The sequence below is a fragment of the Mesocricetus auratus genome, unplaced genomic scaffold, assembly GCF_017639785.1.
Source record: "Mesocricetus auratus isolate SY011 unplaced genomic scaffold, BCM_Maur_2.0 Super-Scaffold_100037, whole genome shotgun sequence".
Classification (NCBI taxonomy): Eukaryota; Metazoa; Chordata; class Mammalia; order Rodentia; family Cricetidae; genus Mesocricetus; species Mesocricetus auratus.
This window is the reverse complement of record NW_024429215.1, coordinates 7,919,869-7,990,915: the sequence shown is the minus strand read 5'-3', so window position 1 is coordinate 7,990,915 and position 71,047 is coordinate 7,919,869. Positions and strand designations below refer to the sequence as shown.

At 45.2% G+C, this 71,047-nt stretch overlaps 3 protein-coding genes and 1 long non-coding RNA gene across 9 annotated transcripts; 2 read left to right on the top strand and 2 right to left on the bottom strand.

The window, feature by feature from the left end:
* Positions 1 to 12,475: 12,475 nt before the first annotated feature.
* Positions 12,476 to 56,509, bottom strand: LOC101840698 (NACHT, LRR and PYD domains-containing protein 4C-like). Of its 3 annotated transcripts, XM_040734128.1 has the most exons (10): positions 56,367 to 56,507; positions 44,248 to 44,565; positions 37,756 to 39,328; positions 33,341 to 33,499; positions 32,806 to 32,970; positions 26,817 to 26,984; positions 24,234 to 24,404; positions 19,017 to 19,187; positions 17,445 to 17,615; positions 12,476 to 13,192 (listed from the first exon to the last, which is right to left on the bottom strand). In XM_040734128.1, exons 2-10 carry the CDS (start codon positions 44,519 to 44,521, stop codon positions 13,099 to 13,101), a joined length of 2,946 nt encoding a protein of 981 aa, XP_040590062.1. In that variant the 5' UTR covers positions 44,522 to 44,565; positions 56,367 to 56,507; the 3' UTR covers positions 12,476 to 13,098. The 3 variants fall into 3 exon arrangements, with proteins under 3 accessions (XP_040590062.1, XP_040590063.1, XP_040590064.1); XM_040734129.1 differs by lacking the exon at positions 26,817 to 26,984 and having other exon boundaries at positions 56,367 to 56,509; XM_040734130.1 differs by lacking the exon at positions 17,445 to 17,615.
* A 2,909-nt stretch (positions 56,510 to 59,418) lies between these two features.
* Positions 59,419 to 62,649, bottom strand: LOC121135397. 3 transcript variants are annotated; one of them, XR_005872533.1, is made up of 2 exons: positions 62,563 to 62,649; positions 59,419 to 59,937 (listed from the first exon to the last, which is right to left on the bottom strand). It is a non-coding gene; the product is annotated as an uncharacterized LOC121135397 (long non-coding RNA). The 3 variants fall into 3 exon arrangements; XR_005872535.1 differs by lacking the exon at positions 62,563 to 62,649 and adding an exon at positions 62,321 to 62,402; XR_005872534.1 differs by lacking the exon at positions 62,563 to 62,649 and adding an exon at positions 62,093 to 62,314.
* Positions 59,619 to 65,925, top strand: Dnaaf3 (dynein axonemal assembly factor 3). Of its 2 annotated transcripts, none has more exons than XM_005084165.4 (12): positions 59,619 to 59,777; positions 59,862 to 59,950; positions 60,299 to 60,441; positions 61,049 to 61,142; positions 61,539 to 61,696; positions 61,982 to 62,164; positions 62,356 to 62,481; positions 62,600 to 62,722; positions 63,143 to 63,260; positions 64,473 to 64,584; positions 64,740 to 64,814; positions 64,893 to 65,925. In XM_005084165.4, exons 2-12 carry the CDS (start codon positions 59,866 to 59,868, stop codon positions 65,500 to 65,502), a joined length of 1,827 nt encoding a protein of 608 aa, XP_005084222.1. In that variant the 5' UTR covers positions 59,619 to 59,777; positions 59,862 to 59,865; the 3' UTR covers positions 65,503 to 65,925. The 2 variants fall into 2 exon arrangements, with proteins under 2 accessions (XP_005084222.1, XP_012979103.1); XM_013123649.3 differs by having other exon boundaries at positions 59,846 to 59,950.
* A 502-nt stretch (positions 65,926 to 66,427) lies between these two features.
* Positions 66,428 to 70,314, top strand: Tnni3 (troponin I3, cardiac type). The gene is made up of 8 exons (XM_013123650.3): positions 66,428 to 66,571; positions 66,818 to 66,830; positions 66,976 to 67,062; positions 67,477 to 67,518; positions 67,798 to 67,929; positions 68,868 to 68,957; positions 69,663 to 69,839; positions 70,165 to 70,314. Exons 1-8 carry the CDS (start codon positions 66,561 to 66,563, stop codon positions 70,246 to 70,248), a joined length of 636 nt encoding a protein of 211 aa, XP_012979104.2. The 5' UTR covers positions 66,428 to 66,560; the 3' UTR covers positions 70,249 to 70,314.
* The last annotated feature ends 733 nt before the right edge of the window (positions 70,315 to 71,047 follow it).

The window sequence follows — 71,047 nt, the reverse complement described above, 5'->3', positions numbered from 1 at the left end:
GATGAACAGAGGGTGGGGGTGGTGGAGGGGAGGGCAATGGGAGATGAGAACAGGAGTAAAAGGAATGGTCCAGTTGAGGGTGGGATGGGGTGAGAGCAATGAAAGAGATACCTTGACAGAAGGAGCTATATTGGGGTTAGGGAGAAACCCGGTTGTTGGGGAAGTCTTATGCTAATAAAGCACTGTCTGGCCAATAGGAATCTAGATAGGTGGGGCTAGGAATCCAGGAGGATTCTGGGTAGGAGAAACACAGGAGAGTCGACATGTAACGCCGGGTAGGAGCCCGGAAACTTCTCCGGTAAGAGAAATACTTAGATTAACAATTATGGGGTAATTACTTAAAGCAGAGCTAGCCAGTAAGAGACAAGCAAGGCCAACAGCTTCATAATTAATATAGCCTCCTGTGTGTTTATTTGGGACTAATGCGGCTCTGGAACCAGGCTGGCGGGACGGCTTCACTCAAGGAAATAGCTTCTCATAACACCCGGTACTAGGGCAAAGCTTAGGAATCCACAGGGATGACCTCTGCTAAGACTCCTAGCAATAGTGGAGAAGATGCTAGAATTGGCTTCCCCTGTAATTAGATTGATGACTACCCTAACTCATCATAGAATATTCATCCAGTACCTGATGGAAGCAGATCTAGAGATCCACAGCCAAGCACCACGCTAAGCTCTTGAAGTCCAATCTAGAGAGGGAGGAGGGATTATATGAGCAACGAGGGGACAAGATCATGATGGGAGAAACCCACAGAGACTGCAGACCTGATCTTATGGGAGCTCATGGACTCTAGACCACCAGGTGGAGAGCCTGCATGGAACTGAACTAGGCTCTCTGTATGTGGGTGACACTGTTGTAGCTTGGTTTGTTTGTGAGAACCCCTGGCAGTGGGACCAGGATTTATCCCTAGTGCATTAGCTGGCTTTTGGAGCCCCTTCCACAGAGTTGGATGCCTTGCCTAGCTTCCATGCCAGGGAGCAGTGGGCTTGTTCCTGCCTCAACTGAATGGGCAAGGCTTTATTGACTCTCCATGGGAGGCCTTAACCTTTCTGAGGAGTGCATGGGCTAGGTTATGGGTAGATGGGGGATCAGGATAAGGAGAGGGAGGGGCATCTGTAGTTGGTATGTAAAATAAAGACAATATTTTTAAAAAAGACTGAACCTAAGAACAATAGTGATAGAAGAAGTCAACTCAAAGGGACAGAAAATATATTCAACAATACCTTAGAAGAAAACTTTCCCACCTAAAGAAGGGCATGCCTATGAAAGTACAAGAAGTTTACTGAACACCAAATAGACTGGACCGAATAATAATTCCCCTCACCAAATAACAATCAAAACAATAAACATACAGAATAAAGAAAAAATGTTAACATCTGCAAAGGAGAAAGGCCAGGTAACACATTAAGACAGACCTATCAGAATTATACCTGACTACTCTATGGAAACAATGAAAGTCAGAAGATTCTGGACAGATGCTATGCAGAAAGTAAAGGACCATGGATGGCAGCCCAGATTACTATACCCAGCAGAGCTTTCAATCACCATTGATAGAGAAAACAAGATATTAAATGATAAATCAGATTTAAACAATACATATCCACAAATACAGCCCTGCAGAAAATACTAGAAAGAAAACACCACACCAAAGAACTCAGTGGCAGCCACAAGAACACAGACAATAGATGAGCTTACAATAGCAAATCCCAGAGAAGGGTACTGAACACACAGTCCTATCACCACCAACAAAAACAAAAATAACAGGAACCAGCAATCACTGGTCATTAATATCCATTAATATAAATGGTCTCAACTCATCTCTACAAAGACACAGGGAAATAGATTGGATATAAAAACAGAATGTATACTTTTGCTGCATACAAGAAACACACCTCAAACTTACAGACAGACATTAACTCAGAATAAAGGGTTGGGAAAAAATTTCCAATCAAATGGACCTAAGAAACAAGCTGTTATAGCTACACTAATATCTAATAAAATAGACTTCAAACTAAAAATTAATCAAAAAAGATAAAGAAGACCGGGGCTGGAGAGATAGCTCAGAGGTTAAGAGCACTGGCTGCTCTTCCAGAGGTCCTGAGTTCAATTCCCAGCAACCACAAGGTGGCTCACAACCATCCATAATGAGATCTGGCACCCCCTTCTGGCCTGCAAGCATATATGCAGACAGAACGCTGTACACATAATAAATAAATCTTAGGAAAAAAAAAGAAGTAAAAAAAAAAAGATAAAGAAGACGATTTCATATTCATTACATGAAAAATCCAGAGGAAATCTCAATTCTGAAATCCATGTTCCAATCACAAGGGTTCCCACATTTGTAAAAGAAACATTACTAAAGCTTGAATCAAGCCCCACACACTATTAGTGGGAGACTTCAACACCCCACTCTCACCACTAAACAGTTCTGCCAGAAAGACGCTTAACAGAGACTCAAATGGGCTTAACAGATATCTATAGGACATTCCACCCAAACACATGGAACCTTCTCAAAAAATAGAACACATAGTCGATAAAAAGCAAGTCTCAACAGATTAAAAAAATTGCAATAACGCCATGCATTCTATCAGTTCACCATAGCTCAAGTTAGAATTCAACAGAAACATTAATTTCAGAAAACCCACAAGCACATAGAAGTTGAACAATGATCAACTGAACCACTACTGGGTCGAGGAAGAAATAAAGAAAGAAGTTAAAGGCTTCATAAATTTAATGAAAATGACCACACAACATACCCAAACTTATAGGACAAAATGAAAGCAGAGCTAAGAGGAATGTTCATAGCAGTAAATGCCTACATAAAGAGGCTGGAAATATCCCACACTAGTGAATTAACAGAACAGCTGAAAGTGCTAGAACAAAAAGAAGCAAATTCAACCAGAAGGAGTAGTTGGTAAGAAATAGTCAAATTGAGGTCTGAAGTCAATAAATAGAAACAAAGAAAACAATGCAAAGAATCCATAAGAAAAAGAGTTGGTTCTTTGAGAAATTCAACAAATAGACAAACTTTTATCCAAACTAACCAAAAGTCAGAAACAGAATTCATAACAAAAACATAAATGAAAAGACCCACATAACAACAGACACTGAGGAAATCCAGAGAATCATCAGATCATATTGCAAAAACCTATACTTGACAAAATTGGAAAACTATAAGGAGATGGACAATTTTCTAGCTAAGTATCACATACCAAAATTAAATCAAGAAACAGATAAACAACTTAAAAACACCTACAAGCCCTAAGGAAATAAAAACAGTAATCAATATTCTCCCAACCAAGAAAGGCCCGAGTCCAGATGATTTCAGTGCAGAATTTTAACAAAAAAAGAGCTAATACCAATATGCATCAAATTATTCCACAAATACAAACAAAGGAAAATTGCCAGACACAAAGACTACAACTAAAACAGAATTACAGATGAATTTCCCTCATGAATATAGTGGCAAAAACACTCAATAAAATACTAGCAAACTGAATCCAAGAACACATCAGAAAAATCTTCCATCATGATCAAGTAGGATTCATCCCAGAGATGTAGGGGTGGTCCAGCATGTGAAAACCTCTGAATGTAATCTACCATATAAACAAACTTAAAGAAAGAAACCACATGATCACCTCATTAGACGATGAAAAAGTCTTTGACAAAATTCAACACCCCTTCATGATAAAGGTCTTTGAGAGGATAGGGATACAAGGAACATACCTAAACATAATGAAGGCAATATACAGTAACCCAACAACCAACATCAAACTAAATGGAAAGAAAAACAAAGTAATGCAACTGAAATCTGGAAGAAGATAAGGCTGTCCACCCTCCCCATATGTATTCAGTAAAGTTCTTGAAGTTCTAGCAAGGGCAATAAGACATCAGAAGGAGATCAATGGGATACAAATTGGAAAAGAAGTCTAAATCTCACTATTTGCTGATAATAAGCATCTCCAAAAGTTCTACCAAGGCACTCCTACAACTCATAAACACCTTCTGTACTGTGGCAGGATACAGGAATAAATAAAAAAGGCAAGATCCCACCTATGCACAGATGATAATAGGACTGAGAAAGAAATCAGAGAAACATCACCCTTTACAATAGCCATAAACAACATAAACAAATTGGGAACACACTAACCAAACAAGGGAAAGCTCTGTATGATAAGGACTTTAAATCTTTTTAGAAAGAAATTAAAGCAGATTTAGAAAATGGAAAGATCTCCTATGTTATTCTATAGGTAGGAAAAACATAATAAAAATGGCAATCCTGCCAAAGGTAATCTACAGATTCAGTGTAATCCCCATCAAAATCCAAGCACAATTCTTCACAGACCTGGAAGGAACAATACTTAAATTTATATGCAAAAAACCCCAGGATAACCAAACCACCCTGTACAATAAAGGATGATATGGGGTCATTACCATCCCTTACTTCAAGTTCTACTATAGAGCTATCGTAATGAAAACAGTTTGGTATTAGTATAAAAGCAGACAGGTAGACCAATGCAATTGAATTGAAGACCCTGATATTAACCCACACACATATGAACACCTATTTTTTGATAAAGAAGCTAAAAAATAAAATGGAGAAAAGGCATATTCAACAAATGATGCTGGTGTAAATGGCTGTCGACATGTAGAAGAATGCAAATGTATCCATATCTATCCCCATGCACAAACTCAAATCTAAATGGACCAAGACCTCATTATGACTCCATCCACATTGAACCTCATAGAAGAGAAAGTGAAAAGTCCCCTTGAATGCATAAGCACAAGAGACCACTTCCTAAATAGAACACTAGAAGTACAGACACTGAGAGTAACAATTAATAAATAGGATGTCCTGAAACTGAGAAACTTCTGTAAACCAAAGAACACAGTCAACAAGACAAAACAGCTTCATATAGAATGGGAAAAGATCTTTACCAACCCCACATATGACAGAGGACTGGTCTCCAAAATATACAACAAACTCAAGAAACTAGACAACCAGCTACCAAATAATCCAATTAAAAAATCAGTTACAGATGCAAACAGAGAATTCTCAACAGAATAATCTCAAATGGCAGAAAGACATTTAAGGAAATGCTCAACATCATTACTTATCAGGGAAATGCGAATAAAAATAACTCTGAGAGACCATCTTACACAAATCAGAATGTCTAAGGTCAAAAACACCAATGACAGCTTGTGCTGGAGAGGATGTGGAGAAAGGGGAGCACTCCTCCATTGCTGGTGGGAGTGCAAACATGAACAGCTATAGTGGAAATCGGTATGGTGATTTTTAAAACCAATTAGGAAACAACTTACCTCCCAACCCGGCAATGCCACTTTTTAGTATATATCCAAAGGAGGGACATTCACCTTACAGGGACATTTGCTCAACTATGTTCATAGCAACATTATTCATAACAGTCAGATCTTAGAAATAACTTACATGCCCATCAACTGAAGAATGGATAAAGAAAATGTGGTACATTTACACAATGGAGTACTATTCAGTGGTAAGAAACAATGACATCCTAAAATTTGCAGGCAGATCGACTGTACTAGGAAAAAAAATCCTGAATGAGGTAACCCAGACCCAGAAAGACAAATATAGTATGTACTCACTCATAAAGGAATACTAGATATAAAACAAAAGATACCTAGCCTACAATCCACAACCACTTCCAGAACCCTCCTCCAGAAACAAATGCAGATCTCCACAACTAATCAGTAGGCCGGGCTCCAGGAGTACAATCAAATTGAGGGAGTAGTGACAATATGAACAAAGGAATCAAGACCATGATGGGGAAACCCACAGAATCAGCTGACTGGAGCTAGTAAGAGATCACTGACTCAGGTCTGACAAATGTGGAACCTGCATAAGACCAAACTAGACCCCCTTAATATAGGTGACAATGGTGTGACTGGGACAATATATGAAGCAGTGGGTCCAAGATCTAACTCTAATGCACAAACTAACTTAGTGGAGCCCATTCTATATGGAGAGAGACCTTGTTCAGCCTAATCACGGGGTGGGGGGTGTCTGGGTCCTGCCTCAAAGAGATGATGGAACAGACATAGTGGATTTCCTAGGGGAAGCCTTACCCTCTCTGAGAAGTAGATAGGTGGGAGAGGGTAGAGGGAGAAGGAGGAGAGGAGGGAGGGAGTACTGGTATTGGAATGTAAAAAATAAATTAAAAATTTAAAAATAAATAATATTTTTAAAAGATGAAATATAGGGCATGGAGAGAAGGCTCAGTGGTTAAGAGCCCTTACTACTCTTGCAGAAGCCCCTGGTTAAGTTCCCAGCACCCACATTGGCTCCTCACAACTGCCTGTAACCCCAGAATTGGATTCCCACTTCTGGCCTGTGTGGGCACCCACATGTGCACACTCACACACCAATGAAAGATACAAGTTTTACAAATTTACAAATGCAGTAACAGATTTTGCCTTTGGAGGTTTGAGCCATTATCTTACTTCACTCTTTGAATTCTTTTGAAGGAGAACAGTAAGTCACAGGGTAGCCACTATTTAGTTTTTTTTTTCAGGGCAGGTTTTCACTCTTTAGCTTTGGCTATCCTGGAATTCACTCTATAGACCAGGCTGGCCTCGAACTCACAGAGACCCGCCTGGCTCTGCCTCCTGAGTGCTGGGATTAAAGGCGTGCGCCACCACTGCCCAGCCACTATTTAGTTCTTCAGCCCCCACAGTAGTCTTGTGTACTGTATTGCTAATACTTACTCATTCGCTCTCTATGTGCCAGGGAACACAGTCCTCTCTGGTTCATTCTGTTCAAGATTTCCTGAGCCACATCCCAAGCTTGTATTCCAGGAAGGAATTCTATTAAGAGATGAACCATCTCTGCCCAGCTAGCTCTGTCCAGCTGCTCTGCAGACCAGGCTGGCCACAGACTCACAAAGATCCCCTTGCCTCTTCCTCCAGAGTGCTGGGACTATAGGCATGTGACACCTCTGCAAATCAGGGGTTCATTCTTTATAGTTTCACTGTGTTGCTCTTGCTACAGGTGCAAACAATTCCTTGCACACACTAGTCAAGCCCTCTACTGAACTACACTCCACATCTTGATACTCTATTATTTAATAAATGTTTGGTTTTGTTTCATGCATCTGCCTGCACGTATGTGTGCTATGCATGTGAATTGCCTAAGGAAGCCAGAGGAGAACCCCTGGAACTGCACATATGGGCAGTTCTGAACCACCATGTAGGTGCTGGGAATTGAACCTATGTCCTCTGCGAGGGCTGCAAACATTCTTAGCTCCTGAGCCATCTCTGCAGGTCCTAACCCTTTATTTAATTCATAATTGTACTAAGAATGCCATTAAAATTTCAGCAAACACTTTTATTTTTTTAATTTTGCAACATAAATATATATACTCATTGTATGAAATCCTAAATTTCACTAGGATTTTCCCATGCATTTCTCACATACACTGATCTTTTATGCCCCTTCAGTACTATCTCTCATCTGTATTCTTCCCAAATAATCTCCCTTTTGCTTTCACATGTGAAGTAGGTTTTTCTATTTATTACTAATCTTCATTTAGCACACGACATAGGTTTCATCATGACCTCTGCATGCATGTACATCATTGTTCTTAGCCCCTATTCAATCTCCTGCTCTTGTCCTGCATTGGTTTTCCAACTGTTCACATCCTTCCCTCCAGTAAGCTTTCTGCTTTGATGCCATATACATATTGGTGTTCTTGAGGCTTTTTTCATGAAGCTCTGGATGGCCTTGAATACATAACAATCCTCCTGCCTCAGTCCCCAGAATGCTGACTATAGGGACACACCGCCACGCCTGACTTCATCTATATCTTTAAATCTAGGTCCCCATGTGAGAGGAAATGTGTGCTCTTTGTGGAGTTTTGATATCTTCCATTACTGTCTCCTGTTACAGCATTGTGCATAACAGCCCCTTTTCCTGTCATGTCACGTATAGCTAGCCATGTGTAAGTCTATCATCTATCTATCTACCTGTTTTTCCATCTCATATCTATCCATCACCTATCATCCATGATCTATCATCTACGTATCTACCATCTAGCTTTATCATTTCTTTCTATCATCTGATATTTAGCTATCAATTTTCTATAATCTATTGTCTGACATCTTCATCTAGTATTCATCTATCGACCATCTATCAAGTATATCTATCAATTGTCTACCTACCTATCTATCATCAACCAGTCACATTTATTTACATACATATCACCTACCTATCCATCATCTATTTATTTATAATCAATCTATTATTTACGTATCTACTTATCAGCCCTATCCATTAGCTATATATCTATCTACCCACTTATTTCTCTATTTACTAGTAATATATATCTGTCAACTATATTTTATTATTTATCAACAATCTACCTATATCTATTTATCAGCTATTACCTAATAATTATCTATGTATATCATCTGTATCCAGCTGTCTTTCTATCCATCATCTGTTGACATATTCATCTTATATTATGTATGCATCCATCTATCTATTACTATATATCTCTATCTATCTAGATTCTTCATGTGTTAGAAAATGTGGCTTTTGTGTTTCTGAGTCAGATTTAGCTCACTTAACATCAAAACGGTCTTGACTTTCAGGAGTTGAGTAATAGAAGCAGCAGCTGAAGCCTGGCTAATGCACAAAGCCTAAGCCTCAGGGGGGAACTAATGCTCTCCTTAACGAAGGAGGGATACTATGTGCAGGGACGTAGTGTGAAAGTCAGCCTTCCTCAAGCCTCTGCTTCCTGCTCTTTGCCTAACGCCCTTCCTGTCTATGGGATTTGAGTGTTCTTACCACATGTGTCAGTGGTTGACAGGGACCTCTGAGCATGAGAGAAGATGGCCTTTTCTGGGTCTTTAGCGAATTGCCAGCTAGGCCAGTCTCTTGGTGCCCAGGCATTCAGATCTGGAATTTGGGACATTATGTCAAAAACTCCGTTATTTGGGGAGGTCAGTAAGGACTTCAACCATGAGAACTATTGAGTTCAGAGATGACTCTCTGGCCTGTGTTTTGCATTTTCAGTAGGGGTCAACTAGGTTGGGTAAACTCTCTGTCAGTACACCTAAACATTGAGATGATGATATAGAACACTCACCCCTGAAATGTATCAGACTTCTAGGCTCCTTCTAGCAAGACACATCTTCCCAAGCAGATAAAACAAACCTCTTCTGGTTCTTCCCCAATCCCTTATGGGCTCTATAAGCCCAGGCCAATGTTATTTTCCCTTCCCATTGCCTGGGGCTGGCTCAGGATCCTCTCCCATGTAGCAATGATTGGTATCAATTAGTAAATCTCACCCCACCCCTGCCAATTTAACTGTCCTCAAGGCTTGCTCTTACAGGTGCCTCCAGTATGCTGCAGGGCTTTTCTCCAACCACTTACACAGCTGCACAAGCTGCACCCAGTTACCTACTTGGAGAATTTCATCTACCCCCAAATGCACTCCTTACCATGGCAGCCATCTTGAGACATTCTCAAGTGGATCTTTCTTGCTCAATCATCCTCTGCCTTTACACACGTATAACCGTATTGATTGGAAGGAGGGTTTCGCAGGGCTGGCAAGATGGATCCGTGAGTGAGGGCACTTGCTATCAAAACTGATGACCTGAGTTCGATCCCTGAGCCCACATTGGGAAAGAAGAGCACGGACTCCAGGGTGCTGCCCTCTGAACTTCCTCCACATGATCACTGAGGCGTGAAGTGCCCCCTCCAAATGAATAGGTGTAAAAGGACACAGACCTAATTATATGCAAATAGATTACACTTTATCATGCTCACGTCTTTTCTAACCTTTCTGATATGCTGTTTACATACAAGGTTCAGTTGGGTAGCTGTAAATATACGTGGTAGTCATTTAGAGAAATCTGCTCTCCATATCAAAAAGTTCACCAAGCATTGACACTAAGGGTTTTATAAATCTGGAATTTTCAGATCCTTCCACATCCAAATTGAAAGGGACATTAGGGTGGGTAAGAAGATGGGGTGGATCTGGAAGGAGTTAGGGAGGAGGTGAACATGATCAAAATGTATTACATGAAATTCTCAAAGTATTACTAAAGTGAGGAAAAAGACATTAACAATACTCAGCTGAACTATATGAGCAAGTGAAATATTGAAATATATTTCTTGTCCAGGAATGGGAACCCATGTCTTTGATCCCTGAACTTGGGAGATAGAGGCAGGGAGATCTTGATTTTGACCAGCTTGCTTTTGCTTCATGGCAAGGCCCTCTCCCAAACTCATTGGGCCAGAAAGAAAGCTCATTGGTAGTGCTTGATGGCCAAGCACGCCAACCGGAGTTTGATACCCAGAACCCACATAAAAATTGTGAGTGTGGCCGGACAGTGGTGGCGCACGCCTTTAATCCCAGCACTCGGGAGGCAGAGGCAGGCAGATCTCTGTGAGTTCGAGGCCAGGCTGGACCGACAGCCTCCAAAACAATACAGAGAAACCCTGTCTTGTAAAACCAAAAGAAAAAATACTGTGTGTCAGATCATGCTTGTAATCTAAGAGCCAGGAAACCAGAGACAAGCCGATCCCTGGGGCTGGCTGGCGTGTGAGCCGAGGTGAATCCCAAGCCACTGAGACCCTACCTCAAAACAAACTAATGGCAGCTGTGGTTGCCAGCACAAGAGGGGCACAAGTTGAAGCCAGCCAAAAATCAGCATTGTGGGTGAGGCCTGAAAGGGGTAAACTAAACTCAAAGACTTCACTTCTAATAATTTACAAATAAAGGGGCCAGGCCCTCACTCAACCCTGCTGTAGCTGCCATGACAGGCTTCAGAAAAGACATGTAGGCCTCTGGCACAAGAAAACTCCAGATCCCCTGGCTTCCTAGAGCCTAGGGCAAAAACTGAACACAAACTCCAGACTTCCCTCCCAAAGCCTCCAAGATGTTCGGTTCCTAGGAACTGTTTGGCCAAAAAGAAACTCCAGGGGAGACCAAAACCTCCCCTGTAGTCTCCAGGATATAGTTCTGAAAACCATTGGTAAATATGTACAACAGGCCACCTTCAAGTAACAAGACAATGTCATAGAAACCATAGAATGTTTCCTCTCAGCACTGACCAATGAAAATAATTGGTACACAGGTATTTCATGCCAAAATATGACTTTGAGAAATTCTAATTGTTCCCAAATATCAACCAATCAGAAACCAACCTGTACCAACTGATGTAATTCTGTAACTTTTATCTTTAAACCTAGCAGTAGACAGGGAACTTCACTCCCTCTGGAGGCTGCTGTGTCAGCTTGCTAGATGGGGGTCCCTGTCATGGTTGGATGAAAATTCAATATAATTTAAACCTTGCTTTTGCAGTTTGGTGGGTCTGTCTTCCTGGTGGTCTCTGGGGACTTTGCAACTTGGACACAACAAGTGTAACACATAGAGGTCAGAAGATGGCATCAGATCCTTGGAACTGGAGTTATAAGCAGTTGTGAGGGGCCTGATATGGGCGCTGGGAATCGAACCCTTCCCTCCGTGAGTGAGTCATTTCTTCAGGCACATGTGGCTGTCTCAGTAACTTTATTAATTATTTACATCTTTAGTTCCTTTAGGGAGACTCACATACCAGAAGTCTGCAGGGCTGTAAACACCAGTGGCATGCATTATGCCAAACATTAGAAATACCCAACCACTTTGGAAAATAGGTATGAAAATCAAGTATCTGGACTGATCTATGTTCTACATGTCAGGTGGAAAAATAAGGGTTAATACATGTATCAACAATTTCCTCATTCGTGAGTCCTCTGAATATTTTCTACAATGTATTTTGGTCATACCCAACTCCCAAGCCTTCCCTTCCTCACTTTTGTGAAGTGGTTTCCACTGAGGTTCATCTTGGAGAGAAACTTACTAAGACACGAGAAAAACTGAGTTAAAAACAATAGGATATTTTAGCACAGAATTTTACAAGGAAGTGAAACAAGAGTGTGTTCTAAGAGGAGTTGAAACCACTCCTCCAAGTAAAAATTTCTGAAGATAAGAAGTGAATAACTCAAAATAGCTCCAGAAAGTCCTGCCCAGTGAGACAGATAACTTCCTGTTGTCCACATAAGATGCAGAACTCTCAGCGACCTCTCCAGCCTGATGTCTGCCTGCATGCCACCATTTCCCATGACAATGGTCTGAACCCCTGAACTGTAAGACAGTCACTCCAGTTAAATGTTTTCCTTCATAGGAGTTGCCATGGCCATGGCATCGGCTCACAGCAATCGAAATCCTAAAACAAAGCTCTTAAAGAAGACATAAGTTCAGTTCCCAGCAGCCATGTCAGACAGTTCATAACTGCCTGTAACTCCAGCTGCAAGGAGTCTGATGCCTTCTTGTGGCATTTGTAGGAACCTACACTCATGTGCACATACCTACCCCCCACACAAGCACACAACTAAGAAAACACCTGCACATAAGCAAACTGGAATATGTAGATCAAATTCAGCTCTCAATTGTTTTGTAAATAATTTTATTTCAACATACACACATATTTGTATAAAAGTAAAAAATCCTTAATATGTATACATTAACATTTGAGACTAGAAGTCAGTAGAATTGCTGAATGCCTAAATTATTGTTTAATACAAAGCACAAAACGGCAACAGCTTCCTTTATCTGAGTGAGTGTCTGTGTAGGCCCTCTGCTAAAGATTTCTCATGCATAGCCAATTACAATTTCCTCCAACAACTTTCTGGGGGACCATTCGTTATTGCCTGTATAACCATTATGGCTCGGGTAATCCACCACCAGGCAAATCTCACTTTAAGAGATTTTCTGAGCATTTCAAAATAAAAGACTTTATTGGGTGCTTAACAAACCAGTGTGTGAAAATGTCATTATGACATAGTCACTTCTAACATGTAGTTCTAAGAATGGCCTTCAAATAATGAAGCCACATCTGTCCTGTGAAACATCTGGATGGGGTGAGGGGCAAAGAAATCCTATCTCACTGGAATGCTAGGAATGTGATAATTTTTGTGTACAAGAGGGCCAAAAGGAAAAAAACCATTAATTTAGGGGTTGTTTGGGCTCAGAACACACCCGTGTTTATTTACTCTCGCTTTCCTGCTACAGCTTACACAGTGCTTAGGATGATCAAGTAGGGATTTTTCTCCTCCTCGGCAGTCAGAAGCTCCTGGGTTTCCTTATCAAAGTCAGTAATTCGAAGCCTAGAAAGACATGCAAAGTTGAAGCTCTCATTAATTCACTCTTGTAGGCTTTGAAAGTTTTCTTATTTATGTGTGTGCATGCATGAGTGTATGGGCAGCACGCGTGTGACGCCACCTGCAGAGGTCAGATGAGGTCTTGGGACCCTCTAGGGTTACAGCAATTGTGAGCTGCCATGTTGGCGGCTGGAAACTGAAGCAGAGTCCTCTGTAAGAGCATCAAATGCTCTCCACTGAAGAGCCAGTTCTCCCCCCTCACAATCCTCATTGAGCTTTCCAGCATCTCCTTTACACTCCATAATTCTCTTTCCCAAGAACAAGTTCAGGAGACCCTGATGACATGTCTCTCTAAATCTGGAGACATACACATGCCATCCAGACTCTTCTATAAAAACTGATTGGGAACTGGAGAGATGGCTCAGTGGTTAAGAGCACTGGCTGCTCTTGCAGAGGACCTGGGTCCAGTTCCACACTTGATGGCTGACCGCCACCTGTGTCTCCATTTCCAGGGGATCTGACACCATCTTCTGGCCTTCAAGTCTTCTGCATGCATGGGGTTCACAGATATAAAGACAAAACATCATACATATGAAAATAAAAATACATACGAAGGAACAATTTTAATTGATTTGTGGCTTGTGTTTTTGTTTGCACAAACGCACCTGCCAGTGGCGATGTCAGGTGTCGCCAACTGTTCCCCTCCATATCTTTTTGGAGACAGGGTCTCTCACTAACCTGCCATTCATGACCTGGCTGGCAGTGAGATTCAGAGACCCCGCTGCCTCCACCTTTCTCCCTAGCACTAAGGTTACAGCTACATGAGACCACAGTCAGCTTTTCAATGTATGTGCCACAGATTCGAACTCAGGTACTCATACTTCTGCTGCAAGCACTTTACTTGACTGAGCTGCCCTTCAAAGCTCTCACTGTGGCCATTTCTGTGGTACGATCTCAGCAACCCAAATGTAGTCTATTATACTATTATGTCAACACCCAGGATAGTGGTGGGAAACACTGATTCCATCTGAGCCTTTGGGTTTGGATAGCAGACTTGGAAAAGTCTTAAAGGTTTTTATTACATTCACGCCCCCAAAGAGCAATTCGTTCCATGTCCTGAGTGTCTGGTCTTAGTCCTTTGGTTAACTGTGTCTCATGCATGTGCATCCTCACACACGATCATTCACACAGACAACACACACACACACACACACACACACACAAACCCTGATTGTGTTCTCTGTGTTGCTTCTGGATTAACTACTTTTCTATTATTGTAATAAAACACAGTGACCAGGGCAATTTATAGCAGGCAGGGTATATTTGGGCTTACAGTTCCAGAGGGTTAAGTGTCCGTCACCATTGCAGCAGGGAGAGGGGTAGCAGGAGCAAGGAGCCAAGTGCACATCCTGAACCAGGAGCACAAAGCAGAAACACACTGGGAATGGTACTAAGCTTTGCAAGCATAGGGCCTGCCCCAGTGACACATGTCCTCAGGCAAGGCCACACCTTCTAAATCTTCCCAAACAGCACCACCAACTGGGATCAGGCATCCAAACATCTGAGTCTCGGGGAGACAGCTTCATGCAAGTCATCACATATTGTGCATTTTTATGTTTCAAGTAGCTTTGTAGGAAGCAACCACATTCTTAGGGCGTATATTAATTGCTGTACAAGTCTCTTTGAGACTTTCTCTGGTGGTGGAGGAGGGCAGTAAGTAACAATGACAATGACAATGACAACAACAACTAACTTGGTTTTGTAATAGTTACCACATTATCTGACACCTGTATATTTCTGAATTTGTCAGGCCAAGTAACGACTCCTACTTTGCATATCAATGCCCGATACTCAGAGGAACTGGTACCTTGCTCCTGGTGCAGCATAAATATGTCCAATCTGGGACCAAAGGCAGAGCTGGATGGCTCAAATGAGGACAGACAACTCACTTTTCTACCTCCTTACCCTTTCACTCCAGCTTGGTACGTTCTCAACCGTAGCCAAAACCAAGTAAGAAAGAAATTTGCAGGTACTCCACTTTTCCAGGGGCATGAGGGGAATTGCAAGAGTAAGTCTTTTTGTTTTTCTGAGACAGGGTTTCTCTGTGTAGCCCTGGAAATCCTGGAACTGCCTTTATAGACCATGCTGCCCTCAAACTCACAGAGATCCACCAGTGTCTGCCACCGAAGTGCTGCGATTAGAGGCATGCGCCACCACTACCCAGCCTCAAGAGTAAGCCTTCAGTCAACAATCTCCCAACTGAGCTATTTCAGCGGTGTTTATCCCTGCAATACAAACAGACATCGTGTGTCCATAACACAAAGAGGGAAGCTCTCTCAGTCTGGACCCTGCCCTGAGTGAAATGACAGACTCTAGATATCCCCTATGTGGAAGGAATTGGCAATAGGGTGGGAGGATGGGGGGGGATGGGAGGGGGTGCAGGAGGAGGGGAGGGAGAGGGAACTGGGATTGACATGTAAAACAAGCTATTTAAAATTAAAATAATAAAAAAAGAAAAAAAAAAAGAGTAAGCCTTAAGGAGGGGAGCCTGTATCTTCACAGAAGACACAGCTGGATGTATGAGCATTTTGACCCTGATAGGCACATTCATCCAGGGGCCTTGGGCTGCATGCATCCAAGGACAGCTATGTGAATTGTGTGCGAGGCTATGGTTGGACACCATAAAGTGTTTTTATTTTTATAGAGAAGTGTGGCCAAAATGAACCCGATCTTGGGGTCTGGGTGTCAGATCTCTCAGGAAAGTGTTTGCTACACAAATTTGAGGACCTGAGGTTAATCCCCACCACCGACATAAAAAGCTGGGAACAGTGGCACAGGCCTCTGGTCCAAGACTCAAGGAAGCACATTGGCAGATTCCTAGGGCTTGCCAGCCAACCAGCTTAATAGAACTGGTTAGATCCAGGTTCCAGTGAGAGATCCCATCTCAAAAATAATTGAGGTGGACGGCATCTTATGGTGGATGGCATCAGAGGCTGTCCTCTGGTCTACACACTCACATGTGCACAACCGCCCCTCCACACACACCTGTAACCTATACCACCTATATATTTTCAGAAAAGTTACCTTGATCTATATAGCTTTGAAGACCATGGAGGGAAAGCAAATCACAAAGATAAACGCTGACGATTATAAGTATATACTATATATCATATGTATACATACCTTATGCTGATATAGTCTAAATAGTTGATATATATTTTTATGTTCATGTCATATTTGTATAGGACTAATGCTTGAAATAATACTTTATGCTCAAGCAGACCACCCTAGCTTACTTAGCCTATGTTAAATGTTCTCAGGCATACAAGTTAGTCTCCAGATAGGAAAAAAAAACCCACTCAAATCGCCTGTCATAAAGCCCACCTGATATTAAAACATTGAGTGTCTCATGCAATTACTGACTACTGTGTTGAAATGAAAAAATGAAATTCTGTAAGTGTGTGCATTCATATTATAGAGACGAACAATCTCAAGTCAGAACTGTCTGCACAAACACAAATTTATCTACATTTATGTTTATATATTATTGCTTTACTGATGATAGCACCAAATGTCACCAGTTCTTGGGCATTCACCAGTCACAGGACTAGAAAAGGCTTTATACTTAACCTAATACTCCTGCAACAACAGCCCCCAAGTAAGAGAACACAAGTTTACTTTGTTTTTAATTTGAATTTTTAAAATATTTTATGGCATCTCCTCCCTAAATATTAATTAACTGTCCATAGCCTTCAGTGAGAAGTGGGGTTGCAAGACAAGATATGTCTACTGGTGCACCAGTGGCATGATTATTATTGGTGTGACAAACCAACTTAGTATTGAATTACTTGCATTTCTCTCTGTGTCTCTGTCTCTGTCTCTGTCTCTGTCTCTCTCTCTGTGTGTGTGTGTGTGTGTGTGTGTGTGTGTGTGTGTAAGTATGCAGAGGATAGAGTTCTACCTCAGGTGCCATTCTTGATTCTTGAGATGGGGAGGTCTCACCAATTTGAGTATATTGGCTGGACACTGATCATGAAGGATCCTCCTTCCTGTATTTTACCTCTCCAGTACCAAATTACAAGTGCAAAACCCATGGTTCATTTCAGGTGCTTTCTGGAAATAAAACTCTGGTCTTCCTGCATGTGTTTCAAGCAGTCTATGGACTGAGCCATCACCCCAGATGCACATTTCAGATCTTAGTCAATCCCTCCTTAGCCCCACGGGCTCTTCCCTTGAAGGAGAACAGAGCCCGGCTCACCGAAGTACATGCATGGTACACCTGTGTTGCTTCAGAGCCTCACACAGTATAGCCAACCCACTGCGGTCCAAGGTGTTCTGCAGCAGGTTGATTGACCAAAGGGTTTTATTCTGGCTAACAGCAGAAGCCAGGTCCTCACAAGAGGCACCAGTTAGCTCACAGGCTCCCAACCTGCAACAAAAAGAACAGCTCACCATCAAGGCGGAACATGGGTGAGAGGCGACTTGGTCATTTAGCCTATACTCACTCCACATTCTCTAAAGGTATCTTAAAAGCTCGGTGTTCAGGACATCACATTTCCCTTTCTCTGGCAGATGTGACCACAACTGCCCATTCTCTATATCCATTATTGTGGTGAATGAACTAGCCCATTCCACGGAGTCTGTAATCCCAGATCTTGAGCCTGGGGGGAAATTGGAGGTGACACTGGGTAATGCAGTGAATGGTTGGTGAGCTCTGAGTCGACACTTCAGGCTGCCTTGATACCTTTTGCTTTGAACCCATGAAGATTCATTTTGCTATGAACTAAACTTTGTCACCTCATAATTTGTATGTTGAGGTTCTAATCCCCCGTGTCTTGTGGGACTGGATTTTGAGACAGGTTCTTTACAGAATAAACTAAGTTACAGTGAGGACAATGGATGTAACTTCATCTTCTATACCTGAAGACACAGGGAGAAGACAGACATTTTCCAGGTCGATGAGAGAAGCCTGGAATGTACTCCATTTTGATCCTCTAAGGAGCCCTGCTGACAGCACAGGGTGATCTCATTTCTAGCCTCTACAATAAATCCCTGCTGCAAGAGTCACTCAATTCATGTTTGTCACAGCAGCCAAAGCAGTTAACACATCACTTACTCCAGACACATAAGTCCAAGAGATGTGGGTGAGTCACATTTATCATCTCCAGGGGAAATCCATCCATGCATACACACAACCATCTATGCATGCAGCCACTGTCCATCTATGTACCCTCCATGTAATAGCTACATATCCTACACATGCTTCAATCCATGAATACCATGAATCTATGCCTGCATGCAGCCATCAGTCACCCATCTATTTACCCACACAACCATCCAATCATCCGCATACTCTTTTAATCAAATACACATCCATCCATATAATAACATTCACCCCATGCATCCAACCATCAATCAATCATTCACCCATCTATGCAGTCTTTCATCCACCTGCCTTGGCATCCATCTGTACATCCATGCATCCATCGTGGCATCCATCTATCCATCTGCACATCCATGCATACGTCTATCCATCTGCATATCCATGCCTGCACCATTTGCTTCTCCTGCCTCCATTCACAGCAGTGAGGCTGCCTCATGTCACACTCCTTTAGACGATCATGTTTTATAAGTGTGTCCAGTTGAGACATGTTCTATAAGTATGCCCAGGCTCATTGCTTTCAGTCTTGTGGTTTTGGAGTGGCTTTTTTAATACAAGCACTGCTATTTTCTATGCTGTCCCCATGGAGTTTTAATTTCTCTTTCTGCACATTAATCTCCCACCTTTTGTCACCCTCGAGGACATGGCTGTGACTTTGAGGATACCCACCCAAGAGTCGTTAAGTGGCAGTTGGGTTGTTTGATAGCATCACACAGCAGCTTCACGCCAGTGTCTTGAAGCTTATTGTTGGAAACCTGGAGAATTGTCAGGTTCTGGTTGCTACTGAGGACTTCAGCGAGATGTTGGCAGCCACTAGTGGTGATGAGGCAACGTTCTACACTGCAAGAGACAAGTCACGACATACTGGTTACTCACTGACACAAGAGTTACACAAGACTCAGTGGTGCCCAAAACTGTGGACAGCACCAAGACCTTCAGATAACATCATCTTCTCAAGGGTCCACAGGGGACAATGAAGAAAACCAGGAATTCTAAGATATTAACAGTGGTGGAGCAGATCAAATACAACACATTGTAATAAAAGTTAAAACGGGACTGCAGAGATTTTCAGAGGGAAAGAGCAAATGCTGCTCTTTTAGAGAACCCATGTTTAGATGCCCAAACAGGCTGCTCACAAACACCTGTCACTCCAGTTCCAGGGGATGTGAGTCCCTCTTCCAGCCTCCTTGGGTACTTGCGTGCCAGTGGTACACATACATACACTCAGAAGTGCAAACACATAACATGCAGTAAATCTTTTTAAAAGTTGGAACAAGGCCCCAACCTCCGGTGACCCCAGCTTCAGGTAAGCCTGGGTCTCTGGGGGGGCCACTCCCCAGCCCCTGCCCAACACCAATCACCTCAATCTTCGGGGGGCCCACTCCTGGTATCCAGAAGACCTGCCCACACAGGAAAGGCATCAGCCCTTCCAGGCCCCAACCTCCAGCGATTCCAACTTCAGCTTCAGGAAAGAAGGAGACCAGTGGAGATAGAAAGACCCCCACCTGCACCCACTGGAAGAAGAGATGGGAAGAAGACAGAATAAGAGCTCACTCAGCAATAGAAACACCAACATGACTCCACCAGAATCTAGAAAACCAACGCCAGCAAGACCTGAAAAGCACTACGTAGATGAAGCAGAGGAGACAGACCTTAAAATTCTTTTATGAAGATGACAGAGACCCTCAAAGAGGAAACGAGGAAATCCCTTAAAGAAATAGAAGAAAAAACAAACAAAAAATCCATGAAACGGGGGAGAAAATTCAAGAAATAAACAATTCTCTCAAAGAATCTAAACAGTACCAAGAAAAAACAACCAAACAAATGAAGGAAACAACTCAAACAGTTGAAGGATTGAAAGCTGAAATAGAAACAATAAAGATAATACAGAACGAGGGGATGCTGGAAATAGAAAAACTGGGTAAACGATCAGGAACTACAGATGCAAGTATCACCAATAGAATACAAGAGATAGAAGAGAGAATCTCAGGTGTTGAAGACTCATTAGAGGATATACAGTCATCAACCAAAGGAAATCTCAAACCCAACAAATCCCTAACACAAAATATCCAGGAAATATGGGACACCATGAAGAAGTGAAACCTGAGAATAATAGGTATAGAAGAAGGCGAAGAAATACAGCTCAAAGGTACAGAAAACATATTCAACAAAATCATAGAAGAAAACTCCCCTAACCAAAAGAAAGATATGCCTGCCGGGTGTTGGTGGCGCACACCTTTAATCCCAGGACTCAGGAGGCAGAGGCAGGCGGATCTCTGTGAGTTCGAGGCCAGCCTGGTCTACAAAGTGAGTTCCAGGACAGCCTCCAAGGCTACAGAGAAACCCTGTCTCGAAAAACCAAAAAAAAAAAAAAAAGAAAGATATGCCTATGAAAATACAATAATCTTACAGAACACCAAATAGGCTGGACCAGAAAAAGAAGTCTCCTCCCCATATAATAATCAAAACATAAAACCTACAGAATAAAGAGAAAATGTTAAGAGCAGCTAAAGAAAAAGGCCAAGTAACATACAAAGGCAGACCTATCTGAAATACACCTGACTTCTCAATGGAAGCGATGAAAGCCAGAAGATCCTGGACAGATGTCCTACAAACACTAAGAGAACAAGGATGCCAGCCCAGACTACTATATCCAGCAAAGCTTTCAATTACCATAGATGGAGAAAACAAAATACTCCATGACAAAGCCAGATTTAAACAATATGTATCCATGAATACAGCTCTACAGAAAGTGCTGGAAGGAAAACCTAGACCCAAAGAAGATAACTACACTCACAAAGACACAGGTAATAGATAAACCCATTTTACCAAACACCAAAAGAAAAAGGGAGGAGAAACTACACAAAATAACTTCACTAACAATAAATCAAGCACAAACAAGAATCATCAATCAATGGTCATTAATATCCCTCAATGTCAACGGCTTCAACTTGCCTATAAAAAGACACAGACTAGCAGAATGGATACTAAGACAGAACCCATCCTTCTCCTGCATACAAGAAACACATCTCAATGTCAAAGACAGACGTTACCTCAGAGTAAAGGGTTGGGAAAAGATCTTCCAATCAAACGGTCCCAAGAAACAAGCGGGTGTAGCAATCCTAATATCTAACAAACTAGACTTCAAATTAAAATCAATCAAAAGAGATGAAGAAGGACACTTCATATTCATCAAAGGAAAAGTACATCAAGATGAAGTCTCAATTTTAAACATCTATGCCCCAAATACAAAGGCACCTGCATTCGTGAAAGAAACATTACTAAAGCTCAAATCACACTAAAATCTCACACACTAATAGTAGGAGACTTCAACACTCTGCTCTCACCGCTAGACAGGACCTCCAGACAGAAACTTAACAAAGAAACAAAAGAACTAATAGAAGTTATGACCCAACTGGGTTTAACAGACATCTATAGAACATTCCACCCAAACACAAAGGGATATACCTTCTTCTCTGCGCCACATGGAACCTTCTCTAAAATTGACCACATAATAGGAAACATAGCAAATCTCCACGGATACAAAAAAATTGGAATAACCCCCTGTATCTTATCAGACTACCATGCATTAAAATTAGAATTCAACAATAACACAAATCACAGAAACCATACAAACTCATGGAAACTGAACAATGCACAATTGCACATCCCTGGCTACAACAAGAGATAAAAAAAGAAATCAAAGATTTCCTGGAATTCATTCTAGTCCCAGAGAGTCCCCTAAGACTATCTCCCAAGTACTGGTTATAGGTTTGTGCTACCATAAAGAACTCTGTATATTTTAGGAGTTAACTCTTCAAGTACATCAACCCAAATAAACCATATATTTCTACTGTTTCATTAAAACCGCAGTCCGTGTATGAAGAACCAACTTTCTAAATACGACTTCAGTATTTGAACATGGTTTGTTTTCTTCATTTACACTATTAACTGATAACACCGTTGTGACAGCCTCATTGCTATCAGTTCACTTCATGTTGATACACGGTATGTGGTGGTTGGAATGAGAATTATCCCCCAGAGCTTCAGGTATTTGAACACCTGTTTTCCAGTTGGTGGCTGCATTTGGGGGAGACACAGGGGGCACACCTGTGCTGGAGAAATTATCTGTGTAGTTTTTGGATTACATATATTCATTCATATCATCTGAATAGAATAAGTGGTTTCTTTGTTGTTCCTTTAAGGGTGGATTTAGGAATTCCTTCGCACGCACTTACCTGTCTAAAGAAACCTTTGGCTCTTACTGGGATTCCCAGGACTCTCTGGAACAGAAGGGACTGCAGGAGATCTTGTTTTGGGATGGAGAGGAAATTTCACCTCTATGGGTAAATGTTTTGTGTAGATATTTTTATTCTGGCATTTGCCTGTGAAAAGGAGGACTGCCACTGAACTATTTCCCTAAGCCTCTTGTCACTTTAGCCTTGGAAATGGAGTTCACTAATACATTGCAATTTTCTACCCTACCCTTGAAATCTTCATATGCCTCTCATAATTTATAAATCTCTGTCTCTCTCTCTGTCTCTGTCTCTGTCTCTCTGTCTCTCTTTGTGTCTCTGTCTCTGTCCCTGTATCTCTCTCTCTCTGTCTCTCTGACTCTAGTTTTTGAGACAGTGTTTCTCCACGTACCTTTGGAGCCTGTCCTGGAAATCACCCTGTAGTCCAGGCTGATTTGCCTTCACACAGATCCTCCTGCCTCTGCCTCCTGAATGCTGGGATTAAAGGTGTGTGCTGCCACTGCCCAGTGCCAGATACTTTTAATGTTTTAAAAATATATTGTACCTGTTTTTTCAGTGGTTTTCAGTATCTAAAAATAGGCAAAGCCATCATTTGAGGAAAAATATCCCATGATCCACTTTTTGTTTTATTTCTGTTCCTTAATCCCTTCTAGGGAGGATAAAAATGTGACCAAGGTTTCACAACACTAATTAGAATTGTTCTACCAAGGCCCATATGTCTGGATGTCTCACAGAACATCATTTGATCACGGAATAATAATCTACTTGGCATACTCAAAACAACCACCACACTAAATGACCAAATCAATGCTCAGTTGTATAATCTGAAATTAAAGAGTTCTGTCATTCCTGTTGTCATTACTGTTTATTCTTCCCCAAGTAGACTTTTCATGCACAGGAACTAATCCACACATGTATATTTGGGTCCCCTCTTACACGTCTTATTCTTTCTTTGGGTTTGAAATGTCTCCCTATAGGCTCACTCATTTAAACACTTGGTCCCCAGTAGGGGGTACTGTTTGAAGAGGTTATGGGGCCTCTGGAACATTGGGGTCTGACAGGTAGATGTGGGCCACTGGGCATGGGCTTAAGGGTTCTATCACTACCCCTGCTTTTAGTTCTACTTGATGCTTCCAAATCCCCAAACATGTGACGGATTTCTATACACTCCTGCCACCACACGGCCATTCTACCATGTTCTTTCTCCACCAGGAGAGACTAGAACACTCCATCCCATAACTTACAATGAACCCTGATTCCTTTAAGTCCCTTCTGTCAGGAATTTCATCACAGTCACAACCACAAGAAAAATCAAGAATATACCTTTCTATCCACAATTTGAGATCCAGGTTTTGACTTGAGGGAATTCATCTCCTAGTACCCACTCCAAACACCTTATCCATCTTTTGGACCCAACTCATAATTCCTTTCTCAGTCCCTTGTGTCTATATCCTGGGTGGCTGCCCACCACATACCAAAACCTCATCACAGAAGTCAAGGTATGGAATTGTCCTTGGGAAAGGCTCATTAGCAACCTGATGTGAATAACCCTAACCTCCATATTCTCTGGTATATACAGATATCAAGGATCCCTAGACAAGGCTTCTAATGTCAAGCCAAAGAAACCTACATTAGTGATTTCAGGGCACTGTCCGGGAGACTCAGAGACTTGCAGAGAACCTTCAGTCCTTCGTCCTTAAGGTCATTGGAGCTGATGTCAAGGCTCTTCAGGATTTTGTTCCTCTTCAGAACATCAGAAAGGTAGTCCCAACATTGCTCACTGAGGGAGCAGTTGGACAAACTGTGGGAGGGAATGATGGGCATATGAATTGAGGGGGGTAACATTTTATAATTATACACATTAATAAAACATTCAAGCAAGACAAGAAACCCCTGGCTTATCATTTCTCATATCAGCACTAGTGTTGAAACTGAGTAAAATTCACTGAAAATGCTTGCTTGGAAGACCTTACCTGATGTTTACCTAAATCCTTTATATTAACAATACCTGGACCACCGAGTTTTAATGATACTTTTTATAACTATACAGCTATTGTCATACAAGCAACCACATACATGTTGTCTTATATAATGAATAATATGAAAAATATATATATGTGTCTTATTTTCATTTCTATTGTTGTAAGAAAAATAGCCTTACAAAAAGCAACTTTGTGAGTTGGGTGGTAGCGGTGCACACCTTTAATCCCAGAACTCATGAGGCAGAGGCTGATCTCTTTGAGTTTGAGGCCAGTCTGGTCTACAGAGCAAGTTCTAGGACAGGCTTCAAAGTCACACAGACAAACCCTGTCTTGAAGAAAAAAAAAGCAGTCAAACAAAAAAGCCACTTTGGGAAGAGAGGCTCTATTCACTATTCCAGATTGGAAGTTCCTCAGGAAGGGAAGCCAAGTGGGGTGTGGGGAGCTGACATAAATATTGAACAGTTTGTTGGTAGCATCACATCCAGAGTCCGGGGCATGCCTATTGCTCAGTTCTTGTTTCTCACTCTTCTGTAATCCAGGACTTGAACCTAGGGAATGGTGCTGCCCATAGTGGGCAGGGCCTTCTCCCATCAATTCACAGACAAACTCATAGGCTCATCATATCTAGACAGTCCTTCAATGACACTCTTCTCAGGTAAGTCTACATGGTGCCAAGTTGAACATTGACATTATCAGAATATGAAATTTATAGGACTATTTGATATGCAAAATTTTAATCACTCAGTCCCTTCCAAAGCACCAAGCCATCTCTCTTTCTCCTCTGCATTCTAAAGACGCCGATTCTCTTCTACGTTAGTCCACCTACTCACTCTCTCCAGACTTACAAGAGAGGCTCACTCAGTAAAATATGAGGACAAGGGCCTCATGGGCATTCCACTCTGACTGTCCCAGCCTAGAGCCCACACTGTATGCCAGAAACAACTTATTGATGAAGATCTGTGAGTCCGTATTAGGCACTGTAAACTAATCTGACACCTTTTGAAGTTTAGTACATTAATACTTTGGTATCTATGGGTAGATGGGGTGTACATGGGGAGCCAGAGGGGCAGATTGGCTGTGGATAGAAAATCCCACAGGTGCTCAAGCGCTGTAAGTACAATGTTTCAGTATGTGTCCAGAACCTGTTCACAGTCTCCCATGTACTAGCTCCAGCTTCCTCCAGACTGCTTATAACACACATACAATTAAACACCATCTACCTGCTGAGCTATGTTGATAGGGAATAGCTAGAAAAATAATGTACAGATGTTGGGTTCAAAACCAATTTAAAATTTAAATATTATTGTGTGTGTATGTGTGTGTGCATGTGTGATAAAGATTTTATTCATGTGTGTCATGAGTGGGTCTGTCTGTAAGTGTGAGGGGGCCTGTGGAGGACAGCAGTGTTGTTAGATTCCTTGGGCCCAGAGATACAAGTGCTTGTTAAATAGCCTGCCACAGGTCATAGGAAACAAATGCATCTTCTGTAAGATCCCTGAGTGTATTCCTAACCACTGAGCCTCCTTCTCCAGGCTCCCTCAGCTTGTCTGCAATTCTTAGGTTTAGGCTCTGAAATTTATGCTGTGGGGCTCTTTCAATGGTCAGACATTAGAACTAATTAATTTCTGCGTGTGGAGTTGTAGAATGCCTTGGTTACTGGGCAAGCTTCCTACAAATACGTTGTTCTGGTAAATGGATAAGCACAGAAAGGCATGATGATTCAATGATAAAGACTGTGCAACTGTCCGAGTACATTATGGCTGCATCCTAAGGCCAAAGAAAGAAAGCCCAAAGGGAACTGTCATAGCCACTTACGGATGCAAACAGCATCCTTACTCCATTCCTATGAAGAATCACAGCTACCCACACAGGCACCCTTTCCCCCACAGGAGACTGTCTGACCTTTGCTGTTCGGGCATAAGCAGTCTGCTCTGTCAAGGTTAGCCTCCAGCTTCTCTTCTATCTTCTGTGTCTCCTCTGTGCTGCCTCAGGAAACTATCAGCAAGAGGCTGTTGGTGCCTGTCTCCCACAGTTGCTCCTCGCCTCCTTTTGAGACTGGAGCTCACCACTATGTCAGATCCTGGAGCTGTAGGACCCACCTATCCTCACCCGTCTGCTATGGGTTACAGATGGTCTACTGCTGTTGTCAGCATGGCATAAACTCTAACTCACTGAACCATTTCCCTGGTCACAGTTTCTCCACAGAGACCCTCCCCACCATGACCACTTACACTAAGTACTCCAGAACACAGTCTGGGTGGCACAAAGCCTTGCAGAGCAAGTGCATCCCTTTGTCCAATTTGTTGGAGGAAATATTAAGATGCCTCAACGTCTTGTTGCTGATCAGGATGCAGGAAAAGATCATGCAGTCATCAGGGGAAAGCTGGCAGTCTGCCAACCTGCAGGCAAGGAAGAATGTCATAGTCTTATCTGGCTTCATAACATGTCCCCTTGTTATCCACATGAAGATTTGGGACCTTTCATAACTTGACACTGTTCTTTAAAAAAGATTAAATATAGACCAATTTCTCTCATGAACATTGATGCAAAAATACTCAATAAGATACTAGCAAACCGGATTCAAGAACACATCAGAAAATCATCCACCATGATCAAGTAGGCTTCATCCCAGGAATGCAGGGATGATTCAACATTAGAAAATTATCAACGTAATCCACCATATAAACAAACTGAGAAAGGAAAACCACATGATTATCTCACTAGATGCTGAAAAAGCCTTTGACAAAATCCAGCACCCCTTCATGATAAAGGTCCTAGAGAGATCAGGGATAACAGGAACATATCTGAACATAATAAAAGCAATATACAGTAAACCAACAGCCAACATCAAACTAAATGGACAGAAACTCAACGCAATTCCTCTAAAATCAGGAACAAGACAAGGCTGTCCACTCTCTCCATATCTCTTCAATATTGTACTTGAAGTTCTAGCTAGAGCAATAAGACAACAAAAGGAGATCAAGGGGATACAAATAGGAAAAGAAGAAGTCAAGCTTTCACTATTTGCAGATGACATGATAGTTTACATAAGCAACCTGAAAAACTCCGCAAGGGAACTCCTAGAGCTGATAAACACCTTCAGCAAAGTGGCAGGATACAAGGTTAACTCAAAAAAATCAGTGGCCCTATTATATACAGATGATGAAGTGACTGAGAAAGAAATCAGAGAAACACCACCCTTTACAATAGCCAAAAACAGCATCAAATATCTGGGGATAATGTTAACCAAGGAAGTGAAAGACCTGTATATCAAGAATTTTGAGTATTTAAAGAAAGAAATCAAATAGGATACCAGAAAATGGAAAGATCTCCCATGCTCTTGAATAGGTAGGATCAACATAATAAAAATGGAAATCTTGCCAAAAGCAGTCTACAGATTCAATGCAATCCCTATCAAAAATTCCATCACAATTCTTCACAGACCTGGAAAGAACATTAATCAACTTTATATGGAAAAACAAAAGGCCCAGGATAGCCAAAACAACCCTATACAATAAAGGAAATTCAGGAGGCATGATCATACCTGACTTCAAGCTCTATTACAGAGCTATAGTCCTGAAAACAGCTTGGTATTGGCACAAAAATAGACAGGTAGACCAATGGAACTGAATTGAAAACCATGATTTTAACGCACACACCTATTAACACTTGATTTTTGACAAAGTAGCTAAAACTATACAATGGAAAAAAGAAAGCATCTTCGACAAATGGTGCTGGCATAACTGGGTACTGGTATGCAGAAGGCTGCAGATAGATCCATGTTTATCGCCTTTTACAAAGCTTAAGTCCAAATGGATCAAAGATCTCAACATAAATCCAACCACACTGAAACTCTTAGGAGAGAAAGTGGGAGATACTCTTTAACAAGTTGGTACAGGAGACCACTTCCTGAACATAACACCAATGGCACAGACACTGAGATCGACAATTAACAAATGGGATCTCCTGAAACTAAGAAGCTTCTGTAAGGCAAAGAACACAGTCAACAAGACAAAAAGGCAGTCCACAGAATGGGAAAAGATATTCACTAACTCCACATCTGACAGAAGGCTAATCTCCAAAATTTACAAAGAACTCAAGATGCAAGTCTCCAAAACACCAAAGGATCCAATTAAAAGGTGGGGTACAGAACTAAATAGAGAATTCTCAATAGAGGTGGCTAAAATGGCCAAGAGACACTTAAGAAAGTGCTCAACATCCTTAGCCATCAGGGAAATGCAAATCCAAACAACTCTGAGATACCATCTTACTCCTGTCAGAATGGCTAAAATCAAAAATACCAAAGACAATTTATCCTGGAGAGGATGTGGAGAGAGGGGAACACTCCTCCACTGCTGGTGGGAGTGCCAACTCGGACAGCCACTATGGAAATCAGTATGGAGATTCCTCAGGAAAATGGGAATCAATCTACCACAAGACCCAGCAATTCCACTCTTAGGCATGTATACAAAAGAGACAAATTCATACAACAAGGGCATCTGCTCCACTATGTTCATAGCAGCATTATTTGTAATAGCCAGAACCCGAAGCAACCTTGATGCCCCTCAACTGAAGAGTGGATAGAGAAAATGTGGTACATTTACACAATGGAGTATTACTCAGCACAAAAAAACAATGGAATCTTGAAATTCGCAGGTAAATGTATAGCACTGGAAGAAACCATCCTGAGTGAGGTAACCCAGTCACAAAAAGACAAACTTGGTATGTACTCACTCATATATGGATTTTAGACATGGATCAGGATAGTGCCAGTCTGCACTTCCACTGACAGAGTCTGGGAAACAGGAAAGAACCTAAGAGATATGCATGATACCCAAGAGAAGAGGAATGAGGCAAGATCTTCTGAACAGATGGGGAACATGGCGAGGGGTGTGGGGGAGTGGGAGCTGGGAAGAAGAGAGGGGGAGAAGAGGAAGAGAGAGTAGGTCATGGGGCAACAGGGACGTTGAGTGGGGTTAGAATAGGGGGAAGAGGGAATCATAGGTTAGAAGAGAGATCTGGCACCAGTGTGACCTCTAGTGATGTAAAGGGATGACACCAACTGGCAAGCTAAGCAATAGTGGAGAGACCACCTCGAATGCCCATTCCTGATAATGAACTTGATGTCTATAACCATCCTGGAGCCTTCATCCAGTGACTGATGGAAGCAGAGGCAAACACAGTTAAACACTGAACTGAACCCAAGGAACCCAGTGGCAGAGAGAGAGGAGCAATGAGCAAATTGGCAAAGAATGGGCTGGCAAAACCAGCAGAGACAGCTGATCTGAGCCAGAGAGAGCTCTTGGACCCCAGACCGACAGCTGGGAGGCCAGCATGGGACAGATCCAGACCCCCTGAATGTGAGAGTCAGTGAGGAGGCCTGGGCAACCTATGGGCCTTGGGCAGTGGATCAGTGTTTATCCCTGGCATACAAACAGAGTTGGTGTGTCCATAACACAAAGAGGGATGCTCTCTCAGCCTGGACTCTTAGGGGAGTACCTGGAGTGAAATGACAGACTCTGGATATCCCCTACGTGGAAGGAAGTGGAGATAGGGTAGGAGGCTTGGGGGGGATGGTGAGAGGGTGGGGGAGGGGAGGGAGAGGGAACTGGGATTGACATGTAAAACAAGCTATTTAAAATTAAAATAAAAAAGAAAAATAAAGAGAACAAAGAGCTCAACGAAAAGAAAAAAGATTAAATTAGTGTGTATGAGTGTCTGTCTGCATGTATGTATGTGCATCCCATGAGTGCCTGGTACCTACAGAGTCAGAAAGAGCATCATATCCGTAGAACTAGAATTACAAGTGGTTCTAAGCCATTCATTCAGTGCGGATGCTGAGACTTAAACCTGGGTCCTCTGCATAAGAAGCAAATACTCTTAACCATTGAGCTATGTTTCCATCCCAGTTTTTAAAAAGTACATTTGTTTATTGGTGTGTGTGTGTGTGTGTGTGTGTGTGTGTGTGTGTGTATTCAATGCCCTTGAGTTACCAGCTGTAATGTAACGTAAACTGTGATGACCTGTTTAAGTTTGATGAAACTGGACTCTGGGTGTGAGGAGGGATTTCCTACCCCAGACTCAAGCATGTTTACTGCAAATATTCTCTAAGAATCCTTGTCCAGGGATGGACTGGCCCTGTAACCTGTTCTGTAACAGGGAGAGGAGGGAGTGCTCACACAGTGAAAAAACACTGTGCTCCTGGGAAGGGCTGGATGTAAGCCAGGGCCAACCAAGGCTATGATTGCTTACCCCAGAACATAATAAAGGCCTGCAGCAGGAAAACAAGGCGGGAAGGGGGAGGGACTCAGGGTGGAGAGGATGCTCTACTCGGCCTCAAACTCTCAACCCGCAATTCCTTTGGGGCTGTCTCAGGGCTTCTCCAGTCATTTCTGCTGGGTGAATGTAAGCACCTGTCTTGCTCATGCTATCTGTGGACATCACCTATCTGCTATTATTTCTTCTTTTCCTAAGGGGAACCAAAGGAATTCCCTGATTACTTTAATGAGGTTTCCTTGGTCTATTTCTGCTGGATGTTTGTAGGCCCTGACTGGATATTTTCTTTAGTTTTCTCTGTCACTGAATTATGCTAGTCTCTGTTGGACATGTCAGTGTCAGATCTGATGAAACTTTGCTAGTTGACTGTGACTTCTTTCTGCTACTTGGTATTTTTTAAGTTATTTTTGCTATATACTCAATCATTCAAAAGCAAAAGCATGGCTACCATAGAACCACACAGAACACCAGTATCCAGGGCATATAAAAGGACAAAACTGCACATAGGAAGACCTGTTCTCTTCCATACTCATCCCCTCCCCACTTTCTGTCACTAGCTCCAAACAAGGACACCTATATACCACAGTTTGCCCAGCTTTGAATGTTATATATGAACACCTGATATCCTCTTTAATCAAATTCATTCCATCAACAATATCTGAGATCTCTCTAGATAGGATCAATAACCAAAGACTTTTGTCAAGCTTCCTGTCTGTCAGAATGTCGACTTTTCATGTCTGAACACCTGTCATTCACGGATCTGGGAATGCCTGTCCTTCAACAAAAGGAGCCATGCAACCATGGAACGTACACTTAGCAGTGAGTTCCGAGTTCTTAGGTATGCCAGGGCCCACAAAAGCTGAAGCAATGGTTTCCTGAGTGATTACACCTATCTAGAAATTAACTTTCCCTTTTCGTCATCAGTTTAATTAAAAAGTTAACAGCAGACTAACGCATTTTCCATCTCACGTGTGAGCATTTCTCCTGCATGTGTCTCTGCACCACATGTATACCTGGTACCTGCAGAGGTCAGAAGAAGGCATCAGAACCCCTGGAACTAGAGTAGCAGAAGGCCGTGAACCACCACGTGGGTGCAGAGAATTGAACTCGGGTCCTCTGGAAGAGCAACAGGTGCTCTTAACAGCCTACTGTTGTAAACTTTTTAAGAGTTACATTTACTTATTGGTCTGTATACCTGTGCCACAGTATACACATGGAGTAAAGGAGAACAATTCATTGAAGTCGGTTCTTTCCTTTCTCCATCTGGGTCATAGGGATTGAAGCAGGGTTTTAGGGTGAGCAGAAAGCGCCTTAAGGCACTTATCCCTCTAACTTGCTAGCTGTGATTTTTTTTTTGGTTTTTATGAGACAGGGTTTCTCTGTATTGTTTTGGAGGCTGTCGGTCCAGCCTGGCCTTGAACTCACAGAGATCTGCCTGCCTCTGCCTCCCGAGTGCTGGGATTAAAGGCGTGCGCCACCACCGCCCGGCTCTGTGATGGGTTCTTAAGGTGACAAAGTTTGCACAGAATCAGTATAAACTAGGGACATAAACAAGAGTGCACAAATTTTAAATTGAAGTCTTCCTGTGATGGTTTTAAGAGTCAGCTTGACACAATCTACAAATCACATCAAACGGGAGCCTCAGTGAAGAATTCTCTTGATATGGATGAGCTGTGGGCAATTTCTTGATAACATTCACTAAGATGCTAAGACCTGCCCACTATGGGAGGCACCATTCCTCAAGAAGGAGGATCCTGAACTGTGTAGAGTGGGGAGTTAGCTGAGCACCAGCGTGTGTCCATGAATCTACTGCTCTTTGTTCTCGACTGTGGATGGGATGTGACTATCTTTTTAAAAAAATCACAGCAAGATGGATAAAAAAAAAAAAACCTCAGATGCCTGTTTTGATGGGAGTCAGCAAGCTAGGCTAACACAAAGACTTACTGGAGTTCTTCTATGCTACACTCCTCCTGGTTCAGGAGATCGAACAACAGTTTTACGTCACTGTTGGCCAGGGACGTGAGGTTGAGGTCCAAGTGATGCAGGTTATGGTTCTGAGACAGCAGATCAATGAACATGTTTTTGTTCCACAAGGTCACGTTATTTACCCTGCAGAACAAAGAGATCCATCAGTTCCCATCCAGCCCAAGCTCTCGCCTTTGACCACCGTCTAAGTCCCAGTAGTGACTCTCCTCACTGGTTCTGCAACTGGTGGATTTTTCTCTTCCACAGGAACTCTGAGAATGTCTGGAGGCAAGGCTGGCTGTCACAAGAGGAAGCTGCTAGCCTTAGAAAGAGGAGCCCACACATGCTCTCATTCTACAATTCACGAGACAGACCCCAGTGGAGAATGGTCAGCAACAGACATTACTGGTGTTAAGCAGCCAGTCTTCACTTATGCAGTTAGCTGAGAGGTGGGGGTGGGGCATTATCCAATACTTAGGTGATGTGGCCCTATCAAAGTCGACCTTTAACTTACTGTAATTCACGAGGGGTGCAGGTAGGATGCTTTAGGCAATTATACAACATCAATGAGGCCAAGTCGGTGAGATAAGTGTCTTTCACCTGGATGATATGGAGTTGCTGACTCCGTACAAGCACAGAGCACACATCTTGCCAACAGATGAGCAGCTTTTCCCTGAAATGGAGGAGAAGGGCACATATTCCATTGCTAAAATGTTAATCAAGGGGAGTCAGAGATGGCTCCTAGGTGCAGAGCATCTGCTGTTCCCGAAGAGGACCAGAGTTCAGTTTCCATCCCTCACTTGGGGGCTCACAACCATCCATAAGTACAGTTCCAGGGCAATGACTCCTCTTCTGGCTACCATGGGCACTGTAAGCACAGGGTGTACATGCACGCGTGTAACTAAAACATTCCCACACACAAAATAACTATGAATGGATGGCAAAACCTGCCAGTGCTTTCACAGTCTACTCATTTACCAATCAGTTAAGCCAAGACATTCGCAGCACACAAATGCTGCAGCAGACTGACTCTCTGAACAGAGCAAGTGTACTTAAGTTCATGCTCACAGATCCCGGCCAGACACTTCACAAGGTAGGGATTCTGCTCATTATAGCTTGAGGGTAGAGGTACAGCTCTCATCTTTTGGGTAAAGGTCAGAGGTGATTCTGAGAATCCTACACAGTGGGAACCAGGTTCGTCTGCTGTGGTAATATCTAGCTTGTACAAATAAAGCATGTCTGAAGGTCAGAGAATGGAGCTTGCCTCTAGCTAACCATACAGGCGAGGAGATATATACAGCCAGACAGGATGTGAGGTAGCTGGGCGGAAACAGAACGTAAGCAGGGAGAAAGAAGAACTCTCTTGTCTGCCAAGACTCAAAGGAGTTAAGGTATGGCCATGGCTTGCTCCTTCTTTCTGTTCTCTCAGCATTTTCTTTATATGTGACTCCAGGTTTTTATTATCTAGACCAATTACGAAGTCCATTTACATCCTGGGACTGTCACCTACTCTCGCTGCTCTCATGGCAGGACAGACACCCCAGATGGCTTGGAGGGGCTGAGGTTGAGAAAACACGCATTACAGACAACCTTGCTGGTTTTACAGTGAGGAGGAGGCAGGATTCCAGAGCCACCGGGTCAAAAACTAGAGCACGCCTCTCCTGGGCTCAGGCTTAGCTGTGGTTACTTGCTTGGTATACAATCTAGGATATTATACTTGACTCCTTCCCCACATGATAATCAAATTTGCCTTCTAACCATACTGTGTGTGAGAGAGAGAGAAAGAGAGAGAGAGAGACAGAGAGACAGAGACAGAGAGACAGAGAGACAGAGAGACAGAGAGACAGAGAGAGCGTGCCCATGTGTGCAAGTCAAGGATAATGTTCGGGAATAAACTTTCCTTCCTTACCGACTAAGGGATTGAATTCAGTTCATCACATTTGAGTGTAGCCACTTTTGACTGCTGCTGAGCCATCTTGCCAGCCCACCTCATATGATTTCTGAGTATGTGTCAGTTAACATGATTTTGTGAGGGCATGCATGAGTGTGTGTTCATGTGTATGCACTTGCATTCCTTTGCCTCCCTAGTGCTGGGAATATAGGAATATGCTACTATGCAGAGTCTTTTTAAGAATCTGTGGCTCCTGGCAATGACACTGGAGCTCTCATACCTGTGCAGCATGGAGCCATCCCCATACTCCTATAATCTGTTGCTTTTGGTTTGTTTGTTTTTGAGACAGATTTCTCGACGGAAGAGTCCTAGCTATCCTGGAACTCTCTCTATAGACCAGGCTGGCCTCGAACACACAGAGATCCACCTGCCTCTGCCTCCTTAATGCTGGGATTAAAGGTGTGTGATGCCACCACCCAGCAACACTTAACTTTTCAAAGGATGTTTGCAGGTAGGAGATCATGAAAGTCTGAGGGGGTGTGGAAAAAAGAGTCTGAGTGCAGTGCTCATATCTAAGAAAACACACAGGACACAGACCATCACACCCCATCCTCATAAGATGGTGGGTTAATACCATTAATGCTTGGATAACGAGGTCATTGTAATGAAGAAAAGGAAAGTTCCAAACATAAGTTCCAGGGCTCCTAAAGAGTCAACCCAGCCTACGCTACCCCTGCACAGCAATCAAAAGTTTGAGTCCAGCTTTGATTACACAGTGGATATAAGGCTAGACCAGGTCTCAAAACATGAGCAGGGGCCCTCAGTTCTTGAAAAAGTGATAGCCTGCTACACATGAGGCCCTGGATTCTAACTTCAGGATGGACAAAAGAGCCAAGAATTCACAAATTATACACACATTTATTTTTATTGGATTGTGGGTTATTTTTTGGAGACAGGATCTCCCTCTTTAGACATGACTGACCTGGAAACCACTATGAATGCAACCCAGACTAGTGTAAAAATGCTCAGAGGCCCTCTTGCCTCAGTTTCCCCGGAGCTGGAGCTACTAGTATGAGTCCCCATACATGGCTCAGCTCCAGCAGTATTTATTACTCTTTAGACACACTCTCTTGTCAATTCTGGCCATGCCCTGCACTCTCTATTCAACCAAGGGTGACCCTGAGTTTCTGATCAGCCTCCACTACCTGAGAGGCTGGGATTACAGGCATGGACCACTGTATGATGCCTGGAAACAAATCCAGGACCTGTGCGTATATGAAAAAATATATCCAAAAAAAGAAAGAATATATCATGTTACTCTGTAAATATGCACAACTCCAAGAGCTCTCCCCTGTTCAGATCAGCTGTCTCTGCTGGTTTTGCCAGCCCATTCTTTGCCAATTTGCTCATCACTCCTCTCTCTCTGTCACTGGGTTCCTTGGGTTCAGTTCAGTGATTAGTTGTGTGTTTGCCTCTGCTTCCATCAGTCACTGGATGAAGGCTCCAGGATGGTTATAGACATCAAGTTCATTATCAGGAATGGGCATTCGAGGTGGTCCCTCCACTATTGTTTAGCTTGCCAATTGATGTTATACCTTTAGATCACTCGAGGTCACTCTGGGGAGTGCTCTTGGACCCCAGACCGACAGTGGGGAGGCCAGCATGGGACTGATCTGGACCCCCCCAAATGTGAGTGTCAGTGAGAAGGCCTGGGCAACCTATGGGGCCCTGAGCTGTGGATCAGTGTCTATCCCTGGTATACAAACTGTCTTCATGTGCCTATAGCACAAAGAGAGATGCTCTCTCAGCCTGGACTCTTAGGGGAGTGCTTGACCCTACCAAGAGTAAAATGACAGACTCTAGTGTGGAAGGATTTGGCAATAGGGTGGGAGGGAGGGGGGAAGGGGAGTGCGGGTAGAGGGGAGGGAGAGGGAACTGGGATTGACATGTAAAACAAGCTATTTAAAATTAAAATAAAAAATGATAAAAAAATATGCACAACTCACAATTAACAGAAAACGTCAGGCACGGTGGCACATGCCTTTGACCCAGTACTTTGGAGGCAGGAGATGGATATCTGAGTTATAGCTACTTGTCTCAAAGTATTAATGGATTCATTACATACACAGTGTTCTACATGCCAGAAGAGGGCACCGCATCTCATCGCAGATGGTTGTGAGCCACCGTGTGGTTGCTGGGAATTGAACTCAGGTCCTCTGGAAGAGCAGCCAGTGCTCTCAACCTCTGAGCCATCTCTCCAGCCCCCCCAAATAGCATCTCTTTAAGAGTCAATCCAGGGCTTCATGTGGAGACTGTAGGACTAGAGAGAGATCAGTGGTGAATTTTAGAGTTGCTTATGTTTCTTGAGAATAAGAATTTGATCCCAGAACCCATAACAGGGTAGTTTACAAACCATCTGTAATTATAAATCCAGGAGATCTAATGCCCTGTTCTGGCCTCTAAAGCCATCTCCACATATGTGTATACCAACATGCAGTCACAGATACATGAAACAAAAATCTTAAAAAAACAAAGTTGATGAAAAAAATTTTTGTGTTTTTCTCCTTAAAATCTCACTTAGTTTTAAAAGGTATTTAAAAAAATCTGTTTAATTGAAATCAAATAATATCACTATTCCTCTTCAATCTGACATGACTACCACTCACAATTTGATATGTTTTCTTTTATATATACATGCACAAGCATATATACACACATGTATATATGCACACATGTAGACACATTTATATATGCACACACTTATGCCTATGTATACATGTACACATATATACACACTTTTATATACATATGTATTTACATACACACATATTTACATATATTTATGTATAAGTAAACACACACACACACAACCTGCTGGGTCTGTTTCTGTTGTTGGTGAGTATATGGTTTCTGACCTGAACACCCTACATTTTACAACCAGTCAGGGTGAGTATTGAATCAGGGTTCTATAGAAGTCAAACTACCCAGGAACAGATTCAGACAAGGAGACCGAGGAGAAAGGCAGTGATTGGACTCACAGAGAGCTCTGATCTTGTACTTCCTGCAGGATGTCTTGGATTGAAAAGGATAGAGTCTGCAGTGAAAAACAGTTCCTCAAACAGTAGGCAGCCACCATCAGATCAGAATAGTTCTTAGCCACAAACTTGATCCGCTGCCAGAAGTCCATCACCTGCATGACAAAGGCTTCATTCTCCATCTCAAACAGGCAATAAAACAATTTCATGTCATCAACTTGTTCCCAAAGGTCTTCGTCGATACTGATCTCTTCCAGGCTCTGACACAACTTCTGCTCTACCTCCTGGGACAACTGGTAGCCAAAAAACGCTTGTAGCTTTTCTTGTTCCGATTTGTGTAGAAGGCCAAAGATGAAACAGCCCAAGTAAATCCAGTGCACCCTGACTTTACTGAGAAACGTAAACAGGAGTGTCTCTATACCTTGAACATCTTTACTAGGGTGGTCCTCGTGGCTCTTCACCAGATAAAATACAGCGGCACAGAACTCCTGGATGGACGGGTGGTGGAATTTGTAGAAATTCTTGGAGTCCTTGCTCTTCAGAAGTACACTCATGTTCAGGAGTGTGGAGATGTCTGAACTGACAATCCCATTTCTCCCAAGATCCTCCTGGTTAAATACAAATTTGTCAGTCCACATGCCCTCAGCAGCCAGGGAACACAGGCCTCTCAGCAGGTCTTGCCCTTTTTTACTTGGACCATGGGCACTTTTGGGAATGAACAAATTCAAGATGTAAGCAGTGTACACAGAGGTGATACATCGACAGACAGAGGCTGGGTCTCGTGCCTTTTCTTTCTCGTTTTTTAGACAAGTGGCCACCGCCCAGCAGAGAGTAGGGATGTGACACATACGGAATAACTGTTCTTTTTCCCTCACCAACCTGAAGACATTTTGGGCTGTGCTCTCATCCTGGAACAATTCCTGGAAACACATCCTAATAGTGTTTTCATCAAACCCTGTCACTGTTTTCATATCTGTGTAGTCTATCCTGTGCTCCAACTGATCAAAACTCTCGGGAGTACCAGCGATGAGGAGAGAGGATTCTGGGAGCATCTTCCTCCTAAGCAAACTGCTCAGCAGTATGTTCACTGGACGCTTCTCCATCCAATTATCACACAGCTCCAATTCCGGTTCGGTCAAATCACAATTTAGCCCTTCCAAGCTGTCAATGATGAACAAGAGCTTGGCAGGTTGGGATACTATCTCCACTATGGAAGCTGAGGGGCTGGACCACTCTCTGAACATCAGGTAGGCCAGGCTCTCTGTCTTCAACTGCTTTACTTCCTCACAGCAGAGGTAGAAGATGTAGGAGAATTCGTCCTGAAACAACAGGCCTTCTGACCAGGCCAGCATTAACTGGAACAGCACCAGTGTCTTGCCAACTCCTGACACTCCTTTCAGGAGCACTGTGTGTGGCCTCTTCTCAGTTGTCTCTGATATGAAAAGCTGCTGCAAATAACTGACTTTGTCCTTTGTGACTTCCGGCTTCAGGAAATACTGAATCGGGATGTAGAACTTTCTGGACCAATCCTGACACAGCTTGTTCTTCAGATGAGCTTGATATATCTTTGACTGTCCTGTGTCAGTGAGTAGAAGAGAAAAAAAATCCACAACACATCAAAGTTAAGCATTCACCCATATATGATCTGACTTTGATATTTAAATTCTCAGGATGTGTACCCTTAAAAGACATTCATTACTAATCATGTGTGTGGATTTGTGGGTTCCTGTGGAGGCTAGAGGGGTTGCATGCCCCTCTTTCCCTGGAGCTGGAGTGAAAGTTGGATATAAGCATCCCACATGGGTGCTGGGAATTGAACTTAGGTCCTCTGAAAGAGAAGGGCACGCTCCTAGCCATCAAGTTGCTACTTTAGCCTGCTTGCCATGTATGTTTTTAGGGATCTGTAAGCTGTGGGCCCAGAACGGTTTTAAGGCGAGGCTTTCACTGGCCCTTGAGCACAGCTGGCATTCTGTGTAATGAATGTCACTGTTAAACTGTCACATGCTATTTCAGAAGCTGGCACTGGAAGTGGGGTGGACCCTGTCCCCCACTTCAGACCCAAACATGTCTGCATCTAGTGCCTTCTGTGGTTTATTCTCTGGAAATGCCTGACCCCCCCCACTCTGGAACAGGAAGAGAGGAAGAGAATAAAAGAGCTTGAGGGCATAAATACCACACCCTGGAGAATGGCTAGAATGTGAACCCTTTCTAGCCGATATTGTGGCTGTTTACCCCATGATGTAAGATTGGCTGGAGTGGGGGAAAAGAAGCCTGGACTAGAAGCATGGCAAACTCAGCCATGGAGAGACGGCTCAATCGGGAGCTCCAACTAACTCCAGCTTTCCCAGCTGGGTGTCTTAGAGCACTGTTTGACCACATAACCTTCCTACCTTTATTTTCTGTCTTTTTAGTTAATTTTTAAAATCTATTTACATACCAATCATAATAACCCCTCCTTAATCTTGTCCCATTCCCTCCCCCCACCACCTACCTACCACCCCCATCCACTCCTCTGAAAGCATCAGGCCTCCTGTAGGGGTCACCAGTGCATGGCATATCAAGTTGAAGCAGGACCAAGCTCCTCCCCACTTCATCCAGCATGAGAGAGGCATCCCACCATAGGGAATGGGTTCCAAAAAGCCAGCTCATGCACCAGAGACAGAATCTGGTCGCACTACAAGGATTCCCACGAACAGACAAAGCCACACAACTGTCACCCACATGAAGAGGGAGTTGGTCAGTCCCATGCAGGCATCCTAGCTGTTGGTTGAGAGTCCATGAGCTCCCACAAGCTGGGGTCAGCTGTCCCTCTGGGGTTCCCTCATCAGTATTTCATATAATCCCTCCTCCCTCTCTTCAAATGAACTCCAGGAGCTTGGCCCAGTGCTTGGCTGTGGATCTCTGTATCTGCTTCCATCAGTTTCTGGGTGAAGGCTTTCTGGTGACAATTAGAGTAGTCACCAATTTTATTACAGTAGATGGCCAGTCCAGGTACCCTCTCCACTATTGCTAGGAGTTTTAACTGGGGTCATCATTGTAGATTCCTGGGAGTTTCCCTGGCACCAGGTTTCTCCCTAACCCCATAATGGCGCCCTCTTTCAGTAGATGGAGAGGGAGAGCAGTGAAAGAAATATCTGCTCGCTCTTTCAACTGGAAGTAGTGCTTGAGAGGATGCTCTCTGCTCTGCTTGAGACTCTCCCTGATTGGGAACTCCAGATGGCTGTCTTTAAGATGCTTCCCAGCCAACATGTATTGGATGAGATGTACGCCTAATTTGAAAATATTTTCCTATCTTTTTACCTACCTAACGCTCATCCATCCAACCATCCATCTATCCATCTGTCTATCCATTCACCTGCTATTCATTATTTTACTTTGAATTGTTATGTATGTAACATAGTTATTAAAAACCAAAACCATGGCCTCATAGATAATTATCTGGACCACACAAAGCCCTCAGCTGTGTATAGCTGGGCTCCTCTGACAGCAGAAAGACAAGCTTGGTGTGGCATACTGCATGGACTCCAATCTTGTCAACCGATGCTGCATACATCGAATGAATTGGTACAGGAGACTGCTTCCTGAACATAACACCACTAGCACAAACAGTGAGGTCAACAATTAATAAATGGGACCTCCTGAAACTGAGAAGCTTCTGTAAGGCAAAGGACACAGTCAGCAAGACAAAAAGGCAGCCCACAGAATGGGAAAAAATATTTACTAACCACACATCTGACATTTGGGCTGATCTCCAAAATTTACAAAGAACTCAAGAAGCGTGTCTCTAAAACACAAAAGGATCCAACTAAAAAGTGGGCTACAGAACTAAATAGAGAATTTTCAATAGAGGAGGCTAAAATGGCTGAGAGGCACTTGAGAAAGTGCTCAACATCCTTAGCCATCTGGAAAATGCAAATCAAAACAACTCTGAGATACCGGTCAGAATGGTGAAAATCAAAACACCTGCGACAATTTATGCTGGAGAGGTTGTGGTGAAAGGGGAACACTCCTCCACTGCTGGTGGGAGTGCCAACTTTTACAGCCACTTTGGAAATCAGTATGGAGTTTCCCCAGAAAAATGGGAATAAACCTATCACAAGACTCAGCAACTCCACTTTTAGGCATAGATCCAAAACATGCCCATTCATACTACAAGGACATCTGTTCCACTATGTTCATAGCAGCATTATTTGTAATAGCCAGAACTTGGAAGCAACCTAGATGCCCCTCAACCGAAGAGTGGATAGAGAAAATGTGGTACATTTACACAATGGAGTACCATTTAGCAGAAAAAAAAAACAATGGAATCCTGAGACTTGCAGGCAAATGGATATCACTAGAAGAAACCATCCTGAGCAAGGTAACCCAGTCACAAAAAGAGAAACATGGCATGTACTCTCTCATATATGGATTTTAGACATAGATCTGGGGAGTGCCAGCCTACAATCCCATGGCCAGAGAGTCTGGGAAACAGAACCTTCATTCAGTGGCTGATGGAAGCAGAGGCAGACTCCCACATCTAAACACTGAGCTGAACTCAAGGAATCCAGTGACAGAGAGGGAGGACTGATGACCAAAGGGGCTAAGACTGGGCTGGTTTAACCCCTAGAAACAGCTGACCTGACAAGGGTTAGCTCTTGAATCCCAGACTGATGGCTGGGATTCCAGCATGGGACTGATCAAGACCTCCTGAATGTGGGTGTCAGTGAGGAGGCCTGGGTAATCTATTGAGCCTTGGGCAGTAGATCAGTATTTATCCTGGGTATACAAATGGCCTTTGGGCTCCCATCCAACAATGTGAGATGCACTCTCACCCTGGACTCTTGGGGGAGGGTCTAGGCCCTGCCTTGTATGAAATGACAGACTATGGACACCCCCATGGAGGGCCTCACCCTCCATGGGGAAATGAGAGGATATTGGAAGGGTTGATGGGAGGACACAGGAGGAGGGGAAGGAAAGGGACCTGGAATTGACATGTGAAGCAACCTTGTTTCTAGTTTAAATTAAAAAAAAAAGGAAAAAATGTTCAACATGCACAACTTCCCACATATATGGCATGAAAGCAAAAAGGAGTCTGTTTACGAGGTAAGAGGGCACCAGAGGGAGGGAAAGAGAGGAGAGTCACAGTGGGGGAGTACTGTTAGCAAAGCCCAAACCCACCCACATGGGCGTACACACACGCGCACACACACACACGCACACACACACACACACAGGCTCACACACGCACACACATGCACACGCACGCGCACACACACGCTACACGCACATGCTACACACACGCACACTCGTGCGCACATACACACACATGCTACACACACGCACTCGTGCGCACATACACACACATGCTACACACACACACTCGTGCGCACATACACACACGCACACACACACACAAATTTTATGCTGAAACTCATTTCGTATGCCAAGTGTAACAAATTCTAAAAGATGTTCAATAGAAATAGAAGGCAGGTTGGGCAATCAGAGCAGATAGAGGAAAACCAAGCCGAACAGCATGTGGAAAATGTTCCCACTAAATTTAAGAACCAACAAAACGGGGGCTGATGAGATGCCTTAGGGGGAAAACGCACTTGCCAAAGAGCCCAACAACCTGAGGTTGGTCCCCGAGACCCTAATGATAGAAGCAGAAATAACTATCAGAAACTGTTGTCTGACCTCCCCCTGGGCACCATGGCATACCAGTGTGTGTGCACACACACACATAACAGAGAACACATAACTCAAAAGAAGCCAATAGGCGGAGTTGTTATTCATTAGAAGTAGCTGAACAGAAGCAGGTTAGTGGTGGCGCACGCCTTTAATCCCAGAGCTACAGAGGCAGAGGAAGGCAGATCTCTGTGAGTTCCACGCCAGCCTGGTCTACAAATAGAGTTCCAGGACAGAGAAACCCTATCTTGAACCCCCCAAAAAAAAAAAAAGAATTTCTGAAATAAAGACAGTTGGAAACACAATTGAGCCTGAAGCACACACAGACAAAAAGATACAAAGATACACAGAAGACACGGTATGATAACCTAACACATTGGGGATCAAGATGGCTCAGTGGTTAAAAGCATCTGAAAGACCCGGGTTAAGTTCCAAGCGAGCACAAGGAGGCATCCACATGACTGTCCAGTACCAGGAGATCTAAACGCCCTCTTCTTGTTTCCAAGGGCAGTGCAGTCACTCTCACGTAGACCTAAGGCAGTTTCGAACTGTTCTCATATACTTTAGTCCTAAAAAAAGACATTTAACATGTGCATTTGGAGTCCCAGAATAAGTAAGAGAGTAGCAAGACCAGCACAGACACATTTTTAAAACGACAAACGAAAGACCGCAGATTTTGTAGCCACAGACCTAAGATTATCAGTGAATCACATCCATGATATCTTACACCAGGATAGATGTACACGTGACTCTTAAGACCACACTGTTGATGGCACATAGCAAGCCTATGACACAAACCTCACCGTAAAGAAGCCTGAACCAACTCACCAGCAATCTCTCTTGCTGCCCTCTCGCTGAGATCATTCCTGTTGATATTCTGGAAGATGCTTAATGTCACATCCCAGGCCTTCTTCTCATAGTACTTCACCAGCAAGTTGGCAAGGTCTTCCCGTGATGCCTTCTTTACTTCCATCCAAGGGATCTGTTGCAGCCCACACTGCAGCCCCTCCTGCTTGAGGACCTCCTTGAACTTCATGAACTCCTTCTTGTTTAGCTCTTGCAGGTACCACATAAGGCCAAAATCGGAAAAGAAAGACGCCATCCCGTCTTAAAGAGGAACACATGGGTATTTAGAGAGACGAACACCTGGAGGAAGAAACAGACTGGATCAGTTGGGAAACCAGGCAAGCATCGAGTTATTTTTTTCAATGGTGTCAAGGGGACAGTTGAGTAGGTGACGTGTTTGTTGGGCAACTTTAAGGACATGCGTTTGCACCCTCAGCACTCCAGTGAGGAACAGAGCGTGGCGGCACAGCTCTGTTAGTCTAACACTGGAAAAACAGAGACAGGAGAAACCCTGGGGTCTGCTGGCCAGCTGGTCTACCCAACTCTGGTGAGCTTCTGGCTTACTGAGAGACTGGGTTCCCAATACCTGCACAGGTGTGTTGGGCAGGGGAGGGGGCGCTCACAGCTGCCTGTAACTTTAGCTCCAGAGGACCCCACACCCTCTACGGACGCTGCAGATATGGCAGACATGTGCACACATACATACTGTCATCTCCAACTCTGGTGATACCAGGTGCAATGCTAGTATACAGGTCTGTATTTATGATGATGGTATATAATAGATAGATTTCTGGCATAAACTGGCTATAAATGAAAACCGAATCCAGGGAGTATAGAGGCATGGTCCTGGAATCCCAACTACTTCAGAGGCCGAGGCAGGAGGATTTCAAATGCATGATTTGCCTGCGAACATAGTTAAGTCAAGGCAAGCAACTTAGTAAAACCCTGATTTAGTATTAAAAGTATGGCTGGAGAGTTCACTCAGTGGTTAGCAGCACTGGCTGTTCTTCCAGAGGACATGGTGTCAATTCCAAGCATCCATACAGCAACTAACAACTGTCTGAAACTCCAAGATCTAAAATCCTCATACAGATATAAGTGTAGGCAAAACACCAATGGACATAAAATAAACAGAAGTAAATTATTTAAAAAACTAACTACTTAGTATCTGAAATGCATGACACAGGAGATTTAAGAGCAACAGAGTGCCATTTTAAATAAGATTATGTTATCAAAAAAGGCCATGAAACTTTTTGTAATTGCTAGAGAAGATTGAGGCCAGGGCCTCATGGACAGCTATCATTAGAGATGGAGCCAGAGCCTCATGCTTGATAAGTACATGCACAACCACTAGGGATTGAAGATAAGCCTCATGTGTGCTGTGCACATACAAGCATTGGAGATTGAAGCCAGGACCTCATGACTTTACACACACACCACCAGATGCATGTCATGTACACACTACCAGAGACTCAATCCAGGGTGTCTTACATGCTAAATACACAGCAATACAAGAGACTGAAGTCAGAGCCTCATGCATGCTTTGTATACACAACCATTAGGGATCATCAATGTCTAGGAAGCACAGGGAGCAGAAAGAACATGGAAAACTTGAGCAAACAGCCAGGCAAAGAGCAGGTGTCAGTTTTGAGTAGCAGGAGTCACTCTGAGAGTCTTATAGCTTTCCTGGATCTCACAGAGATCCACCTGCCTCTGTCTCCCTAGTCTGGGATTTAAGGCATGCACCACCACAAAATCATAGAAGAATACTTTCCCAAACTGAAGAATGACATGCCTATGAAAGTTCAAGAAGCTTACCAAACAGCAAATAGACTAGACCAAAAAAAAAAGTTCCCTTGCCGCATAGTATTCATAACACCAAACATACAGAATCAAGAAAGAATATTAAGAGCAGCGAATGAAAAAGGCCAAGTAACATATGAAGGCAGACCTATCAGAATTACACCTGACTTCTCCATGGAAACTCTGAAAGCCTGAAGGTCCTGGATAGATATTCTACAAACACTAAGAGACCACGGAAGACAGCCCAGACTACTATACCCAGCAAAATTCTCAATCACTATAAATGGAGAAAGCAAGACATCCCATGACAAAACCAGATTTACACAATACATGTACATAAATCCAGCCCTACAGAAAGTTCTGGAAGGAACACTCCAACCCAAGCAAGTTAACTACACTCAAGAACATAGACTATAGATAATCACATTTTGCCAAAAGCCAAAATAGGGGAAAAAGCAGGCACAATACCACCACCAAAAACAAAAATAAAACAAACAAGAATCAAAACTGAATGGTCATTAATATTCCTCAATGTCAATGGTCTTAACTCACCTATAAAATATACACCCTAACAGAATGGATAGAAAGGCACAATCCATCCTTCTGCTACATACAAAAACACACCTCACCTTCAGAGACAGATGTTACCTCAGAGTCAAGGTTTGGGAAAAGTTTTTCCAAACAAATGGCCCTAAGAAGCAAGCTGGTGTAGCTGTCCTAATGTCTAACAAATCAGACTTCAAACTAAAAAGAGATGAAGGTTATTTCATATTCATCACAGGAAAAATTCATGATGATGAAGTCTCAATTCTCAAAACCTATGCACTATAACAAAGGCATTCACGTTTGTAAAAGCAACATTCCTAAAACTCAAATCACACATTAAACCCCACACACTTATAGTGGGAGACCTCAACACCTCACTCTCACCACTAGACAGGACCACCAGACAGAAACTTCACAAAAAAACCAAGGAACTAACAGAATTTATGACCCAATTAGGTTTGACATCTATAGAACATTCCATCCAAACACAAATGAATATAACTTCTTATCAGCACCACATGGAACCTTCTCTAAAACCAACTACATACTCAGCAATACAGGAAACCTCAACAGATAAAAAAATCGCAATCCAGAGAATCATCAGGTCATATTTTGAAAACCTGTACTCCCCAAGTTGGAAAATTTAAAGGAAATGGACAATTTTCTGGATAGATATCACTTACAAAAATTAATCAAGAATAGATAAGCAATTTAAATAAACCTATAACACCTACAAAATACAGTCATTAAAAGTCTCCCAACCAAAAAAAAAAAAAACACCCAGGGCCAGATGGTTTTAGTACAGAATTCTACCAGAAATTCAAAGAAGAGCTAATACCAATGCTCCCTAAATTGTTCCACACAATAGAACAGAAGGATCAATACCAAACTCTTTTTTTTTAATCAATGAGAAGGTCATGTTTAATATCAATGACTCCAAGGAACTACACAATTAGTATTTGCATATTATCATAATTTGCTTTTACTCACATGTAGTAACACTATCATGATACCTACATATTTAAGTATATATATTTTTTAATTTTCCAGTTTAAATTTAGATAAGAAACAAGGTTGCTTCACAAGTCAGTTCCAGGTCCCTCTTCCTTTCCCTCCCCTCCTCCTGTGTCCTGCCCCCAACCCCCCCCCCCGTTATCCCCTCATTCCCCCAGGGAGGGTGAGGCCCTCCATGGGGGTGTCCATAGTCTGTCATTTCATATAGGGCAGGGCCTAGACCCTTCCCCAAGAGTTCAGGGTGAGAGTGCACCTCACATTGTTCTTTGGGAGTCCAAAGTCCGTGTGTATACTTGGAATGGGTACTGATCTGCTGTCTAAGGCTCAATAGATTACCTAGGCCTCCTCACTGACACCCACATTCAGGGTGTCTTTATCAGTCCCATGCTGGATTCCCAGGCTGATGCCTGGGATTCAATAGTTAACCTTTGTCTGGTCAGCTGTTTCTGGGGGTTAAACCAGCCCAGTCTTAATCCCTTTGATCATCAGTCCTTCCTCTCTGTTACTGGCTTTCTTGAGTTCAGCTCAGTACTTAACCGAGGGAGTCTGCCTCTTCTTCGATCAGCCACTAAATGAAGTTTCTGTTTCCCAGACTCTCTGGCCATAGGATTGTAGGCTGGCACTCCCCAGATCTATGTCTAAAATCCATATATGAGAGAGTACATGCCATGTTTCTCTTTTTGTGACTGGGTTACCTCACTCAGGATGGTTTCTTCTAGTGTCATCCATTTGCCTGCGAATCTCATGATTCCATTATTTTTTTCTGCTGAATAGTACTCCATTGTGTAGATGTATCACATTTTCTCTATCCACTCTTTGGTTGAGGGGCATCTAGGTTGCTTCCAAGTTCTGGCTATTACAAATAATGCTGCTATGAACATAGTGGAACAGATGTCCTTGTAGTATGAATGGGCATCTTTTGGATATATGCCTAAGAGTGGAGTTGCTGGGTCTTGTGGTAGGTTTATTCCCATTTTTCTGAGGAATCTCCATACTGATTTCCAAAGTGGCTGAACCAGTTGGCACTCCCACCAGCAATGGAGGAGTGTCCCCCTTTCACCCCATTCTCTCCAGCATAGATTGTCATTGGTGTTTTTGATTTTAGCCATTCTGACAGGAGTGAGATGGTATCTCAGAGTTGTTTTGATTTGCATTTCCCGGATGGCTAAGGATGTTGAGCACTTTCTCAAGTGCCTCTCAGCCATTTTAGACTCCTCTAATTGAAAATTCTCTATTTAGTTCTGCAGCCCACTTTTTAATTGGGTCCTTTGATGTTTTGGAGACTTGCTTCTTGAGTTCTTTGTAAATTTTGGAGATCAACCCTCTGTCAGATGTGGGATTAGTGAATATTTTTTCCCATTCTGTGGGCTGCCTTTTTGTCTTCCTGACTGTGTCCTTTGCCTTACAGAAGCTTCTCAGTTTCAGGAGGTCCCATTTATTAATTGTTGATCTCACTGTCTGTGCTACTGGTGTTATGTTTAGGAAGCTGTCTCCTGTACCAATTCGTTCAAGGGTACCACCCACTTTCTCTTCTAAGAGGTTCAGTGTGGCTGGATTTATGTTGAGGTCTTTGATCCATTTGGACTTAAGTTTTGTGCATGACGATAAACACGGATCGATCCGCATTCTTCTACATGCCAGTCTCCAGTTATGCCAGCACCATTTGTTGAAGATGCTTTCTTTATGCCATTGTATATTTTTAGCTTCTTTGTCAAAGATCAGATGTTCGTACGTGTGTGGGTTAATACCCGGGTTTTCAATTCGATTCCATTGGTCTACCTGTCTATTTTTGTGCCAATACCAAGCTGTTTTCAGGACTATAGCTCTATAATAGAGCTTGAGGTCAGGGATGGTGATGCCTCCAGACATTGCCTTGTTGAACAGGGTTGTTTTGGCTATCCTGGGTCTTTTGTTTTTCCATACAAAATTGATTATTGTTCTTTCAAGGTCTGTGAAGAATTGTACTGGGATTTTAATGGGGATTGCATTGAATCTGTAGATTGCTTTTGGCAGGATTGCCATTTTTACTACATTGATCCTACCTATCCAAGAGCATGGGAGATCTTTCCATTTTCTGAGGGCTTCTTTATTTTCTTTCTTTAAAGATTCAAAGTTCTTACGATACAGGTCTTTCACTTGTTTGGTTAGCATTACCCCAAGGTATTTTATGTTGTTTGTGGCAATTGTAAAGGGTTATGTTTCTCTGATTTCTTTTTCAGCCCTTTTATCATCTGTATATAGTAGGGCTACTGACTTTCTTGAGTTGATCTTGTAGCCTGCCACTTTGCTGAAGGTGTTAATCAGCTGTAAGAGTTCCCTGGTAGAGTTCTTTGGGTCATTGATGTAAACTATCATATCGTCTGCAAACAGTGAAAGTTTGACCTCTTCCTTCCCAATTTGTATCCCCTTGATCCCCCTTTGTTGTCGTATGGCAATAGCTAGAACTTCAAGTACCATGTTGAAAAGGTATGGAGAGAGTGGACAGCCTTGTTTTGTTCCTGATTTTAGAGGAATTGTGTTGAGTTTCTGTCCATTTAGTTTGATGTTGGCTGTTGGTTTACTGTATATAGCTTTTATTATGTTTAAGTATGTCCCTGTTATCCCAGATCTCTCCAAGACCTTTATCATGAAGGGGTGTTGGATTTTGTCAAAAGCTTTTTCAGCATCTAGTGAGATGATCATGTGATTTTTGTTTTTCAGCTTGTTTATATGGTGGATTACGTTGATGGATTTTCGTATGTTGAACCATCTCTGCATCCCTGGGATGAAACCTACTTGATCGTGGTGAATGATTGTTTTGATGTGTTCTTGGGTCCGATTTGCCAGTATTTTATTGAGTATTTTTGCATCAATGTTCATGAGGGATATTGGTCTGAAGTTCTCTTTCTTAGTTGTGTCTTTGTGTGGCTTGGGGATCAAGGTTATTGAAGCCTCATAGAAAGAGTTAATACCAAACTCTTTTTATGAGGCTACAATTACCTTGGTACAGAAAATACACAAAGATACAACTAAGAGAACTACAGAACAGTCTCACTCATTAATATTGATGTAAAATGCTCAATAAAATATTGGCAAATCGGATCCAAGAACACATCAGAAAATCATCTACCATGATCAAGTAGGCTTCATCCCAGGAATGCAGGGATTGTTCAACAAAAAAAACTTCATCAATGTAATCCACCACATAAACAGTCTGAAAAAGAAAAACCACAGGATCATATCACTAAATGCTGAAAAAGCATTTGACAAAATCCTATACCTTTTCTTGATAAAGGTCCTAGAGAGATCAGTGATAACAGGAACATACCTAAACATAATAAAGGCAATATACCGCAAATCGACAGCCAACATTAAACCAAATGGAGAGAAACTCAATGGGATTCTTCTAAAATCAGGAACAAGACAAGATTGTCCACCCTCTCCATATCTCTTCAATACGGTACTTGGAGTTCTTGCTAGAGCAATACAACAAAAGGAGATCAAAGGGAATACAAATTAGAAAGGAAAAAAGTCAAACTTCCACTATTTACAGATGATATTATAGTTTACATAAGTGACCCGAAGAATTCTACTAGGGAACTCCTACAGCTGATAAACACCTTCAGCAAAGAGGCAGGATGCAAGATTAACTTAAAAAAATCAGTAGCCATACTATATATAGACAATGCAGGGGCTGTGAAAGAAATCATAGAAACATCACCCTTGACAATAGCCACAAGCAACATAAAATATTTTGGGGTAACTCTAACAAAACAGGTGAAAGACCTGTATGACAAGAACTTTGAGCCTTTAAACAAAGAAATTAAAGAAGATACCTGAAAATGGAAAGATCTCCCATCTCTTGGATAGGTAGGATCAACACAGTGAAAATGGCAATCTATAAATTCAATGCAATCCCTAGCAAAATCCTAGCAAAATCCTTCACAGATCTTCTAAGGACAATAATCAACTTTATATGGAAAAACAAAAGACCCAGGATAGCCAAAACAACAAAGGAATCATCCCTAACGTCAAGACCTACTATACAGCTGTAGTAAGGAAAACAGCTTGGTATTAGCACAAAACAGACAGGTAGAACAATGGAATTAAATTGAAGACCCAGATATTAACACACACACCTATGAACACCTGATATTTGACAAAGAAGCTAAAACTATACAATGGGAAAAACAGTACGTTCAACAAATGGTGCTGGCATAACTGGATGGTGACATGTAGAAGATTACAGAGAGATTCATATCTATCGCCATGCACAAACAAGTCCAAATGGGTCAAAGACCTCAACAAAAATCCATCCACACTGAACTTCTTAGAAGTGAGAGGTACCATTGAAAGAACTGGCACAGGAGACCACTTCCTGAACATAACATCAAGCAGCACAGACACTGAGATCAACAATTAATAAAATGGGATGTCCAGAATCTGAGAAGCTTCTGTAAGGCAAAAGACACAGTCAACAAGACAAAAAGGCAGCCCACACAATGGGAAAAGATCTTCACCGACCCCACATCTAACAGAAGGCTAATCCCCAAAATATACAAAGAACTCAAGAAGCTAGTAGTCAAAACACCAAATAATCCAATTAAAAAGTGGGCTACAGAACTAAACAGATTTCTCAATAGAGGAATCTAAAATGGCTGAAAGATACTTAATTTGCTCAACATCCTTAGCAATCAGGTAAATGCAAATCAAAACAACTCTGAGATGCCATCTTACATCTGTCAGAATGACTAAAATCAAAAACACCAATGACAGTTTATGTTGGAGAGGATGTGGTGAAAGGGGAATACTTTTGCATTGCTGGTGGGAGCGCAAACTTGTACAGCTACTTTGGAAATCAGTATGGTGGTTTCTCCGGAAAATGGGAACCAGTCTACCACAAGAGCCAGTAATTCTACTCTCAGGTATATACCCAAAAGATGCACATTAATACCATGAGGACATCTGTTCATGGCAGCATTATTTGTAATAGCCAGAACCTGGAAGCAACCTAGATGCCCCTCCAAGGAAGAATGGATACAGAAAATATGGTGTATTTACACAATGGAGTACTACTTAGATGAAAAAAAAACAATGGAATCTTGAAATTTGCAGGTAAATGAATGGAACTACAAGAAAGCATCCCAAGTGAGTTAACCCAGTCACAGAAAGACAAACATGGTATGTACTCACTTATATATATGGATATTAGACAAAGAGAAAAGGATTACCTAGCTACAATTCACTCCAGAGAAGCTAGGAAACAAGGAGGACCATAAGAGAGGCATATAAGGTCCCCCAGTGAAGGGGAAAAGACAAGAGACCCTGAACAAATTGGGAGCATTGGGGGAGGGAGATAGGAGAAAGAGGAGGGGAGAGGAGGAGCCGGGAGGAGAACATAAGGAGATTAGGAGGATTGAGTGGGGAGAGGAATAGAGGAGAGCAAGAAAAGGGACAATATAGGGAGCCACTATAGGTTTACAGAGAAATCTGGCACTAGGGAATTGTATAGAGACCTACAAGGATGACCCCAACTAGGAACCTAAGATATAGTGGAGAGGCTGCCTTAAATGCCCTTTCTCTATAATGACTGCCTTAAATGCCATCCTAGAGCCTTCATCTAGTAGCTGATGGAAGCAAAGATCCATAACTAAGCACTAAGAAAACTCCTGGAATCCAGCTTCAGAGAGGGAGGAGTAATGACCAGGCTGGGAAAACCCACAGAAACAGCTGACCTAAGCAAATGGGAACTCATGGACCCCAGACTGATAGGTAGGAAACCAGCATAGGACCAAACCAGGGCCCCTGAACGTTGGTGTTGGAGCACTGGGCAGTCTATGGGGTCTCTGGCAGTAGAACCAGGATGTATCCCTATGCAGGAATGGACTTTGGGGACCAATTTCTCATGGACAGATGCTCTCAGCCTAGATACACAGGGGAGGGCCTAGGCCCTGCCCCAAATGATTAGACAGATTTTGATGATCCTTCATGGAAGGCCTCACCTCCTGGGGAGTACCTGGTGGATGGGAAGAGTGTTTGGTTTGGGGGCATGGGAGGATTCGAGAGGGAACATTAATCAATATGTAAAATAAGATTGTTTCTAATTTAAATAAAATGTATTAAAAAAACAAAACCCTAAAATACCTATAAAGTAAAAACAAAAAAACACAAAAAACCAAAAAAAAATAGAAAATAAAACCAACAACAACCAAAAACAGACAAACCCCAAACAAACCAACAAAGGAAACTTAATGACCTGGACTGGTTAACTTGAGACATAGAATGAAGAATGCCTTTCACAGCTCTACTAATTCATAATGGCAACCAGCAAGTTCACCTTAGTACAATAAGCAGAAGATTGAGTGACTTAAACAACTGTCTGTGGCTTCCAACTGTACTTAAAGTCATTATTCACAGAATAAAGCATTGTGGGGACATATTTTTGACACCAAGTTGAGAATGTCTTCAACGCTGTATTAGACATGGCTGTTGTGGCCCCTGTGAGGAGCAGTTCCTGCTTCAGGGGACAGGGAAACAGGTACTAGTGGTTAGGGAATGGGCAACACAGCTAACTTCTAATTGCAAATGACACCCAGCCTTGCTGAGAGTAGCAAAGACCATTTAGGACTTGATCAGTGACACATGGGTTCATTTAAGTCACTGGGAGGCTCTGCACCCTTGGGACACACCCAGCTGTCCATCAGTAGAAGCAGGAGCCTCATGTGTAGGAGGTTAAACACCGCTTGCAGCTGAGCAGCTTGCCCCTGGGTCAGCATGATCAACACCTGCTGAGGGACCTGGACACAAAGATCGGCCAAGGACAGGGAAAACTCCTGACATCCTCATGTCTGTTGCTTCCTACGATGCACATTGAAAGGCAATGCCACCCTAACCATCATTTTAATAAAAGCTAACCCAAATAAACGCACTTCATGATGGTTTCTCCCCCAAAGCACTGATGACCATCAAGCATTGAAGTCTATGTGTTTGTTAGTCAGAACTGAACACTTGCTGAAGGTAGTAGTTCACAACTGTAACCTTAGTTTAGGGAGTGGCGGGGTGGTTGTTCTGAGTTTCACAGCAAGATCTTGTCTCTAAAAGCCAAAACAGATGAAATTAAAGAACAGACAAATGAAAACATACCAGCCACCTAGGAGGCTTGGAAGTAGGCTTTTTCTAGGCATCTCTCCATAGGAAGAATGTTGACTTCAGTGTGATTATTAAATTAAAAAAATATTAGCTGGGTGTGGTGGTGCAAGCCTTTCATCTCAGCACTCAGAGGCAGAGGCAGGTGTATCTCTTGAGATCCAAGGCCAGCCTTGTCAACACAGAGAGACCAATCTCAAAAATGAGAGTATAATTTAATGCTCATAATTTAAATGCTTATATTTTTATTAAAATTAAGATTTTTCTAGAGATCTTTAAATATGGAAACCAAAAAAGCTAAACAGTAACGAACAAACCTCTCACCATTGGGTCAAAAATTCAGTCTATGAAGGCTAAACATTATATTCACACAACTTTAGTTAGATATTATACATAGATTTCACCCCTTGGCATTCCCTCTAACCGGCCAAAGAAAATGGAGTTCCTTGGGTAAATGCTTTAGCAGGGTGCAAGGCAAGGAATTTTACCTTTTAGAATGGTATGGCAGCAAAGTCTTCCCCCTGGAAGGGACTCTTTCTGGCTTTTTTTGTTTGTTGTTTGTTTTATGTAGGGGGAGGGTTTTACGTACCTCATTTAATTTCACAAAAGCAAAAAAAAAAATGTTGTCCTTAATCCAGGGTTCAAAACTTACGTACTTTGAAGTAATTTATGACTTTATATCTTGGGTTAAAGTACTTTAGAACATCCCAGAGTTCTTAATAGATCAGACTGGAAGCCACCAACTTCCCTCCTCTCCCACCAGAACACACAGTTGAGAAAACAGATTCAGCTGAGACACTTTGGGGGAAATCTGAGGGGGGGGGTGGGCATGAGGAAGCATGGAGGACTGCAAGCTGCCCTGGTTTTTTTCTGCAGAGTGAGGTCTTTTAAAAACAAACATAACCCCCAAACAGTAACAACAACAACAAAAAAGCATCAGTTTCCTTTACCCTGCATTTCCACTATCATTCCTGCCTTCCCAGACACACCCATTCATCCCCGAGTGTCTGGAATGACTTGATAGAAGCAAGGAAACCTGCAGGGCTCAGCGGTAAGGACGCCCACTGCCATGCCCGAGGACACATGTTTGACCCCAGAACCCACATCGTGGGAGGGGAGAAGCATGTCTTGCATGCTGTCCCATGACTCCCACATGGGTGCATCCACATACATGGAAAATAAAGAGCACAGGGCTTCAAATCTCTTTCAAATTGGTCAACGTCCCACTCACAGATTTTCTCACTTGGCAACCGCAACAAACAATCCTCCAGTTCATATAGCAACTCTCGGACCATAAGTCACAGTGGTTCATGAGCCTCGCAGTTAACCCAGCAACAACCCAGACTCCCATAAAATGTGGCCCAGACATCAACTCACTCCCAGCCAGCTGCATGTCTCCAATTAACATCCAGGTCTGGGAGGGGTGATGGACCTTCCTAAATGCCCCACTGTCCAGGTTTGTATGAAAACTATGCGGTCCTTAGGCTCCTTAGCTCTCTCTGGTTTAAAGATAGCAGGGGTGGGGGAGTCAATGCAAGTTAACTGGCCTGAGAGAGGAGGTGACAATCTAGAGAACCAGCTGGAACCGAAGTGGAAGTAACCCAAAAGCTCACCTTCAAGCGAGGAGCCTCTTTCTGCAAAGGAGCAACCACTGCAAGAAAAGAGCCCCTCTGTCTCCACTCCACATGCGGGTGGTGACAGCCTCTGAGGCAGCTCAGGCTAGCGGGTGCTTAATGCCCACTGGCTGCAAGTTCTGACTGGCCCTTCCCCAGTAGACCCGGAACAGCTGTGCTGGAGAGCAAACATTGGCATCCTCCCCCCCCTCGGCCTGCAGCTGCTCAGGGGAAGGTCGTCTACCCCACCCCACCCCCATGAGCTTGTACTCTTATTATTTTTAAGATTTAAAACATGCATGTGTGTATGCACGGAGGCCAGAAGAGGGTATGGGATCCCTTGGGGTTGTATGAATTTGGGTGCTGGGGGCCAAGCTAAAGTCCTCTGCTTACACCAACGGCTCAGGGCTCATAACCACGGATCTACTTGTCCAGATGAAGACTCATTCTCACCAGCGAGCACAGAACCTGGGATATTCACACACCCCACTGGGTGTTTCTGAGCAGCATGTATTTGGGGTCCTCACCTTTTACAAATGTAGCCTGGAAGTAGTGCTTAGCATTTACATGTTTTTAAAATTTTACTGCAAGCTGACAGTCAGAATCTGGTGCATGTATGAAACACAAAAAGGCATCGAGTATATTCGTTGTGAGATGACTAAGCTAAACATCATTTTGGAATACTTATGTCATGGGGGTGAACTTGACATTTATGGTTAGCAAATTTTTAAATATTTTTGGGCTACCATGGAGTTCAAGATAGGGTTTCTCTGTGTAGCCCTGGTTGTCCTGGAACTCACTCAGTAGACCTGGATAGTCTTGAATTCAGAGATCTGCCTGCCTCTGCCTCCCGAGTCCTGGTGTGTGTGTGTGTGGACTCTGAGGAAAGCTGTCTAAGGAATACATTACATGCCAGTGCAAGATAAGTGGTCAGCATAGAATCATTTAGAATGCATTCTGGGCTGGGTGCTAGTGACACTTGCTTTTAATCTCAGCACTCAGTAGTGAGAGGCAAGAGAATCTCATGAATCTGATCTATAAAGTGAGTTCCAGGATAGGCTCCAAAGATAGACATAGAAAACCTGTCTCAAAAAACTGAGGGGGTGGGTGGGAGGGGGGGAGGAAGAGGAGGAGGAGGAGGAGAACATTAAAAATGCATTCTGGCCGGGCGTTGGTGGCACACGCCTTTAATCCCAGCACTCGGGAGGCAGAGGCAGATGGATCTCTGTGAGTTCGAGGCCAGCCTGTTCTATAGAGCTGATTCCAGGACAGCCTCCAAAGCCACAGAGAAACCCTGTCTGGAAAAAAAAAATGCATCCTGGTCCACAGCAGCAGTGAGATAGCAAGAAGACATTATCCCTATTGCAGGAAGCTGAGTGTCCCAGCATCATTCTGCTCCGAGAGGCAAAGCATTCCTCAGAACACAGGACAAGGGGGAGCACGTGAGTTCAAAGGTTCCCAAACATCCTCAGCTGCCACCATCCTTAACACCGTGGTCATTATTTTCAGGTCGCCCCCTTTTCCTCATTTAGTTTAGAAGATTTCTGTCGCCATAACTGTGCCACGGAAAACACAACTTTGCAAATGCATGAGATTGCCAAGAAGACTTTTTGTTTTGTTTTGCTTTATTTTTTTTTGAGACAAGGTTTCTCTGGGAAGCAGTCCTAGCTATTCTGGAACTCACTCTGTATACCAGGCTGGTCTTGAACTCACAGACTTCTGTCTGCCTCTGCCTCCTGAGTAGTGGTATTATAGTTGTGGGCCACTGCCTCCTGGCTTAAAATGTGTAGCCCAGGTTTGCATCGAACTGGTGATTCTCCTGCTAATGCCTCCTTCAGCAAATCTTACCAGTGTGTGGTACCACAAGCAGTGCCAAGAGAAATTTAACGTAATCTAGTGTTCAGGCTCAGTGACCTCCATCTAGTAGCTCCCCCAGTGATGCTCCTCAGCGTCCTTAAAATCTGAAATTTTCCACTGTGGGGAATTTCATCTCACCTCAGACAACTGGGTTAAGTAGGACTCGACCACTAGATAATTTGCCTACAAAATGACAGTAGTAACAACTTTGCTCTATACTTTGAACTCACTCATCATCTCACAGAAGCCTTAGTGGTCTGCATAAGGTTTGCACAAGGTCAAGCCAGTCAGCACTCCATCACCCTCTGCATAAGTACCACGCCCCCTGCTGTGGGCTCACTGTATCCTGTGGTGCTTTGTTTCAGCTCAGCACCTAGCATAGCAGGCAAAGTCAAGGTCCCTGGAAAACCTTGTAGCAGCTTGTCACATTCACAGACAAGAGCAGAGAGAGAGAGAGAGAGAGAGAGAGAGAGAGAGAGAGAGAGAGAGAGAGAGAGAGAGAGAGAGAAACAGACAGAGAGAGGGGGGGTTGTAGGTTTCCAAAGAGGCCAGAAGAAGGCATCAGATCCCTGGGAGCTGAAGGTACAGACAACAGACAGCTTTGATCCCCTGATGTGGGTGCTAAGAACTGAACTCTCCAGTCCTCTGGGAGAGCAGTAAGTGCCCTTAACTATTGAGCCATCTCTCCAGCTCCAGGGGGATACACCATACACACACACACACACACACACACACACACACACACACACACACACACACACGTGCTCCTAGTATGTAGCCTTTGCTGGCCTGGAATAAGAGATATACACCAGGCTGGCCTTGAACTGTCTTCAGAGTGCCGGCTTAACAAGTCTTTGCTACAGCGCTCGTTAAGAATTTAATAGTGAGTGATGACTGTGATTAGCAGCCTGACCACATAATTCTTGAAAATTTACTGAGCAGGGTCCTGCTTTCCACCCGGTGAAGCCTGTATTCTGTCAGAGCCCAGGTGTAAAAGAAAAAAGAAAACAGAGATCTGAAGGAACCAGCCTGGGATCCGCGCTATAATTCGGATTTATAAAGATTCCATTCAAAGCTCACGCCTTTAAACCAAAACTCAGGAGACTGAGACAGGGGCTTGGAGTAACTAGAATACAGAGGGACCCTGTCTCAAGAAAAAAAGAAGAAAGAAAAAAAAAGAAATAAAAAGATTTCGTTCCGTTCTGATTTAATGTGAAGCAGCAAGCTAAGTCCTTTCCTTCTTAGAAATTTGGACGGATCCAAAGTCCGCCCTCCTCTGGCCGGGCTGTCGTCATGACAACCGCGTCCGGCGTCCTTTTCCGGACCACGCCCCAGCCGTCCCTCGGTGCTTCTGTTGGTCAAAAGTTAGCAGTGAGCGGTACCTTTTCACGTTCATTGGTCAGTTGATAACAACGACGCAAGGCTACCTGCTCCCATTGGCTGACTGCTCATAGAGGGCGGAGCCTCTGGGAGACAGTTTGGGCAGGCTTTGTGGAGCTCAGCCCCATCACTCTGCGGGAGAAGAGCCACCTCCGGGTATTTGGAAGGTTAAAGGTGAGGCGGAGGGGCAAGAAGCGAGGGGCAGTGAGAGAGGGACGGTGGGGACAACGTGGAGTTCCCAGGATCCTTGTCCCGCAGGGCGATGACCACACCGGCGGGCTCCGGGGCCGGCTACGGCTCTGTGTCCTGGTGGGGAATGTCGCCAGCGCTGGACCTACAGGCGGAAAGTGAGTCTCTACGTTAGGACCATACACGATCTTAGGCAGAGGTCCCTTGCCAACTCCCATGTGTGCACACCTCACAGCACTTGTGTCCATGGCAGGGGGTGCAGGTGTGTGTGTGTGTGTGTGCGTGCGTGTGTGTGCGCGCGCGCGTGCATTCCCTAAATTAAATGACTTGGGGAGAGGGCCACCCCCGGGATCTTCCTTGGTGATATTGAACACCATAATGCAGAGATACAGCTGCCTTTGGAATCCAGGCTTGGGGCACCAGCTCTACTGGACTCGTAGCTTCTAAAGGCAGCTGCAGGAAATGAAGACTTGGTAGCCGGCCTCTGCCCGCTATCGTCTTGCCAGGTCCTCCCGTGGACCCAGGGTCTCAGGCAGAGACAGAGCACGAGATCCCGGAGTTGGATGCCCTGCTGTTAGGCTCTGTGGATGGTCGCCACGTGCTGCGGACGCTGTCCAGAGCGGCTCTCTGGCCTCTCAGGAGGTTCAATGTGAGCTGGGGTTCTGGGGTCGTGGATGGGGGCGGGACAAACGGAGAGCCCAGATTCCCGAGCCCTTGAGAGAAGAGAGGATTGGAGAGGACACTTTCCAGGTTCTAGAGAAAAGAGGCTTGAGACTAAGTGGCTGTGGGGTCTGAGGAGGTGGATGCTGGAGGTCTCAGACCCATGTCCTGGGGGAAGAAAGGGGCTTCTGGGCTTCTGACAGTGGAGAACCCAGGACCAGATAGCCAGGATGATCTGGAATCTAGACTTATGGCTGAAGAAATGGACAGGCAAGCTGGGCCTAGTATTTCGTGCCTGTAATGGGAGCTTCTCAGGAGGCTGAGGCAGGAGAATCATCTCAAGTTTAAGGCCATCCTGGATTGCAGAGAGTTAAAGGCCAGAGTTCAAGGATCACCCAGTGAGAGCTTGCCTCACAACAGAAACTGAGAAAGAGAGCTGGGAATTGCAGCTCAGTGATGGAGTGCTATCTTAGCTTTAGCTTATGGAAGCCCCTTGGTTGTATTCCAACACCATACTGGGCGCCGGGCGGGGCACAGGAGGCTAGTGTTCTGTGCTCGTAGACCCTCGGAACTGTCTTGTCTGTCATTCCCTCCAGTTTTATGTGTTGGAGAATAATCTGGAAGCTGTGGCGCGACACATGCTGATCTTCAGCCTAGCCCTAGAGGACCCCGAGAAGATGGGACTCCAAGGTCAGGTGCTGCGAGTGTAGCATCCAAACTCAGGGCCCTTCCTTCCCTCTCCCTTCAAAGATGCTGGCCTTCCAGTGATGTGATTGAAAAGTTTGGAGACAGGATGGGCGTGGCGCAGGGCCAGGCAGATGTCTGAGTTTTGAGACCAGCCTAGTCAGCAGAGTGAGTTCCAGGACAGCCAGGACTACACAGAGAATAAACCCTATCCCAAAACAAAAACAAAAACAAAACAAACAAAAACCAAAAAAACAAAGAGGCTTGAGGCCATATGTCAGCTTGCCTTGCCTTTCTGAAGTCCCAGCTTCAATGCTCAGTGCTGAGTAGTGGTCGCAGCTCCTGAATTGGTGAAGTTCGCCCCGTCTCCCCTCCTGCTTCACCCTTCCCACCTCCCTCCAGAGCGCTGTGAGACCTTCCTGGAGCTGTGGGGGAACGCGCTGCTGCGACCCTCGGTAGCTGCCTTTGTGCGAGCCCAAGCTAGCCGCCTGGCTCATCTGGTCCCCGAACCTGATCGCCTGGAGGAGCAAGTACCCTGGCTCAGCCTCCGGCCGCTCAAGGTGCCACGGCTGCCCACTTCTGTGATAGAGGGAGCGTGGCCTGGGATCGGGTGGCTGCTGATAGAATGTTCTAGAAAGGAGTGGTTCAGAGGAATTGAGGGGCTGGAGCGGGCTGGGGTGTGGAGGGCCCATTCCCACCTCTGTGACTCCTACTGTTGGGGTGTGGGATGAGGGGAGCCTTTGCTCTCTGAATCTCTTTTTTCCGCATCCGCATAATCATGCCTACTTAATGGGACGGAGGGGAACCCTCCCTGTATCTCTGGCTCTCTCGCCCTGACTGTGCAGTTCCGCGAGCGGGATGCCCTGGAGGCCGTGTTCCGCTTCTGGTCTGGTGGGGACAAGGGCCCTGAGATCTTCCCTATGAGTCGCCTTTGGGACTCGAGGCTGCGCCACTACCTGGGTTCCCGCTATGACGCCCGGCGTGGTGTTGCTGACTGGGACCTCCGCATGAAGCTGCACGATCGAGGGGTAAGGAAGCCTTGGAGCAGGTAGCGGCTTCTGAGATCTGAGTGAAGCAAGAGGGCTGGGACTTCGCCCCCAATCTGAGGAAGGAAGGCTGGGGTCTGGGCTCCTGGGTCTGAGGGAGGAGGGATTCCTATAGGTGTAGAGATGGGGTTCCTATACCAGATCCATCGGGACTTTCCCGTCGTCTATTCCAGGCCCAAGTCATCCACATCCAGGAATTCCGACGCTGGCGGGACACAGGTGTTGCCTTTGAACTCAGAGACTCAAGTGCTTACTCCGTGCCCAACAGGACCCTGGCATCCGGTCGCCTCCTGAGCCACGTGCGTGTCAACCCCCAAGTCTTGGTTACTCTGTGTCTTTTAGGTCAACCTTTGAGTCAAGGTCTCCAATTTGGACCTCACCTGCGATCTCATCACCCCTGCTTTTTTTTTTTTCCAGCGTGGGGAACGCGTGGCAGCGCGCGGGTACTGGGGGGACATCGCCACGGGTCCCTTTGTGGCTTTTGGCATCGAGGCGGACGACCAGAGCCTCTTGAGGACGAGTAACGGACAACCGGTCAAGGTGTGTGGCGGGTGGGGCTGGAGTTAAGCCCAGCGGGCAAGTTCCTGCCCTCTGCCTTCCAAGCCCCGCCTAGCGCCAAGCCCCGCCTAGCGCCAAGCCCCGCCTAGCGCCAAGCCCCGCCTAGCGCCAAGCCCCGCCTAGCGCCAAGCCCCGCCTAGCGCCAAGCCCCGCCTAGCGCCAAGCCCCGCCACGCTTTGTAAGCTCCACCCCTCATTTCGGTCCGGTGTCTCCAAGTAACAGGCTCTGTCCCTAACCTCTTGGGCTCCACTTAGGAGCGCCACGATCCAGTCCTCTTAGGATATCTTAAATTCAGCCTGGGGAAAGCGACAAGTTTTCTAATTCGGGGCTAGCTGTCACCGGCGCACATCCTTAATAAGGTTCCTAGTTTAACATCGGGCCCCTCCCCTTTCTTCTGGGCAGACCGCAAGCGAGATCACGCAGCATAATGTTACAGAGCTGTTCAGAGAAGTGGCCGCCTGGAGGGGCCCGAGAGCCATTCAGGGCGACCTGGAGGAGAAGACCTCGCCCGAATCGGATGGTAGGTAGCTAACAGTTGCAAACTTCAGATAGGGGTGCTGTTTTATTTCCCCCAAGTTTGGATGTAGCTAATTTGGAATACCCGGGCAGTTGCCCTCCCCCTCGTTAATGTTTGTTCTCTTATTCTCCCTTTCCTAGTAAATCCTAACATCGCCAGTAGGAGAATTCTCAGTCTCCATAGAGGTCTAGCAGGGGACTGTCTAGATTCCCCGCTGAAGGCTCTCCCCACGTGGATTCTGGCTGCCCCTCTTTTCCTTAACTCACCCCTCCCTAGGCGCGCCTGTTCCTCTATTCAAAATGGGTCTCTGCCTCGCGGGCCCACCTTCCCAGATTTGCAGGAATCCGGCCCAGAGAAGGGATGAAGTGGGGGGGGGGCTTCTAGAAGGACAAGGAAGGTAGGCAAGCTAGCTCAGCAGGGAGCAGTGCTTGCCCGCAGGGCTTCGCAACCCAAGTTTGGTGGAGCTGAAGCAAAGGAGGGAAGAGACAGCTGACTCCAGAGTTGTCACACCCATGCTGCAGAACCCACCGTCCCCAAAGACCAATTTTAAAGAAAAAGTCCCCAAAAACAATTTTAAAGAAAAAGCCAAGCTATCGGGGTATGGCCGCATATAACTGTCCTCCTAGCATTTGGGAGACTGAGGCAGGAGGAAATGCTTGCTCTCGGGAATAATTCCAGACATCTTCAGCTACAAGATGAGAACCTGTCTCAAAACAAAAACAAAAGTAGGGACGAAGGAACATTAACTTCGATTTTATTATCTGCCCACTTGTGAGTGCCTTTTTGCTCTCTCCCTTAAGATTTAAGTTTATTAGGGACCAGGGAGATGGCTCAGCAGTTAAGAGCACTGACCATTCTTCCATAGGACCCAGGTTCAATCCCCAGCACCCACATGGCAGCTCACAACAGTCTGTAACTCTAGTTCCAAGGGATCTGACACCCTCATACAGACACACATGCAGGCAAAAACACCAATGCACATGAAAATAAAATAAATACATTTTTTAAAGATTTAGAATTATTTATGTGTATGCACACGCATGTAGGCTCTTTCAGAGACCACAAGAGAGCGCCATATCCCCAGAAAGGGATTAGAGGCAGTTCCAAGGGGTCCGGCGTGAGTTTTGGTGCTAGGCACAAAGTGTAGCATGCTCTGTTAGCGGGGAAGCCATCTCTTCAGCCCCAGAACTGACTTTTTCTTCTCTTTCCTTGCAGTGCCTACTCTAGAACCCTTTACTATGTATTTCCTGCCTCTCGATTCTTCGCAGACTCTCCACCATAAGACCTGCTACAAGGGCCGGTTCCAGCTGCTCTATGTGTCCTGTGGGTAAGTGGGACACACGTGTGCTCCTGGAGACCTAGGACTGGGCCCGGTTTCTTCTTTTTCAGGATCCGGGGACTTGAGCTTCGCACTCTCCACCCAACTCCAGGCCTTCGTCCCTACCCGTGTTATCTCAGTTTCTAGCCTTTTCTCTCCTGCAGGATGGTCCATCTACTCAGTCCTGAGCTTGGGGCTTGCGTGGCCCCTGGAGGGAACCTGGTTGTGGAATTAGCTCGGTGAGCCAGAGGAGCGGGGTGGGAGGGTCCCAGCTGGACCAAAAGCACAGTCTCCTCACATGCAGTTTCCTGAACCAGGTACTTGGTGGACCTGCGGCCCAAGGAGTTGAAGACATTCTCTGACCGCGTTGGGGAGATAGCGCGGGCGGCTGGGTTCGCCCCGCATCCCGGAGCCATACCATCGGAGAACTTTGCGCGCTTCTACAAGTTAGGAGACTCTACTAGGGGTGGTGGAGACTCAGGTGTGGAATCTGGACCCTCGACCTGCGAAGTCCTGGCCCCGCCTCCAGAAGCGATAAGCCCACCCCAGGCTGACCCGGCCCCGCCTCTAGAACCCATGAACCCACCCCAGGCTGACCAGGCCCCGCCTCCAGAAGCGAAGAGCCCACCCCAGGCTGACCAGGCCCCGCCTCAAGAACCCATGAACCCACCCCAGGCTGACCCGGCCCCGCCTCTAGAACCCATGAACCCACCCCAGGCTGACCCAGCCCCTCCTCCGGAATCGATGAGCCCACTCCAGGCTGACCCAGCCCCTCCTCCGGAATCGATGAGCCCACCCAAGGCTGACCCGGCCCCGCCTCCGGAATCGATGAACCCACCCCAGGCTGACCCAGCCCCTCCTCCGGAATCGATGAGCCCACTCCAGGCTGACCCGGCCCCGCCTCCAGAAGCGATGAGCCCACCCTAGGCTGACCCGGCTCCTCCTCCGGAAGTGATAAGCCCGCCGGTGGCAATGTCCACAGTGAATGCACCCTCAAAACCCAGGGACCAAGCAGTCCACCTGTAACTGCTGAAGCAGACCCCAGGATTGACACCAGCTCATGTAGCCAACCCTGAGCTCACCTCTGACTGTGTTCTTTCTCGACCCCAGTGTTATAACTAGAATTTCAAATTCCCTTCCTGGAGTTCTCGGCTCTACGATCAGAGGGGGTGGGGGTGTCCCAGATTGTTCTCTTGAGTATCCCGAGGCTAATTGCAGGCTGAACGCACAGCCCTGGGTTCCAGGTCCTCTCCTTTGCCTTGGGCCTCTTTCTCTCGTGACGTGCTACTTTTGGGAGGCGCAGGGACATCTCCTCCTCTGCATGTGGTTCAAATAAAGAACACAGGGTCACCTCTGTGTGTCTGTCCTCAGTCTGTGTCCAGTGCCAGGAGAAGTGGGGGGGAGGGCCCAGCAGAAGCTGTATTTGTGGGTTTACAAGTGAACTCGGTTTTAGTTCACACCCCGGGGGTCCTACACACGAGCATTCAAACTAAACACGCTAGGGGCACCGAAACTGACCAATGATAAACAAATAAAAAATGGAGGAGACAGGAAATTATAGGCCTCTGAAAGTCCGCAGAGGGAGGAAGGCCGGGCCTGGATTTCTGGTTGTGAACAAGGGGAGCTGAAGCCTGGACTCGCGCTTTGAGGGAAGACGGGGAGCTGGCTCCCAGATTTTCCCGAGTCTGAGGGAGTCGGGACACCAGAGTCAGAAGCAGGAGGGGTGTGCCTCTCGGGCACCTCGGTCACCCAACTGGGGCTTTGCACACCCCTCCCCTCACCCCCAGTTATCTCGTCCAGGGCGGAGTGGGGGAGGAGACAGCAGTATATTTAGTCTTTGTCCTCGCCCCTTATCTCAGTGTCCTCAGTGAGGCTGGAGCAGCCCAGAGGGGACCCAATCTCTAGAGACCTCCAAGGTCAGCGGGGACACCCCTGCAGGACCCTCCAGGACCCCCTGGTTTCTTTCTCTGCCTCAGGGGATCATCATGGCAGATGAGTAAGTGACTCTTGGTAACCTTGGACTGGATCCCCAAGGAACTAGGAGAGGAGAGAGGACGCAACTTGGTTAGATGCCTGGCCTGAGATGGTAGGATGTAAGGGTGGGTGGATTTCTGGGTGGAAATGAGGTAGGCATTTAAGAACCAGACTCCTGGGGTCCGAGGGAGTGGAAGCTAATAGCTCCAACCTCTTGGCCAGGGGGACTCCGTCACTGATTGCCTCTTCACGGTCTCTCTCCCTTCAGGGGCAGCAATGCGGTGAGCGCCTTGAGCTAAGAAGTGCAGCAGGGAACCCTCGGGCGCTGCAGGGAGGGGACTGGGGCGCCGGTGGGCATAGGTGAGGGTACCGGGAAGGACAGGGTGGGAGGGTTTGGGTAGTGATCACAGTCTGCTCCACCTCCAGGCTGGGGAGCCTCAACCGGCACCAGCCCCCGTCCGACGCCGCTCCTCGGCCAACTACCGAGCCTACGCCACCGAGCCACACGCCAAGGTGGGACCGGGACCTCAGAGGGCGGGATCGCTGCTGGGCGGGGCTTCTGGGTTCAGAATCCTCAAGGACCTAGGGAGGGGCGGCACCAAGGCCTTGGCAGGGGTGGCAGCGCTTTGGTGATGTGCTGGGTGGAGTTCGATCGCTGGGGCAGAATTTCCGAAAGGTGTCGTAGGTTGGGCTCAGTGACAGCTGCTATGGGCGGAGCTCCGCTGCCCACAGCCCGCAAGGCTTCAAGCGATGGGGTGGGGAGACGGGGGTACAGAAGCAGAGTGTAGCTCCAGTCAGAGCCCAAGCTTCCGGGGGACTCAGCGTCCGAGTTGATGAAAGTACTCGAGTGGGAGGCGATGCCTTGCAGCCCCGCCCCATGTCTGCTCTGGGACCTCCCGCTGACCTTTCTCCATGTCACCCTGGCAGAAAAAGTCTAAGATCTCCGCCTCGAGGAAACTTCAGTTGAAGGTGATGACTTGCTCGGAGGGGCGGGGTCTGGGCGGGCGGAGCTTTTCTGGGCGTGGTTTCATTTGGGAGTGTGTCACCCTCTCCCCACACACACACACACACACACACACACACACGCACGCACGCACGCACACACACGCACACAAGGGCGCGCAGAAACGAGACAGAGTTTTTGGTAAAAGACACCAACTTGGATGTTCTGTGTCTCCAGAAGATGGAGGGAAATGTTTCATTCCTATGCTTTGGGGAACGCTGTTGCGTTCTCCAACCTTCCCGCAGACTCTGATGCTGCAGATTGCCAAGCAGGAGATAGAGCGTGAGGCCGAGGAGCGACGTGGAGAGAAAGGGCGCGTTCTGAGCACTCGTTGCCAGCCTTTGGAGCTGGATGGGCTGAGCTTTGAAGAGCTTCAGGTACCAGGTCACAAAGCGGGGATCCCTGCCGAGCCTGGGGCCCCGGGGTCCCACTCTCCCGTCTGATCTCCCGTTCTGCTGGGGACCAGTAATGCCGAGCATTACAGACAGCCCTACGACTTCAAACCCCGTGTACTTCTCCAGCCAACTGCCAAGTCTCCCGATTCTTGTTCCTAGACACACTCTTTTAAGTTCCCCGGAGTCCAGATTCCAGGGTCGCTTCCTTCCAGCCCCTCCTTCCTCAGGCTCAGGAGTCTAGACCTCAGCACTTCTCTCTGAAACTCTGGGATCCAGAGCCCAGGCCTCCTTGCTCAGACCCAGGTTCCCAGAGCCCAGGCCTCCACCCTCAGACCCAGAGAGCCCAGGCTCCAGCCTCCTCCCTCAGTTCCAGTTTCCCAGAGCCCAGGCCTCCTGGCTCAGACCCAGGGATCCAGAGCCCAGGCCTCCTCCCTCAGACCCAGGAATCCAGAGCCCAGGCCTCCTCCCTCAGACCCAGAGAGCCCAGGCCTCCTCCCTCAGACCCAGGAATCCAGAGCCCAGGCCTCCTCCCTCAGACCCAGGGATCCAGAGCCCAGGCCTCCTCCCTCAGACCCAGAGAGCCCAGGCCTCCTCCCTGAGACCCAGGAATCCAGAGCCCAGGCCTCCTCCCTCAGACCCAGGGATCCAGAGCCCAGGCCTCCTCCCTCAGACCCAGGAATCCAGAGCCCAGGCCTCCTCCCTCAGACCCAGGAATCCAGAGCCCAGGCCTCCTCGCTCAGACCCAGAGAACCCAGGCCTCCTCCCTCAGAGCCAGGTTCCCAGAGCCCAGGCCTCCTCCCTCAGACCCAGAGCCCAGGCCTCCTCGCTCAGACCCAGGAATCCAGAGCCCAGGCCTCCTCGCTCCGACCAGGACCCTGGTCTCCAGCCTCTCCCTCAGCACACACGCATTTCTTCTTCAGGACTTGTGCCGGCAGCTCCACGCTCGGGTGGACAAAGTGGATGAAGAGAGATACGACGTAGAAGCGAAAGTCACCAAGAACGTCACCGAGGTGGGCACCTTTTGGGGAAGTCTGGGCCCCTTCGCAGTAGACCGTGATTCCCGGGTCTGTAGGCTCGGGATGAGACGGCCGTGGCCGCTGCTTGTGCGTGGGAGAACTCTGAGCGGAGAAGGCAGGCAGTGGAGCCTCCACCGTGTCAAGGGAAGTTGTTTTAGCAGAGACCCATCGCAGGCAAAGCAGAACCTGGGTGGCATACGTAGGTCTGTGGAGCAGCGTCCTGAGTACTGAGTTGTCGGGAACGAGTTGAGGCCCGGGTCAGGGAGTCATGATCTGCACATTGCTGGGTTGAGCCGTGTTAAAAGCTTCGACCGATGGGTCCGGGGCGCATCCGGAAGTTGGCAGGGGAGCATCCGGAAGTTGGAGGCCTTAACCTGCAGCCAGAGCTGGAAGAGAGGCAGGAATTTAGATCCTGATGGCAAGATCGGGATAAGGAGGAATGACAGGTTAGCAGAGTTGTGCAGGAGCCGGGCGTTGGTGGCGCACGCCTTTAATCCCAGCACTTGGGAGGCAGAGGCAGGTGGATCTTTGTGAGTTCGAGGCCAACCTGGTCTACAGAGTGAGTTCCTGGACAGCCTCCAAAACAATATAGAGAAACCCTGTCTCGAAAAAACAAAACAAAACAAAACAAAGAGTTGTGCAGGAAGGAAGGAAACAGAGGTTAGGGGGTCTCCACGCCCCATATGGTCACCCCCCCAGATCGCAGATCTGACCCAGAAGATCTATGACCTGCGTGGCAAGTTTAAGCGACCCACCCTTCGAAGAGTGAGGATCTCTGCAGACGCCATGATGCAGGCGCTGCTGGGGACTCGGGCCAAGGAGTCCTTGGACCTGAGGGCCCACCTCAAGCAGGTGAAGAAGGAGGACATTGAGAAGGTGAGTGTGCGGGAGGAAGGCAGATGCTTGAGAGGATCTGGGCAGCCACAACCATAAAAAGTCCAGACGGGGGGGGGGGACGGGGAGGGACTGGAGGTGCACGGGGGAGGGGAGGTTCACGGGGGGGGGGGACTGGAGGTGCACGGGGGAGAATCGAGGCGCGTCGCAGTTGGCCAGATTGTCTGAGAGGCCAAGAAGTGCTCCAGAACCAGATTCTTGCACAGGCATTCAGCAGAGAGTGGTCTAGCCAGCTAGAGGGCAGAGAGAGGCTATTTTGGGGATAGACACCAGGAAGAGCTGTTAACCTCTGACCTTTCACCTCCAGGAAAACCGGGAGGTGGGAGACTGGCGCAAGAACATCGACGCACTGAGTGGGATGGAGGGCCGCAAGAAGAAATTTGAGGGCTGAGCCCATGGCTCCCAGCCCCGTTGCACCGTGGATGTCCCCTGAGGAATAAACCTCTCTGAACAGGAAGTGACTGTGTGTGCCTGCTTCCCTGGAGAGTAGGCATGAGGAAAGGTGGGGGTAATGAGGGCTGCTGTCCCCCAAAGCCATGCGGGGGTGTGGTCACAGGCAAGTTTCTCACATGCGGCAGTCTCCTCTGCAGGGGCATAGAACGTGCTAAACCCAAAGAAAGATGTGCTGGTGGGCCCAGGTTTGATTCCCAGCACCCACACAGCAGCTCAAAACTACCCGTGCTTCTAGTTACAAGGGATCCTATGACAGACAAGCAAACTACCCATATCATATACATTTTTTAAATTAAAAATAATTCTTAGCCGGGCGTTGGTGGCGCACGCCTTTAATCCCAGCACTCGGGAGGCAGAGGCAGGCGGATCTCTGTGAGTTCGAGGCCAGGCTGGACCGACAGCCTCCAAAACAATACAGAGAAACCCTGTCTCGAAACCCCCTCTCCGCAGAAAAAGAATAATTCTTAAAGTGCCAAGAAAACAAAACTAGAAACCTAGATGTAGGCAGAGAGATGATGGAGACCCTGTAAGAAACAGAAACAGAAAGCAAAGACAGATATAGTGGTACATGCCTTTAATCCCGGTTCCTGGAAGGCAGGCACGAGCTAGCATGGTCTAGGTACTGGATTCTAGGACAGTCAAAGATACATAGTGAGACCCTGTCTCAAAAAACCCAACTCGCCCCTGATGGGGGAAGTCCTTCTGTGTATATGTTTGATTGGCATAAATAAAACACT

Bases quoted from the DNA above. Each gene is read 5' to 3' on its own strand.
- LOC101840698 (XM_040734128.1), bottom strand. From the start codon at position 44,521: ATGGCGTCTTTCTTTTCCGATTTTGGCCTTATGTGGTACCTGCAAGAG. The intron at 26,985-32,805 runs GTAAGTCTTTGT...CCTTGCCTGCAG, and splicing joins TGTAGCATAGAAGAACTCCA to GTTGGCAGACTGCCAGCTTT. The intron at 24,405-26,816 runs GTAAGTGGTCAT...TCCCTCCCACAG, and splicing joins TGTGTTCTGGAGTACTTAGT to TTTGTCCAACTGCTCCCTCA.
- Dnaaf3 (XM_005084165.4), top strand. From the start codon at position 59,866: ATGACCACACCGGCGGGCTCCGGGGCCGGCTACGGCTCTGTGTCCTGG. The intron at 62,165-62,355 runs GTAAGGAAGCCT...CGTCTATTCCAG, and splicing joins TGAAGCTGCACGATCGAGGG to GCCCAAGTCATCCACATCCA. The intron at 64,815-64,892 runs GTGAGCCAGAGG...TTCCTGAACCAG, and splicing joins CTGGTTGTGGAATTAGCTCG to GTACTTGGTGGACCTGCGGC.
- Tnni3 (XM_013123650.3), top strand. The intron at 67,519-67,797 runs GTGATGACTTGC...ACCTTCCCGCAG, and splicing joins CGAGGAAACTTCAGTTGAAG to ACTCTGATGCTGCAGATTGC. The intron at 68,958-69,662 runs GTGGGCACCTTT...TCACCCCCCCAG, and splicing joins TCACCAAGAACGTCACCGAG to ATCGCAGATCTGACCCAGAA.